This window comes from Malania oleifera, chromosome 1 (genome assembly GCF_029873635.1).
Source record: "Malania oleifera isolate guangnan ecotype guangnan chromosome 1, ASM2987363v1, whole genome shotgun sequence".
Taxonomy (NCBI): domain Eukaryota; kingdom Viridiplantae; phylum Streptophyta; class Magnoliopsida; order Santalales; family Ximeniaceae; genus Malania; species Malania oleifera.
Window position 1 is genome coordinate 112,110,451 of NC_080417.1, and position 72,089 is coordinate 112,182,539.

At 33.8% G+C, this 72,089-nt stretch overlaps 3 protein-coding genes across 3 annotated transcripts; all 3 read left to right on the forward strand.

The window, feature by feature from the left end:
• The first annotated feature begins 1,700 nt into the window (after positions 1-1,700).
• On the forward strand, positions 1,701-41,545 carry LOC131154433 (ubiquitin C-terminal hydrolase 12). The gene is made up of 32 exons (XM_058107207.1): positions 1,701-1,853; positions 2,126-2,189; positions 2,463-2,610; positions 2,706-2,863; positions 5,314-5,579; positions 5,679-5,897; positions 5,976-6,084; positions 6,188-6,303; positions 6,820-6,918; positions 9,218-9,327; positions 11,810-11,884; positions 15,942-16,020; positions 16,119-16,265; positions 16,359-16,439; positions 16,548-16,667; positions 19,410-19,532; positions 22,067-22,144; positions 22,287-22,375; positions 22,461-22,569; positions 22,680-22,748; positions 22,823-22,933; positions 28,682-28,737; positions 28,855-29,032; positions 29,132-29,233; positions 29,356-29,427; positions 36,305-36,370; positions 36,634-36,699; positions 39,703-39,789; positions 39,910-40,026; positions 40,133-40,207; positions 40,352-40,438; positions 40,868-41,545. Exons 1-32 carry the CDS (start codon positions 1,824-1,826, stop codon positions 40,907-40,909), a joined length of 3,348 nt encoding a protein of 1,115 aa, XP_057963190.1. The 5' UTR covers positions 1,701-1,823; the 3' UTR covers positions 40,910-41,545.
• A 3,825-nt stretch (positions 41,546-45,370) lies between these two features.
• Positions 45,371-46,224, forward strand: LOC131154436 (histone H3.2). The gene has a single exon (XM_058107222.1). The coding sequence runs from the start codon at positions 45,669-45,671 to the stop codon at positions 46,077-46,079; it is 411 nt and encodes a 136-aa protein (XP_057963205.1). The 5' UTR covers positions 45,371-45,668; the 3' UTR covers positions 46,080-46,224.
• Positions 46,225-59,610: 13,386 nt separating this feature from the next.
• Positions 59,611-60,075, forward strand: LOC131148253 (uncharacterized). Its single transcript, XM_058097979.1, has one exon. It carries the CDS (start codon positions 59,611-59,613, stop codon positions 60,073-60,075), a length of 465 nt encoding a protein of 154 aa, XP_057953962.1.
• The last annotated feature ends 12,014 nt before the right edge of the window (positions 60,076-72,089 follow it).

Sequence of the window (72,089 nt, forward strand, 5' to 3'; positions counted from 1 at the left end):
ATGACTAGTTATGTCATTTGGATTAAAGAATGCCTGAGGAATCATCACTCTTTGAATAATATTTATTTTTTCCACTTTTCTTAAAATACAAAAGATCTTTCCATTGGGTGTTTTCATGAAGTTCACCCACATAATGTGTTATCTTAATCAATGATAGGACAAATAATTTAAATATTATGCAATAACATTGTGTAAAACACACTTTTAAGTTATATTTGGTTAATTTACAAAAATGTTTAATTGTATATGAATAACTTAATCATTATCATTCTAAGATTTGATAACTCAAAAGAATCAAAATTGGCATCATAACAAAGGAGAATAAAATTTAATATATGACTTAGAGTGAATAAAAAATGACAATTTCCAAATGTATTATACAATTATCAATTCTTATTTTATCTCGTGTTGAATATAATAATACAAAATATAATGTGTAGAAATATATATTTTTTTAAATCGTTAGATCCTCATATAATTTTTGACTATAATTTTATCTTATCCTATTTTTTTTAGTAAAATTATAAAATAATGTTTGAAATCATGTTTTTTTTTTTAAAATTTAAATTTGAATTTGTGTGTAGTTAAAAAAATAAATACAATTTTAGGGTCTTTTTAGTATTTTTGCTATTTTTTTTTAATGTTTTTGTTCCTATACATATTATAAAAATGCATTTGTTTATGCTGTATTTTTGTTGTTAGTTTTAAGTTGTTTGCAAAAAAAATTGAAAATCAAAATTTATGATTTTCAGGTATTTTGACAATTTGTTGTCAGAAACTTTAATATCTATAAATATTTTTTAGATTAAATAATTCATTTTATGCACTTTAAAATAAAAAAATAAAATTATTATATAAATTTAAATATAACTAAAATAAAAATATACATAAATTTCAAAAGACAATAATAAAGGCAATTACAAAATATTTTTACTATTTTTCAATTGTCATGTCTAATAAAATATTTATTGTGAAGTAAAATTTTAAAATATAACAATTAATTAAAATAATTAAAATAAAATTTTTAATTTATTTTTATTATAGTATTTTTAATATATATTATTATGTAATTTTATTATTTTAATCATATTTTTATAATATTATTTGATTTAAATATAAAAATGAATATTTGTAATAATTTTTATTTATTTATTTTGATTTTATAAATATTAACCAAATAAGTTAATAATTTTTATTTTAATCTTAATTTTAAATTTTAAAATTTCATTTTTTTTTAAAATTTTTGATAGTGATTTTTAATATTTGTTATATTATGTTTTATTTAAATTCATATAAAAGGAAAAATGGAGCAAAGTGGGACAGACGGTTCATCTGCCATTCTCAAACTAGAATCAAAATCCGACTGCTATATAGTTCATTGATTTGTTGATCTTGATTATCGCAGCCGTCAATTACATGCCGGTCTATGATGGAGCCGCCGGCTGAGCCCTCGAAGGCGAGAACCGCAGCAGTGCCACGGAGCGATTTCCACACGAGTCAACGCCGGGTCCATGCAATAATGAAATCAGGGTCTGCCACGTGGCGCCTAAAGCGCTACGGACCACCTCCCGCCACACGTCGACCTCTCACCCATTGGTAGACAAACACCTTCTCCGTACCCAACACAGCCCATCATCTCATTCCTCTTCTACCCCTCTCTTTTAATCGAATTCCCCAAAATACCCTCTTCGAAAGAGTCCTACCGTCCAGCCAGTTTTCCGTCTCTCCTTCCCATTGCAGAGTCCGCTTCCTCTCTCTCTCTCTCTCCACTGTTTCCTTCTGTTCGTCGGCGACTCGATTGGACGATCCAGCTTCTTGTACCGATGACTATGATGACTCCTCCCCCGTTGGATGTACTCTCTTTGTTTCTCTCTCTTACCGCTTAAGTTTCTCTTTCTGTACATCTTTTTACTTATGTGAGGGTGTCACTGTGTTTAGGGTTTTTTTTTTTTGTTTCAATAAACATTGGCTTTTGACCGTCTAGGGTTTTGGTTTGGATTTGGAGGTTTTGAATCGACTTCAATTCGCAACGCTGTTGCTTCAAGATTGGTTTCTAGGGGTTTGATTAGGTCGTAGGATTAGGAATTGCATGATTGGAGTTCTGATTTTCTGTTTTGTGTCGCAGCAAGAAGACGAGGAGATGCTTGTGCCGCATTCTGATTTCGTTGAAGGTCCTCAGCCCATGGAAGGTTTGTTTCCACCCCCTCAAAATTCACTCCCCGAACTTAATCATTAGTGCAAAAGTCATTAGATTTGACCTTTTGATGCAATATAAATGATCATTTGATCCAATAATTAGTTTTTGTATATATATATATATATTTGTTATTACATGCATGCATGTTTTGTAATTGATAGATAATATTGCCAGGCCATGGCTATTGTTATTTTTATTACTACTATTATTATTATTATTGTTATCATGACCATCATCATTATATTTATGATTTATGCGCTAGCAGTAGCTCAAGCCGAAACAGTGAGCACAGCAGAAAATCAGCCAGTGGAGGATCCTCAAACTTATAGATTCACATGGACAATAGAGAACTTTTCTAGGTTAAACACGAAGAAGTACTATTCTGAGACTTTCATTGTTGGCGGTCATAAATGGTATGTTTTGCGTCCTTCTTGTTGCTTATTTATGTACCAAATGTTTTTTGTTTTGTAAGTTGTCAATGGTACTTGGCTTGCATTGAATTGGGCAGGCGAGTGCTTATTTTTCCAAAAGGGAACAATGTTGACCATTTGTCAATGTACTTGGATGTTGCGGATTCGCCAACATTGCCGTATGGGTGGAGTAGATATGCACAGTTCAGCTTGGCTGTCTCGAATCAAATTCATAACAAGTACACAATAAGAAAAGGTATCTGTTCTGATATGTTGATTATGTAATTAGAACTTGATATGCAGATTAGTGTTCTTTATTTCATTAATTGGTTTTTATCTGGGTAGAAGCTGTGATTCTTATATTTCTGGATGTGCTTTGCTTTGATTCAATTTTTTGTTATTTGAAAAGGATTGATGCTGTTAAACTGCAATTAATGCTCAATTGATCATTCTTTTTATAAAAAATAACAGATTCTCCATGCACGCTTGCATATTGGTTTTGAATCAAATGAGTGGAATTTATTATAGAAAAATTGCGGTTGCCTTGGATTGGAGGCAAATCACCCCTTAGATTTATTCACTACTGTATTAATTTTGGCACTGTGCTGGGCTTATTTCTTAAATAGTGTAAAGGTTTTTTTTTTTTTTAATTGGGCAAAAAAACTTTATGGTTTGGAAAAGAGAGTGATATTTTGGCTTTGGATATGAGTTGCCAATTAGTATTTCCTACTTTATTTTTTGGGAACAAAGAGACTGTTGACCATGACAATCAAAAGTCATTCCATTAAGCATATGGTCCTACTAAGGCATTCTATGCTATATTTGCTGAAGTTTCTTAAATTTTGTAACTGATTTGAATGTGATACAGTCATTCAGATGGAATAGACCTTAAATTGTTTCAGCTGAGGTTGTAGGGTGGCTGGTGGAGTTGATTTTGTGTGTTTTGTTTGTGAATGACAAGAAATTGCAGCTAGGTAGTCAGTTCATGTAACAGTAAATCCATTTTCCCCATCTTATTTTTGAAAGGAAGGGAATCTTTTTGGGCAAGTGTCCATGCTTCAGGCAGTCTAGTCATCCAAGAGAATGGCAGTCTACCCACATTTAAAACACCCTGTACTGACAGCTTGTGAAAATAAGGACACATGGGCAATAGGAGCACAATATTCTAAATGGCTTAAATCTTACTTATGAGTTAAGCTATACTATGAAGCGCGGATGCGGACATGGGACGTGGATATGAGACGAAATGGATACACGAGTGATGAGTACGGAGAATTGTAAAAATGTACTGCACAGCATGTGGGGGACATGCTAATTAATTATCACACTGTATCAACTTGGACGTTCCTTTTTTTTTTTTATATATTCTTTCTGCTTCAATAATTCTTCTTCTTTTTCTATAAAAATATATTATGAATGGAAAACATTGAGTTTCTAATATTTACTAAATACTCTACATTGAAAAAAAAAATCTGTATCTCACTTCTTTCATCGTGTCAACAAATTTATCATGAAACTTTCAAATTTTTTTTCCATTTTTTTTGGAGGACTTCTAGTCCTCCTATAGGTTGCAATCTCTTTTTATCATTTCTTTAAAAAATAATTGTGATATTTATAAATAAAATAAAAAAGTCATGTTACAATTTATCATCAGACATCTAAAACACGTTAAAAAGTATGAGGGGAGTGTCCGAGAAGTGTCAAAGGAATGCCTAACAATAAAAATACACTTCAGAAATTTTGACATATCTTTAAGGTATCTTAAATGTGTTGACTTGTGTCCCTACAAGACACTCATGTAGAAGTGTTGGCACTACATAGAAGGGATATCAGAAATATATTACCTTTAGTTGCAGCTTACTGGCAGGCTGTATAATTTTGATAACTGTATGACCCATTTCTTAAGTCTTCAAGGGACAATTAGCTTGCTGACCCAATTCAAATAACATGTATAAAATAGATGTAAAATTAGTAATTATAGAAAAGACTATTCTAATTAATTTGATCATTGATACCTAGAGTGTGGAACATTCCCATTCATGAATGGGAATGTGATTGGGGTGTGGCACATGCATTACAATGTGGAACGCGAGGCTTATTCTTATACAGATATATTGGGTGAAAAATATGCAATGACATTTGTATATTTTGTACAGAATGTTGAGGTGTTACTAAACCTAGAAGAGATTTTATTTTATGAAACTAATTTATAATGCCTGAAACTAGAATTTTAATGCTGTAATTCTCTACTTTAACTAATAAATAATAGGTTGTGTGAAAAATATTAAATTAAAGATTCATATTGTTAACTTAGTGTTTTGGAAGGAAAATGTACCATGTTTTGGAAAATTCATACCAATTTGTGGTTCGCTAGGATGTTAGAATTTTCTAGTAATTATGGCTCATGGGAAGCTAATTTTAGATAACTATTATATGTTCATCTTGGATTTTGATAAAGCAACTTAAATTTGAGTAGAGAATTAAAAGGATAGTTAGCACTGAGATGGCTGTACATTTATGGGATTTTTCTACTTGTTCTAGTGAGGTTATAATACAATTTAGTTAGTGTAGCAGAGACATGGTGTCTCTATTATTCACCCCCCTTATGAAATAGTGATTAAATGTTAGTTACATCTCAGATAACAATTAGTAAAGAATGTCAAACTTTGTTATGATGTTAATCTTTCTGTTTTTTGGATTCTACAGACACGCAGCACCAGTTTAATGCAAGAGAGAGTGATTGGGGTTTCACATCATTTATGCCTCTAAGTGAACTTTATGACCCTTGCAGAGGGTATCTCGTGAATGATACATGTATAGTTGAAGCTGAGGTTGCTGTTCGGAGGGTTATGGATTACTGGTCATATGATTCAAAAAAGGAAACTGGTTATGTTGGACTTAAGAACCAGGGGGCTACCTGTTACATGAATTCTCTCCTACAGACTTTGTACCATATTCCTTATTTCAGAAAGGTTAGGATGTGTTCTCATATTTGGTTTTTAAACTCATCATGATTTGTGTTGGTGATTTATGCAGCAGGGAATTTCTTCATTTTGGATTGTTTATTTCAGGCTGTGTACCATATGCCAACAACTGAGAACGATATGCCCTCTGGAAGCATTCCTTTGGCTTTACAGAGTTTATTCTATAAGCTACAGTATAATGACCATAGTGTTGCAACCAAAGAACTGACCAAGTCTTTTGGATGGGACACATATGATTCATTCATGCAGCATGATGTGCAAGAACTTAATAGAGTTCTGTGTGAGAAGCTGGAAGATAAGATGAAGGTATATGCAGTTTGGTTGCTAGAAGCCTAGAGCATTCAGTGTTTATACCTTGATTTTTTTATTGTTATATTGGTCCAGGGAACTGTTGTGGAGGGGACAATACAACAGTTGTTTGAGGGGCATCACATGAACTACATTGAATGCATCAATGTGGACTACAAATCAACAAGAAAGGAATCTTTTTATGGTATACCTCTGTGTGTGTGTGCAGCTTTATATGGTTGTGGTTGTGCAATTTTTTTTTTAGGAATGTCAATGCATGATGCTAAACTCTGTGTGTCATATGGCAGACCTCCAGCTTGATGTTAAAGGCTGTCGTGATGTTTATGCTTCCTTTGACAAGTATGTGGAAGTTGAACGCCTTGAAGGTGATAATAAGTACCATGCTGAAGAACATGGTTTGCAGGTTAGTTGCTCTGCATGCATGACAATTTGATGGGATCATGTTCTGTTGAATTTAGTATATTTTGTTTAACATCAAGGAATACTTATTTGAATTGATCATGCCTTAGATTTCTTAAAAAAATTGTTTGAGTTGGTTTTTTCTTTTGGTTAAAAAAGAAATTTATAAGAGAAGGAGACGTTTGGGCTGTTTGATACGTTCTAAAATGAGGTCTGCATGCTTTGTAATAGGCTTAGTGGACGGGGGTGAAGCAATCCAAATTGTAGTTGGTAAAATGCCTTTTTATCTTAAAGTTGAACTTTCCAAACAGAAATAGATCTGGTTCTTATTTGGCTTGTTGGTTTGCTTAGTCTGTTAGTTTAGTTATTTGCTAGTGTTCTGAGTTTTCACATTTTATTGTGTGGTTCGTTGCTGTTTTTAGTGCCTAGTTAGCTTTTAGATCAGTTGTCCAAACCATTCTGTAGATTATGTTTTAATTTTGCATTATGACTTCTTTGCCGAATGTTATGTTAATTTCAGGATGCTAAGAAGGGTGTCTTGTTTATTGACTTCCCCCCAGTTCTTCAACTTCAGTTGAAACGGTTTGAGTATGATTTTATGCGGGACACAATGGTGAAGGTCAGTACTTTGGAACTGTTTCAATTCATTATGGTTCGTTTTTGTGTGATTTGGTGCATAACTTGCATCATCATTTGCTTTTTTGTAACTAATATCTGTGTGGAGTGCAACTTATAAAATTAGAAAATACATGATTGTTTGGAGATTGGTAGAGGTGTAAAAGACATTGCATGGTTGCTGCTGTGTCTAGACTTGATTGCTGACTAGTGAGCATGACTTGATTTATGTTCACAGTTATTATATTATGTCCTCTATGCATAGGAATTTTAGCATTGTGAGCTTCAATCTATAATACTTGTGGGTGATAACATAGCGCTTTTGTGTCAATGCATTTTCTTTAGTTACAAGTGTTATTGTTAACAAACATACGAAGGATTTATTTGTATTACCGCGTGAAAAGTTGGATCTGTTGTAATTTTTGAGTAATTTTGGGGCATTCAAATGACCTAATTGCATTTTTAATAAAAATTGAAAAAAATATCATTTTGTTTGCAGGCACACAATCATTTTCTAGATTTTCATAGAATGATGATGGTTCAATATTTTGATGTCATTTGATAACTTTGCATTGGATAATGGTTTGTACCTTCAAATAATGTGAAGCAGAAAATGGAATCATTTGTGTGGGATTCTAATAAACAAAGCAATGGACACGGAACACTTTTCAACACAGATGTGGCAATTGATTTCATTTGGTTTGAGTCCTAAGCAAGGAAATGGACATGGGACAAGGGACATGATCTGACACAGATAGCTGCATGGCAAAATTGGGAAAAAAAAGTATGGACATGACATGGGATATCTTATAAAAAATTATATAAGTATATAAATATAGGATATATATATATATATATATGTAAATATAACACATCAACTAAATGTCAAAATTATAGTTGTCAAATTGAGATCCGAATCAAGAATTGAAATTCCAATTTTGGGAATTGAGAATTGAGAATCGAATCTTAAGATTCCGCATAAGTTTTTTAAACAATTGTAAATGACATGCATATATTGATTTACAAACAAGAAGCAAGAGTAAAATACATTTAAATTTTGACAATAAAAAAATTATATTTCATGAGTATGCTTTCCCTAAACAAATGAAAAGTAAAAGATTAAGTCAGGAAATATGAATAAAAAAATGTACTAAAGGGAAAGTATAGAAAAAAGAATAAAAAATTGAACTTTTGATGTCTATCAACAATTAAAAAATAATAATATTTCATGCATATTCTTTCTCGGATTAAAAAGGAAAAAAATAATTAACCTAAATAATGATAATAACTAAATAAACTACTAAAAGAACCAACTTATGAATCTTAACAACACAAGGAAACAAGAGTGACACCTTAGCCAGTGAGTGTTCCACTGCTTCTTCTCAATGGCAGAGTGCTATACTACTCCTAGGGTGAAGAAGGTTTTGTGAAGTTAAGACCTGAAGTTCTATTTTCTCCTCTTTTTTAGCACAAAACTAACATAGAGAGGGAATGGGAGTTAATTGTGTAAAAATAAAAGCAACATAAAAAGAAAGAAATATTGTTTTTGGGGTTTCAAAGTAGTCAGGTTTGTCAGGATATGATAGGCCTAGAATCATGTGAATCTGTAGAATGGGATCAAATCATTAGATTCTATAGGGTGAATTGATCGATTTGGCAATGTTTCAGTTTTTTTTAGTTTCACTAGTAAGATGTGAATTGATTTGGTGATACGAAACATAAGAATCCAGTCGCGAATCATAGGATATTAACAACTATGGTCAAAATAAGTTAGTTCTTTGTAAGGTAATGATAACAAGAAAATCAACCTTCAAAGCTTAAAGATTAAAGAAGTGCAAGAACAAAATCTTTCAAGTTGCAGCCTTCCTAGATGAGAAGTGCAAGCTTCATACAGAATCCATCTTGGAGACAGGAGAGTGGAGGGTTGCACTTTGCTAGAGTCAAGAAACTTTTTGGGTCCCCCTACTCTTTAACATCTCTTTTAAATTTTAAATTGGTATGTCTTCATCTTTACAAAGTTCCAGTCCCTATTCCTTTATAAATAATATGTACTTACATCCACATGCAAGTGTGAATGTGAATTCAATTTTATGCCAAAGGATTAATTAACTTTTGTGTAACATGCAAGTAATGCTAATTAATCAACTATTTGTAAATGGAATCTTATATTTTTATTTTATTTGAGACATCCATGATCTGTTTGATTTGTGGTTCTTCAGGACTAAACCTGTTTGTTCTGTTGATTTATGTAATTTTAAATTTCATAGGAGTTTCATTCATGGAAAAGTAACTTTTTTGTGCAGATAAATGACCGGTATGAATTCCCACTTCAACTTGACCTTGATAGGGAAAATGGCAAATATTTATCACCTGAAGCAGATAGGAGTGTTCGAAACCTTTACACACTTCACAGGTGTGTGTTTTATCCCAATATTGCTTCCTTTGTTTTGGTTATTGTACTCCAAAAATTTGTATGATGGACTTCAGTCTTTTCAGTGTGTTTATCAAATGTGTTTCTCTGTATGCTTATTTATGTTTTTAACACCTTAACTTACCATTGTCCTAGCTAATTGAGTCAGCCACATGAGTGTGTTTTGGTCAACCTACTTTGTCTATTACTGTATTACAATTTACATCTGCTCTATAAAGAATAGGTTATTATGCCTTCTATTACTACATCGGTCAACTTTTCAGCACCTTCAATTTGTATCAAGCCAGTCATTAAAATTAATGCAGAAATCTGCAGCCATTGTCATTTGTTTCTCATAAACCAATATACATAAGGTTGTGTGTGCTTGAAAAAGATGCAGGGCCGTTACACCCACTTCTTGTTGTTTAACATCTGCTACTTCGGCTTCCTGCTGCACCCATTACTGCTATGCCACCTGCTACTGCTATTTAAAATTATGCCACTCCATCTGAACCAGCCTTCTTTTGTTGCCTTTGCCTTTATGCCAATGAATTTACTTTCAAATTTTGTTGTTTTTCTTTTGATTCGCAGAGAGAGAATTCATTAAAGGGCACTGAGGGGTTGCCACCCATTTACAAAACAGGGACAAAAGAAAAATCACCCATTATAGATGGTGTCAAAAGAGCCAGAGAATTGAATAAGTTCCTATTACGCACAAGCCACTATACCAAATACTAAGGGATTGTTTGGAACCACTTACAGAAAAGCACTTTTGTGGAAAAAAGTACTTATTTGAAACGGTACTTATCTAAAGGTTGTATGAGATTACTTTTGCAGATAAGTACTTTTTTAGATAAGTACTTTTTCAGAAAAATATTTTTGCAAAAAATACCTACGCTTAAAAAAAAAAAAGACTAGATTGGAGAAATACTTTTTGAAATAAGTACTTTTTTAATTGTAAACCAAACATTACTTATTGACAAAAGTAATTAATTTATGTACATCTCATAATGAGTATTTATTTTTTAAGACATTCAAGCTGATCCTAAGAAGGCTCTTTGATTTCTTTCCTTCCACGCAATCCTAAAAATGGTAATGGGAATGAGTCGAAGCATTCTTTCTTTCCTTGCTTGAATGAATATCTTTCCGTGCCCAGATTTCATCCTACTGTTGGAGCAGTAACCCGCTGCTGCCTGATCAGCACGGTGGCCATATTTTAATCAGAGCAGTGCAAAAGATTACGATCAATTGTCTCAGCATCAGAGCATCTTCCTTGCACAAAGAGCATCTGTTCTGTTGACAAGAGGCAGCCCCTCTTTCAAATTTTCATTTGAAAGTCTTTGATTCTAATATTTCATTTGGTGAATTTAATCTGTTGTCACAAACTTGAGTTTTATTAAGTTGAATAAAAACATGATGGATATAGGGTGCTCAACTATTAGTATGCTGAGCAAGGCTTCAAGATGGAAATTTTGAAGTTCTGGAAATAGTGACAACCTTAGATCTCTAGAAGAAACAGTGCAAGTTTATGGTTTTTCATAATTTGAGCAGTTCTATCCACATTAATGGCTATTTGTATCTTTCTTTAGGAATATACCGTGATATTGCCAATTTCTTGAAGAGTATGGTTGAATTTTGGTTAAGCATTATGAGCTGTGATATAATTGATCAGGAGTGACCAATTTGGGCAAGAGTTGTGAGTTGTGACATAAATGATTAAGAGTGACCAGCACCTCGATGCAGCTTTGTGATGTGTTATGGGCCTAAGTTTGCTTTTTATGATTTTCTATTCCTGGTTTGAAGTTCCAAATTACATTATTTGACATTGGGGATTGACCAAATGGATTTATCCTTTGAGCCTGGCAATTCAACCTTGTTTCCACAACTTATTCTATACTGTTGGTAATTCTGCTCATGGATTTTACTCAGATGCAGTGCAAATTAAGCTTTTTGTGTCTGTGTGCATGTTTGAGAATTTTTTTTCACTTTTGATTTCACTGTTCTTCCAAAACTTTGCAGCCATTTTCACAATTTGTAGATCTTACCATAGAAAATTTTGTAATTTAGATGAATTCAGTAAGTGAAATTTGGCAGGTATATACTACTTTACTGGTAAACTCTATCATTAACTTTGAACTTGTCTTTTTGTTTTACTGTCATTGAGTTTTAATTATCATTTGCTATATGCCAAGTGATGTTACATTATGTCATTATTAAGGATTTTCTTCCTTCTCTATCAGCTTTTTTCCCTATATTTTTTCTGTTCATGACATCTGGATAATTTATTTAAAAATTTAATTTTCAGCTAAAAGGGAACAAAAAAGAAAAAGGAAATAAGCCTTGCTCACCTTTGAATGTTGCTTTAAGATGCATGTATGTTCTTACCATAAAAAAAGAGATGTATGGATGTTTTATGATGCATCTTATCTGATACAAACATAAGTTGTGACTCATGCTTCCATTTTTTCCCTCAATGCTTCTGCAGTGTTTTGGTCCATAGTGGCGGGGTTCATGGCGGGCACTATTATGCTTTTATCAGGCCAACTCTCTCTGATCAATGGTATGCTGCATATACCTTAAAGCTTTGGTGGTTTGACAACTCTTTTGGCAGTCCTTTCTGCGACACCCCTGCCCTCGCTGCAGGCATGGGGAAGCATGGACTTATAACCCATCATCCATAGTCATATGTGATATAATTGATTTTTTTTCCCAATATTGGAAAATCTTTAGAGGAAGCGGCCTGGCCTTAGTGACATTGTTTTAATGAATATCAGCTATAGCTTTTATTCACTTTTGAATCATTAGAGCCTCATATAAGATGTTGCGTGAGTGTATTCTTTTTGATTAGTTTGCAAGTGTAGCACTCAATGTCATGGCAGCGCAAGATGGCATTTGAAGCCCGAAACTAAGAGTGATCTGCAATAAGAGTTGCTGAGATGGTTGTGAACTCAAGAATAGGATTAGGAAGATTAGGGAATCTCTCGAGAAATGCATGATGATAAGAAGTTAAAAAACAAAGTCTTCTTTTATCCATTGAGAAAATGTCACCCCCACTATTTAGTTATTGCTATGCTATGTTTCTCTTTCTATTACTCAGGAGTAGTAAACTTCTGTAGTAATTAATTCCAGCCCTTAGACATAAATCTTGTTGAAAAAATTAAGTGAAAGAAAACTAAATTTGAAAAATCTTCACTGGTTATCTGCTATAGTAATATGTGTAGTATAATGTCACTTTGGAAATTGGCATGAACATGTTTGCTACTGTAACCTGAACAATACATTGTAGCCAGTTGCTATGATGTTGATATGCTTGCTGAATTTCTGCTACAGCGACTCTTGAAAATTAGCATACTAACTAAATGATACGATTTGGCATTGATTATCCAAGATAAACCTAAAACTAAGCACGCTTCATACTGATTTTAATTGTTTTCATGCTAAATAAGCATAAATTTTTCCTTCTTTTCATATTCTTTTCCTTTTAATATTCCTTCCATTGATGGCCATACTGGTTGTTATAGTATTACAGTATTCTATTTCAAACAAGTGGGAAATTATCCACTGAATTAACAAATTTGATTGTAAAATATTTTGGATTATTTGATTGGAGGGTGTGGGCCCGACCCTTGGGACCCAGGAAAATTATTTAATTTAGTTTTATTTTGGAAAATATCTTGGGAAAATCTGTTGAAGAAAGAAGGAAAATGTAGATCTTGAAAATGTTTATTTTGGGATCTTTCCTTAAAATTCATTTTTTTTCCCCATAAGACGGCTTAAAAAAACAGGATTCCTTTGCAAATATATTAAAATTAATAATAGGCACCATCCCTAGATTAAATTGGTCAAGTTAATGTAGCCCTATAGTAACCATTACCTCTTAACTTTAATGTGTGACTATTAAAGTAGTAGGGATCCTAATGAATCAAGAATGGGCTTAAGTTACGATTGATTCGCAGAATGTCTATTTCTTGGAACAGAATTAATCATAATATGAGGATTTGATAGCTTATAAATGTATGTAATCATAAAATAATGAACAATGTTAAAATTTTTATTAATCCATAATATGGAGTAGACAAAGAATGAAAAAAAATGACTACTCCCAAATTTCACCATGGGAACGTCTATTCATGTCTCAGATGGAATAAGACAAGCTTTTGCTTGATTGAAATTTTTTTTTTCTAAATTATTAATCCTTGCACAATTTTAATTGCATTCATCTTATTCCGTTCTACTCCTAGGAATGGAGATTCTTTGAAACCAAGTATAATCTAAGTAGTTCACAGCTGAGGGGATGAGGATCACCAATCGAGACAATCATTCGCACACACAATCATGCATGAAATAAACTAACAACATTCATAAGGTATGCTCCTAATTATGCATTTGCATAATATTTATCTAAATCAATCATCTGCCGCTTATGCTTGAATAGTTGAATTATCACAAAGAACATTAAATAAATCTGAAGCATGCTCCCACCCATTCGTAATGAAAATTAAAATCCTAACGACCGAACTACATATCCCTTGGTTGAATTAAAGAAATTCATATGAAAAAAATCTCTTCTTTGTATGGTAGAGCTGGGGTAGAGCTTTGCTCTTCAAGACTCCTCACTCTTATCACACTTTTATTTACACAATAAGGGGGGGCTGTAAATGAATCCAAAGAGGTTGCAGCCCTACTTACAGATGTTTTGAGGTTACGGTTTAACTTGTTACTGAGTCCAAAATAACCCAAAGATGATTAAACAGTGCGTAATTTCACCTTGTAGACTCTGCAATCTCCCCTAAAAGGAGAAAAAGGAAAGTGTGCTTGTGGCACTGCAAAGGAGCTCTGGGTGGCATGGCGGCACTTTGCACTGTGCTTACTGCTGTGATTGTGCTAGTTTTTCAATTTAAACCTGTTTTTGCATGTCTTCATTTTTAAAAAGTGTATTCTGACCCAAATTTGTGTCGCATGATTAAATTAATTTTGAGTTTTTTTTTTCCCAAATTATACTTATGGCATGGCAACCTTGTGCGCACTGGATGCTACATTTACATTTACATTTTTCACCGAAATGGGTCCAAGGGTGGTTGAGTTTAAATTTATGCTAAGTAAACACGAGCTTTCAAATTAATGGCTTGCACTGCACACGGGTTTTAAAAACTGAGTCCAAAATGAAAATGAGCCCAATAAAAGTGGTCTAAAATGGGGCATCTACTGAGTACATCTTTGGAAATTTTAGAGGGTCCAAACATACTAATCATGGACATTACTTTTTGGATAAGTACTCATCATGGGCCTTTTGAAACAAATATTTGCACCAGAGGGTGCTCATCTGTTGTTGGGGCCTGAATTTCTCCCTTCTTGTGTGGATGTAGGCCATTTGACTTTTTAAACTAGTAATTAAAGTTTTTACATGCTGATCTTGTGATTTTTGTTACTACAGTGTGAGATTGTGTGGGAAGTTGCCTAAGAGGAAGGATCATTTGCCAAGTAGCCTACATATTAAGTTTGCTGCATCCTGCGTGTACTTGCTGTCCTATAAGTAATTAGGCCTTGTATATATATAACAGTGTTTATTTGGGCCCTTGGGTGGTCCTCGTGGTTCATCCCTTAGGCTGCATATGTATTTTTGACGGATGCTGTTAATAGAGTTTTATCTGGTTCATTTAAAAAATAGAGAAAACATTACTTGAAACAGTCTAGATCTTACCTAAAGATCTTATATTGTTATTATTATTATTATTATAAATGTAAAAAGCATGCAATGTCATAATCAGAAAGGTTGACTGTCTACTTAACTGAAATGCACCTATACACTTGCACATACATTAATATAGGTATATGTGTATGTGCATATAGATATTGTGGGTATATGACTGGACAAAATCATTTGCTGTTCTTTTGCTCCAAGACAAATTGTTCATGACGTTCCAGCTATTATCTTTGTATAAATATTTTTGAGTGCCTGTTAAAACAGATCTTGGTAATTTCCAAGTTTATGCCTTTGAAAATATGGAAATTGAAGGAAAAGAATTTTTCCACTTTAAATAGAATGTGCTATTGAAAATAAATTGCTGATTTTCAATGATAAATGTTACTGGGCATTCTAAGATAGTCTTAGGAGTTTATGGTTTGTTTGGTTTGGCAGAATAACTATTCTTGGAATAAGATAAAATATAGTTTAAATTTTGAGAATTGAAGGAATAGCTATTCCTTATATATTCCTAAGTATTCATTTAAGATGTAATATGAAAGAATAGACATCTCCATTGTGAAATTTGGGAATAGTTATTCCTTATCTATTTCCCTATTTGAGACTCATAAAAAGTTTCACATTATTATTTGTTTACAGTAATAACATAATTTCTTGTATAACTAATTGTAACTAACATATTAAAACTAATCTATTCTTGAGAATAGACATTCCGCCAATCAAACATAACCTTAGAGGTTTTCTGGTGCTGTATCTTAGCTTTTAATTTTCACCTTTGCTCATTCTCTTTTATAGTATTATGCACCTACTGGGAATACTAGTGCTTGCAATGATGCATTTTTGTTGAAATGTAAGTTCATTATTTGTTCCAGCATCACATTGGTTATTGTGACCCCCCTCCTTTTTTTAAAAGGTTCAAATTTGACGATGAACGGGTAACAAAAGAGGATATGAAGAGAGCATTAGAGGAGCAGTATGGTGGTGAGGAAGAGGTAATGCTATTGACAAGCATAACATGAAGTTCTGTGGATACTTTTATTCCTGGCTTAATTGTTGACCATTCTTGTTGCCATATCTTGTTTATGTCCAGTTACCTCAGCCAAATCCTGGCTTCAATAACACCCCATTTAAGTTTACAAAATACTCAAATGCGTACATGCTTGTGTATATTCGTGAAAGTGACAAGGAGAAAATAATTTGCAATGTGGACGAGAAGGATATTGCAGAACATCTTAGGGTATGATGCTTTGCTATATAAATTCTAGTTTTGTGGATTTGAGTGCAATTTTGTGCGGGTCCCAGACTAACACTGGCTACCATCTTATTCCAGATAAGGTTGAAGAAAGAGCAAGAAGAGAAGGAAGACAAAAGAAGATATAAGGCACAGGCCCACCTTTATACCATTATAAAGGTTTCAGCTTCTTACTCGTCTTTCTTTTTCATGGTTACTTGTTTAGCAATCAGAACCACATGTGCCTGATGGGAATTCTTTACTGAAGCAATTAATTGATGAACCTAGGTTGCTCGAAATGAAGACCTTCTAGAACAGATTGGAAGGGATATTTATTTTGATCTTGTGGATCATGACAAAGTTCGTAGTTTTCGAATTCAGAAACAGCTGCCTTTTAACCTCTTCAAGGTATTGTTTTTTTTTTTTCCACATCGCATGGATGTGACACTGTTTTGATATGTTTTGTTTTTAACGGGCATACTAATTTTTGTTGAATATGAGGCTGGTTTCTGGTTATATATTTGCTGTCTTTCATTGTCTTGTTGCTCATTCAAGTTGCTGTAACTTTAATGTAAGCTGTTGTATTCAGAAAATGAAAATAAAATAGGTATTTCTTTACTGTTTTCATTTGTGCATGTGTTCCCAACCCAAATTGGACAAGCTTGCATGCTCCAGTTTTTGAGACTGAATATCTACTGCTACTGATGAGTGGGTGATCCGTCATCATTATGCTTTAGACTTAAAGATTTTGATTTCTGTGATCTTATAATTATTTACTCTCAAGTCTCAAGGAGCAGCTGGAGTGTAATCTGAGGTCATAATTTGGAACTTCATAAAAGTTGTCTGGGTTTTGATACTTCTTCTCTGCTAGAGTCAACAATTATCTAATGGTGAGTTTTCTTGGCTGGACTGGCAGTGTCCATCCTGTGTTTGGCCTGCCATTGACCATCTAGAAATTTCTAAATAGGGCCTGAGTGGTTTTTTTTTGTTTTTGTTTTGTTTTGTTTTTATACCTACAATAGCATATTGGGATCCTTGGTTGGTCAGTGGGAGGTGGACTGGCCAGCTCTCTACCCAGTGCAGGGAATAAAGACCTTTCTGAACCTGTCAAATCCCTCACTTTGGCTACACCAAACATGGTTTATGGGAGCTTAGCAAAGCCTATCTTGCCTTGGCTTCTGAAAAAAAAGGCACCGTAAAAGCTTAAGTTGTTAGGAATCATGCTAAACAAGTGTATATCAAGCTATCCAATGCGATTCCACTTGCGTTTGTGTTTTCCATGTTTAGAGTAAGGAAATTAAACTTCAACAAATTGACAAACACAAATAGAACAAGGTGCAATTTTAACATGAGACTTGAACTTACCACCTCAAACTAAAGCTCTTGTACCATGTTGGACCACAAACTATCTTTAAGGGTAAGCTACTGTGGTGTCATCCAATGTTTTGCTATTTTGTGGACCTTATGATTGAATAACCTCCCCAGCTTGTTGTGATAGAGTATTTGCCACTCTATGAGCTCGTTCTTTTGGGTTTTCCAGGGGTTTGCTGCTGCTTGATCTTGCTAAGGATTGGCAGGCAGCCTTATGTAATTTTTCTGGTGGTTTTTCATTTTGTTCTTGGGAGTTGTTCACCCCTAATTACTATTTGGTCTGTTGCTAATATAATTCTTTTCTCTTAAAAAAAGAGAATTGGCACGACAATGCATATCAAGCTGTGTAGCAGATACATTTATTTTATTAATTTAATTATAGGAAGCATATGCATTTTAAAAAATAACAACATTAATGCATAAATTCTTATATGGAGTGACTTTTGATTTGTACATGCAAGATAATCATTTTAGGTTATTCTGCTGATCTTGTGGTTTCCATGACCTCTTGCAAAAGTGGACATGAGTGTTCTGGTCCACCGATGTTTCTTTCTTTTATTGGTGCTCTTTTCACATTCTCTTTTGATTGTGTCTTTTGTACTCTTTAAATCTCATTGGTTGTATCTTTTGTGCTTCTTTTCTCCCACTCTCTTTCCATATTTTATATGCTAAAATCTTCTTTATTTTAAAATAATTACATCAATATCTGAACAAATCTAGCATTGTCAATTTGGCAAGCAATTTTGGATATTATTGCCATTTTTTGGTTTTCACTGAGAAGCAGAATTTAGTGAAAGGACAAGAAGAGAGAACAGTAATGGAAAGGAAGAGTTCTAAAGTTAAGGGAAAAAGAAATCTGTTTTATTAAATTAAAGGGGATGGCTCAGTGCATGCGGCTCCTGCCAATGTGGGCTTTGTGGAGGATGGTTTTAGTTTTCAAATTAGTTATATGAAATGTGAGTGGTTTTGGGAGATGAAACGAGACAGTTAGAAGTTTCTTGGAAGTGTCTTATGCAAGTTCTATATGTATTTTTATATATGTTATTCTCCAAAAAATGTGTACAAATAATTTAAGAAAAGATGCCAATCTCTTAACACAGCGACTTTTGTGAAGTTCCAAATTATGTTGGAACTGCAGCTCTTCTTATTCCAGATAACTCATAGGCCTGCCAATAGTAGTGATGGGAATAGGATCTGTCATGATACAAGCAAGATTTTGTCATGGTTCTGTGGAAGAAGTGCTGGATTTGGGTTCTGAAAGACAGGAGCACCACCTGAGCGTAGGATGTTCCTGCAATTATTCTACCTGGCCCTCCACGTGCATTTAGGTGGTTGTTTTCGTGACTCAGCACTAGATGCCCATTTTGCTTTAATGATGCATCAAGGCGCCCCCCTGGCTACTTTACTAAATGAAAAACCTTATATTTATTAAATTGGACGTTATACTGAAGCAGCATATAATTTTCAAGAAAGTTATCTAAGATTATGCCCCCCTCGCATTGTACTTTGCTAGTGTGACCCCCTTTCTTGTAAACTTCTCCTTTTTTTTTCTTGACTTTATTATGTTATGTTTGACAGTGTGGTTCTCTCTTTATTTTTTATTTTATTTTTTTGGGGGTGGGTTCTGGGGAGGTTTTAACAATTATTTTCTAAAAAAGTTTGCATTTTATTATCATATGTTTGACTTTTAGTTGTATGCTTGTATGGTCATAATGCTTTTGCGTGTTGGTCATTTGCTATGCCAATAAGTCAAATTTCTAACTATAAAGTGTCTTGTAGGAGGATGTTGCCAAAGAGTTTGGTATACCTGTGCAGTACCAGCGTTTCTGGATATGGGCGAAGCGGCAAAACCATACCTATCGTCCAAATCGACCCTTGACACCCCAGGAGGAAGCACAACCCGTACATATATATTGTTTCCTCTATGCTTCTATATTGTTTCTTTTTAAATGTCTCACATGGACTCATATTATAATGATTGCATGGTGATTTGGTTTCACTCTGGCTTAATGGTACAAAAATTATTGTTTTGTCGCCCTTGAGGCAGTTGACAACTCATCAATAATTGCTGTCTTGCTGAATAGAAAAAAAGTGCTGAATCTGATAAGCAATGATAATTGGAAAGTTCTGAAAGTTATAAGTTATGTATGCTTATGCTAGAAAATATGTACTAATTATATAGACTTGTAGAATAAGTAGTATTTAACTACTCACATTTTGCATAAGTAGTGCATTTTTAAAGAAATTCACATTTTTCATCCGTTTGTAAGCTATAGCAGTCTTGTGCATGCATAAAAGTATATAAATTAAAATTAAAATAGATTACAGTTAAGTGCAAATTATTTTATTTCATAAATTTAGTTATACAATATATTATTAATTTCATTAAAATATATAAATTATATTAAAATTAATGTCCTATAAGTTATAACTCTTATAATTGAGTAAATATATTCTTCTATAAATTATTAAAATATAATTTTACATTTATAAAAATATATTTTATTTATTATTTAATTACAATTTATAATTATTAAATAAAAATTATTTTAACTTAAATTATAATAAATTATATATTTAATTTATTAGAATAACTATAAGTATTTAATACAAAATTACATATTTGATATATTAAATATATAGGTTCATATTTATTTAAAAATTATATATTTAATAATATAAATTATAATGATGTATGAATCAAAATAAAAAAAATAAAAAATCTATAAATAATATTATTAATATAATTTATAATTTTTATATTATAATTCTCACAATTTAAAAAATATATTTATCTTTAAATTATATTTATGGAATTTGTTTAAATATAATTTAAGAATTATAAAAAATTGCTTATAATAATTTTTATTGAATTACAAGTTTTTCAAAATTAAACATTGGGGTATTAGAGTTCTTCTCTGACCTGCTTGCTTTATTTATTTTTGGGGCATTAGAGTTTTTTCACCAGATTTTTTTCTTGTATTGAGTACTTTGAACTTGTAATTTTGGCTCTGTTTGTTCTTGGGGTCAGGAGTTAGACCCCCTTTGGTGCCTTGTGATTTGAATCGCTCATAAAAAACTTTGATCCTAATAGCTTTACTTTTAGCTTAAGTACGTAATTCCTTTTTCCTCCTCTAAAAGTGATAATTCGTTTATCATTTCTTTCATATATTGGCCAACCAAAATCTCCAATTACTTGATGAGGATTTTAAAAAAAAGTAGTAGGATCATGTTAGGCTTATTGCCTGATTACTTTTAAGGTCTCTCTCTCTCTCTCTCGCAACTGGCTAGATACTCTCTATTCGCCAACCTTCGTAGAGTCTAATCAAAGGGTTGCACTTTGTTGCTATAAAACACTACTATCTTTTTTTCCTGCTAAAAGTGAAAATTCATTTGTCATTTCTTTCATATTGGCCAATCAAAGTTCCCAATTACTGGATGTGGAAAAAAGTAGTAGGGCCATGTTAGGCTTATTGCCTGATTACTTTCTTTCTCTCTCTACTAGCTAGATGCTCACTATTCACCAACCTTTATGGTCATAGAGACTGTAATCAAAGGATTGCACTTTGTTGCTATAAAACACTAGTATCTGATCTGGATCGTGACATTGTGAAGTTGGCCCACTTGTTTTTATATGTTGTTATATTTGGAAGTTTCTTGTCCTCAAAACTTAACCAGATTTTTTTCCTGTTCCAATTCTTCTGTTTTATATTTTGCGCTTTGATTCTTGCTTTCTTCTAATTGTGTGCATCAACTTGTATGCTCTCTTCAATTTCCCATATCCATGTTTATTGAATGCATGATTGCTAGGGGGAAACTATCTTTTTGTCTTCTTTATGCTACTCAGCTTTTTGGTTTGTTTAGAGGAGCATGGCTAGTTGATATGGAAAGAGATTGGAGGGCTTTGCAAACTTACATGTTTGCTGTTCTTTGCTGCTTTGGTTATTTTTTTTTTTAATATAAATATTTTCATATCTGAAAAAGATGTTGAGTAAACTTGTATTTACTCCTTTTTTTGGTCAGAAAAGTGGTATTTGTTGTTGGTTGATGCATTTTATGGATTTTTTTTTTCCTGGTTCATTAACAATCTTGTATTATCATAAAAAAAAAGGGCAGCCTGGTGCACAAAGCTCCTGTGTATGCGTGGTCCGTGGAAGGGGCAGGCCACAATGGGCCTATAGTACGCAGCCTTACCTTGCATTTTTGCAAGAGGCTGTTTCTACGCCTCAAACCCGTGACCTCCAGGTCACATGGCGACAACCTTACCATTGCGCCTAATCTTGTATTATCATGATGCTTTTAAATTTTTCATATTTGTGATGAGTTCTGCTCAAAACTGTTTGTTCAAGTCTTGACATGCTAAATGGAGTATTTATGTGCACATGGGGCTTGAAGATATCTTATCACTCAAATCAATGATATCTTTTTGATTGTAGGTTGGACAGTTGAGGGAGGTATCAAATAAAGCACACAATGCAGAACTTAAGTTGTTCTTGGAAGTAGAACTTGGGCTGGTAATGTTGTTGGTTGTTTAACCCATTCTGGCACTTTCTAACCTATGGATTTTCATATCAGGGTTTTTCTGAAAACATACTTTTTATTTTTTGAAGTTATGGACCTTTTATACTTCTGTTTATGATCTTTGGCATATTTCAGGATTTACGGCCCATTGCACCCCCTGACAAAACTAAAGAAGATATTCTGCTTTTCTTTAAGCTTTATGATCCTAAGAAAGAAGAGCTCCGGTACCTAGTAATCTCTTTCTTCATCACTGCTTATACCTTTTCTATTTCATGCTTTTTGACATAGTAATGTATTTTCTCTTTCCAGATATGTAGGTCGGATTTTTGTTAAAAGTTCTGGCAAGCCCATAGAGATTTTAACAAAGCTAAATGAAATGGCTGGCTTTGCTCCTAATGAAGAAATTGAACTTTATGAGGTTGATTTGGCATCAAATGTCATGTTAGATTAATAATTATCGTTTCTATTCTCATCGTGAAGCATATATCACTAGTTGAAGTATCTTATTCATCTTTATGCAACATTCAGGAAATAAAGTTTGAGCCTGGTGTCATGTGTGAGCACCTTGATAAGAGAACCTCATTTCGTTTAAGTCAGGTATTTGTTGCTTTAGGTTTACTGTAAAATTGTATAATTACACTGTAATTAAATTTTTGTCTCTCTTTTTGCAGATTGAGGACGGGGACATCATTTGCTATCAGAAGTCTCATCCACTTGAGAATGAAGAACAGTGTCGATATCCTGATGTTCCTTCCTTCTTGGAATATGTGCATAATCGCCAGGTACGATCTGCCCAATCTTTTGATATAATTTATGTAAATTTTGGGATTTTGATCTGTGACATTATGACTTGATAAGCTTTCTGGTTTAGCTTGTCATCTGAAATATTTAAATGCAATTTCATGGAACAAATATTGATGAGAAAACAGAAAGTTAATTTCTTTTTTATATTAATTTACTCTCTTTTGCACCACTTCTGTTAAATCGAACTCGGGAATATCATTGAATTTCGTCTTGAGATGGATTTGCAACATTTTGGAGTCCATAAACGTGCTTTCTCTGTTGATTGTGGAGTTTCATCATTCCATGTTTCAGGTGGGTGGAAGCACCTATTTATGTCATCTCATTTTGTTGAATGGATCCAGAAATAATTTTTCTGTATGAAGGGAATATGTCTGAAATGCCTTCAGAACATGTTTGTACAATTTATGTATTGGATAAACTCGTATTAAAGAAAATTTCTGTCTAGAAGATTCATCACTAACATGTCCGTCCTTTTTTTGTCAAAATTTTGATTTCTAGATTGCCCATCATTTTAGCTTGTTTCAAAAGTGGCGCAGGATGGAACAGCAATATATACAGAGAGAGCGAGAGTGAATTAAGGGAGAGAGAGGAGGAGGAAAATGGAAGAAGAAGAAAGAAGAAAGAAGAAAGGAGGAGGGAAGAAGAGGAGGGAGTGGGCTGCATGAGAGAGAGGAAAACCAGCTCTGAATTCAAATCATTTTACTGTTTAATTCAGCACACAATACACCCCCAACTATCCAACATTATGACTATAATAAATATTACAAAATAACACCAAAAACTTACAATACACAAAATAAACCAATTTCTATAGCTAAAGCAACAATATAAGCATCTAAAAAGTCTCCATTGGTGGTCTTCCATCAAGCTCTCCTTGTTGGAGAAAACTCAACCTCTAATTGTACAATGGCGCAACGTGAGCAAGTGATATATACACATGCACACATGCGCGCGCACACATGTGTGTATCCATTAGCCGTTCAACTTGTAAAATATTGTTCATTTTCAGCTGACATGCTATATCACCAACAAATTACTGATATTCTCATCTTGGTTCCCAATCCCAATAAAGTTGATAAATATAGAATTGTCACACATTGGAAGATGATTTAAGGGTCGGGGCATATATGTGAAACTTATGACAAGATTCAACAATTTCATCCTCTAGAAAGCTCTCTTGCTTTGAATTGAATTTCCAATTTTAATATTGGATTTTGCTGCCCACTCCATGGACTCTTCTACAACTTGATCATGTTGTTCATTTGCATTTGATTGCTCTACAAGGATGGCTTGTGTGGTCTTTTATCCATAGAATCAATCAAGCTTTCATTCCCACGTCAATAATCTGCAAGAACAATAAATTCTGCTTCATTTTCAATTCCATCTTCTAGTCATGACAACAATAATTTCTGTTTCATCTTTTGTAGGATGTTTTGAGATTGGGAACTCATGTTGTCCGAAGTAAGAACTCTTTCTTCTCTTGATATGGAAGAAGATATCGTCATAATATTTGGGGAAAAATTCTGATATCAACAAACCTTTCATTGTAAATCAAAAGATGGTTTGAGCTTTACCGGGTTGTTTTTGGTAGTATTGTATTCCATCCACCACTTAGTCATACAAATCTTGTTCTTATTTCTGGTATCCCACTGCATTCAAAATAAAAATTGAACAGTCAATCAATGAATTCTCTCTTGGAACAATGACCATTGAAACAGGGAATATCTTGAAAACAAAGCCTCCATGTAACATTTCCAAATTCATACCAACTAGAATTAAAGACTTCAGATCAAACATTTTGGCGACAAGTGTTTATAAGATTTTAACTAAAGTTTTATCTCGGTGATTAGCAAAGCGTGTGTAATTTTGGCTAGAAGTTGCAAGATGATGAACAGTGACACAAAACAATGTTGGCAGCAATGGAGACAATATGATTGCTGTTTGGGTTTGGGATGAGCCTTCAGGGGAGATGGCTATGGCGTGAATGATCATGATTTGCTCTAATACCAAACTGATGCAGGACAGAATAGCAACAGGTACAGAGAGAAAGAGTTGAGGGAGAGAGACAAGGTGAAGGAAATATGAAGAAGAAAGAAGAACAGAGGACGAAGAAGGAACAAGAAGAGGGCTACATGAGAGGGAAAACCAGTTCTGAGTTGAAATCATTAATTGTCTAATAGAATACCTAAAGGAAGGTACTCGTGCACCCAACATTACTACTAAAACAAAACAAATTACAAAATAACATCAAAATACTTAAAATACCCAAATAACCCTAAATTAACTAAACTTCTAAAGTAACCAAAAATTTACCAAACTAAAATAAAAATAAAGCCAAGTCTACATTATAAGCATCTGAAGTTCTCTATTGGTGGTCCTTCATGAAAGAGGTAAAAGTGTTGCAACATCGGTTGCTAGTGAGCCAAAGCATCCTGACTCATGGATAAAAAATTTTGACCCGAATAAGGAAGAACGACTTTATTGAGGTTGAGTGTAACTAAAAAAAAGTGTGTAGGCTTTGAAAAAAGCCCAAGAAAATATAATATTACAGATGAGATAGCTTAAATTGGGCTTAGTGGCAAAAAACAAACATGTGGCCAATCTGAAAAAATAACTGGGAAAATGGTTTTCTCACGGAAGCAACACAATACTTCCAGTATCGTTTTGTGGCATCATTTATCATTTTCATTTAAAATAATAATCCCTTCACAAACATGTTTGTTAATACATTGTTGGGTTGGCTTCAGGACAGTTACCAAGGCTGTCTTTTGGACCGTGTAATTAAAAAATTGGATTTGAAATTGTGTGGAATTTGAAAAAACTTCATAGAGTTGTGTATTACAACTTGGTCAAATCCACACAACTCCAACCAAGGCTTGAACCCCACGTTCCCGAACAAAAGGGTACTCAAGACCCCTTCCAGCTCTAGGTTGATGCTGTTGCATTGAAGTTTTTTTGGCCTTTTATATTGTACTTGTAAAGCAAAGGGCTACATTTGCAAATTTTGTCCTGCTCAATTTCCAATATTGGTCACCATTTGACAGTGAACAAAACTGCCCTTGAGTTTCTCAGCATAATTTTATCATCTAAAGAAATTTTGATGAATGATTTCCACATCGAAAAAATCGGAAGTTGCAGCATGTTACAAAATACAAGTGCTACTATTTCAATTTTCTAGCAGGGGTGGAAGCCTTTGTGTGTTCAGAATGACAGAAATTTCACAGGATTGGGTAAAATTTTTCAAATTTTTCATTTGTAAAAATGCAAAAATTGGTTTGGAGTGCATAGTGGCAAGAGTAAGACATTTGGTTATTATCTACTAGAGCTTAGACTAATTTTGTTTCCCCTCTATTTTAATTAAACAATAGGAGTATAACCACAGATTCGATTCAGACATTTGGTTATTATCTAACAGCCACCATTTGGGAAAGTCAAACTTAGATCTATGGGTATCATGTCGCAAGAGAGCTCAACAGTAAGGCATGGATTATCCTTTCTGTAGGGAGGTTAATGGTTTGGCAATTTCATTCTATGACTTGTAAGTGCCCAAGAACTTTGACTCCACTGGATAATGTGCTGGGTGGCTCTCATGGCCTAAACCCTAGCTCCCATGAAAACCTTCCTCCCAACCTCCAGTCACCAGACATCTCAGACTTCGAACATCCCTCCCAGCCTCCAGTCATGGTCATCTTAGCCTCCTCGACATTCGGTGACGATCTTAGCTTCTTCGAAGGCTCGAAGCCTCTTTCCTGTCAAATGGCCGAACATTTGAACTCAAAGCATCTTCTATCTCGCTTGCAACAGAAAAGAAATTTGAGAAATTTGCTCTGGTGTGAATGGGTTTCTCTGTCGGCTGGTTCTCATCCTCGACTTTGGCAAGGTATGTGGGAAAGGAAGTTCTTCTTTCTTATTAAAACTGGGCCATTTAGCAGAACAGGCCCAAGGTTTAAATGATAATTCTTTGGGCCTTTCTATGGGTCCCAAAGAGGGTCCTTCTCATCAGGGATTTTATTAGGTGAGTCTTGCTTTTAAAAAGGTTCCATTTTGAGGGTATGGTTGACCAGGTTCATCTCAGGTCCGAACTCATTAGTGATCAGGTCCATTCCCTTGGCCAAAATTCACAGGAGTCAGAAAAGGGAGTTGGGAGTAGTCTGATGATTGTTGAAGTCAACAGCTTCTCTCCAAATATATAGGAAAAATTTAGAGCGGGTAAGTATTCAGTGTGTTATCAGGAAGACTTTAGTTTGGTTTCGAAAAGTGTTTGGGAAGAGCTGATATTTATACAAGTGTCAGATCAGTTGTTGATTTTGGTTTTGCAGAAGGGTTAGGGACTGTACATCCAGGAGTAATGGAAAGAAAGAAGCTGGTTTGGGTACAAAATCTGATACTTTAGGTTTTTAATCTGAAAAATCTAAGACCCCAAAGGTGTATGCTCGTTGGAAGGCTGCTCTTATGGGTGCAGGAATGAGGAAAGTATATGATGCGAAGATAGAGTATTCTGGTGAGATAAGGTTAAAGATTTTATGAAGAGATTCTGCAGGTGATTTAAGTATTGTGGAAGATGCACTTGCTAAGATAAATAATGGAACTAGCAAACAAATTTAGGTAGAGGAATGGGGAGATTTTTCAGATAATGACAGTGATGACATTAGTGAGTTTGAGTATGATGGGGTTTTGCTGTTGAATCAGATTCGGGAATAATATGGTTATGTTTCTGAATCCTGTGATGATCTTGGGGACTTTTCATATGTTCATCCAGAACCTTTTGAAGGATTGGAGGGGTTTTCTATTTTGAATAATAAGGGGTTGGAGAACAAAATGCAGTGTAATGATGGTATTTTTTATCTACACCAGGGGTGGTGATTTCTAGGAAGGATTTAGAAGCCCAAGAGATATTGGAAAGATTGGATTTGAAAATGAGTGAATGCTGGAGGAACTGAATTTGGGATATATCAAAGCGTACAAGGGTCAAAGGGAGCCAGCAAGTCTGAAGTGCTGGGTGAATTACGATGGGAATGATTCGACAAGGGGTTTCCTTGGTTAATTGTTCTTCCTGATTGATGTTTTTTTTTGCCTTTTTCTTTATTTTTTCTTTCTTTTCTATTTTATTTTATTTTTTATTTTTTTATGGTGGATTTCTTATCCCTCAGTTTGTAACTTCTCTCTCTCGATCTAATATACCCTCTTTTATTATCTAAAAAAATAAAAGGAACTTTGAATCCACTGAGTTGGAAGAGAAAACCTCATTTCCACCTTTATCGAAAAATATTTGGGTGGCGCAAAAAGGTGATTGGCTAAGCCTGCCATACTGCCATTACTATTGTAAAATGAATTTGTTACAGTTGTATTCTTGTCATTTGAACTGAACTATTGTGGCAATTGGAAGCATTTGCAAGCTAAAAATTTGTGTAAGTGTAATTGTTAGTTATAAATTTTGGGTATATAGAATCTTTAATTATGTGTAGTGCATGGGATTTTCTTGAGGTTAACTGATTGAATTTATTGATTTGTGTGTGTTTTGGTTGAACGAAAATTTTGTGGGTGTTTCTTGTCTATTTTTTTAAATAGCATGAAATAGTTGTGGTTGATAAATGTACATTTCTTTTCTTTAATTTAGCATTTTGGATTTTAATTCTTTACTGCTTCCCCTTCTTTTGCTTCTTCCCTTTCTCTTTGGCTGTTAATAAAACTTGTAAATAAATCATTGCATTGTTGACGCTCTGCAGGTTGTTCATTTTCGAGCTCTGGAGAAACCTAAGGAGGATGACTTCTGTCTAGAGTTGTAAGTTCATATTGATATTGTTGTTCATGACAGTTGGAGAATATGTTGTTTTACCTCCTGTTATAGTTATTATTAATCATCATGGAGTGCTGATGACATTTCCACATTAATTTTAAGGTCAAAGCTACATAGTTATGATGATGTTGTTGAAAGAGTGGCTCACCATCTTGGTTTAGATGATCCATCAAAAATCAGGCTTACATCTCACAATTGCTACTCCCAGCAACCTAAGCCCCAGCCCATTAAATATCGAGGAGTTGACCATTTGTCAGACATGCTAGTTCACTACAATCAGGTGTTTATCGCTGAGACTGCCCAATTTGAGCCATGATGTAAACATTTATTGTAATGATCTGAAATCGAAAAAGTAATTTATTGGTTTCAATTTGGACAGACCTCTGATATATTGTATTATGAAGTCCTGGACATCCCTTTGCCAGAATTGCAAGGTCTAAAAAATCTCAAAGTTGCTTTTCATCATGCTACAAAGGATGAGGTATGTCTGAAAACTATAGTTGCAATATCTTCCGTAACCTTTTTTTTAAAGAAATTTAAAATCATATAATCCTGCATATATTTTTGTACTGCTTTTACAAGCTTGTTTTGAACTATTTCCAGGTGGTAATTCACAATATTAGATTGCCTAAGCAGAGCACTGTAGGAGATGTCATTAATGAACTGAAGACGAAGGTAAATTTTTCTACTTGGATTTTATGTTTGGCATTTTTTTGCTCCAAAATTATTATTAAATGACAATTTATAGATCCTTGGTAATTGCTGAGTCTTTAGGTTCTGTTTGGCGGGTGAGTAAAAACTTTTGGAAAACTATGTTTCAGCTGCTTGCTTGTCTGAACAGGCTTGTTTTAGACTTACATGATAAATATTGATAACTAATTGCATATATTAGGTTTTTGTTGCCTGGTTGACCGAACATTTTTATTTATGTTTACATGATGATGACTTATTTCATCTAATTTCGAAATTTTAGCTAATTATGGCATTGTGCCACGTTCTTTGTTCTAAAGGAATTTTTGCATCTTATGATTTTTTTTAATTAACTAAACAAAAGAACTCCAAGGGATTCACACTGGAGTACAAGAGCGGAAGCTGAAACCTGTCAAAAGCCACAAGAAAAATTGTTTGCAAGAAATCTTCACAAAAAGAACCTTTGTGTCCAAAAATTTGCAAGTGAAAAAACCGCACTCTCACTTTTTTCAAGCCTCTGTGCTACTACTTCAAAGGCTTTAGCATTCTTTTCCAGATTATCCGAGACACAACAGTAGGGACTGCATCCCACTAATCCCTTGAATCTCGTCCATGCCTGCGTTCTGATTTCTCACTCTGGGCTTTCATCCATCTGATGAAAGTTGCATACATCATACTCCACATCACACACACCCATCTACAATGTAAAATAAAGTGATTGACTGCTTCTCCTTGTTCCTTACATGAAATATCTATTAGCTTTAAAATTCATTTATTTTGAGGTTATTATAATCAGGATCCTTTGTAGGATCGCTGGGATGGTTTTCAGGATCAGATTGTAGAATTGGATCAATGATGGTAACTGGCTATGTAAATAAATATGAAAAATGCACTTGCATTTTGTTTTTTCATAAACTTCTATGATATAAACTTACAAAGTTGGCTAGTAAGTGTAAAAGACTAAAAAAATCACAAGTATCTACAGTAGAGCCCTGAAATTAGAGAGAGAGGGGGAAAAAAAAAAAGGATGAAGTGTTCAAATTGTTGCATTCCTAACTAAATCAGCCTGGCTAATAATGAAGTGATTAGAAATACTTATAGAAAAACAAGAACATAATGTGTAATGCAAATCATTCAAGCCACCATTTGTCTCATTAGTAGCACGTACTATCATCAATGATTTCACCAAGGCCATCATTAAAATCATCACTATCAATTATCTTTAATATTGTTAAATGCATTAATGTGTTATTTATCTATCTTCATTTTTCCTGTTTAAAGTTTGCATGACTTAGTATTCATCAATGAACCAGAAAAAAAATTTTAAGCCATAATTTCATTAATATAAAACTTTAGAAGTTGCCCATTTCATGTATAAGTAATACAACAAAAACCAAACCCATATGAAAAATATTTTAGTAAAGTTTTTAAAAATATAAATGAATCTAGGATCTTAAATCCTACCATGATCCCACTATGATTTGACCAGCCCCACCGATCCTATTAATCCTACTGTGGTCCTACCAGTTTTTGATTATCATTTTGGTTAAGTAGGATCATGTTGATCAGATTACCAAGAGTGAGGGTTCTTTTCTCATCATTTATACAATGTGAATAGATCTTGTGTCATTATAGTCTTAATCATATGAATGGTGCGGTTGTATTGTGCGTTTTTTAGGGTTTTTTTTTTTTTTTTGGAATAACAAAACATATCTATTAATGAGAAGTAATAAATACAATGGATTGAGGATAAGAAATTCTCATAGAAAGAATGAGCATAAAAGAACAAGAAACTAAAAAGTTACATCAAAGTTGCCTTCGAATCCCTTTGGATTTTGGACAGCAAGAGACCCCGAAAGCCCAAAAGAATTTACCCAAAAAGAAGCAAGAAAAGTAACATTCCCCAAAGCAATTTCAGAGAAGTTTTCTGATCTTTGAATATTCTAGCATTCCTTATCTTTGATATGATCAATCCCACCAATCCTATCTTTTGGGACTGAAATTGGTGCATTGTGAACGGAAGAAAGTCTAAAAAAGCACAGCATCAATAGCTCTAATGAAGATTCACCAGCGCGAATATTACCCCCCCACACCCCCCCCCCCCCCAAAAAAAATGATTTTATCTCCAAGTATTGCTTTGAAACGTGTGAAAGAAAAGAAAAGGCAAGCAATCTGGAAACAAACTTCCAAGGACTCGCATGACTAGCATTGCCACTCCTTTGGAATCCAACCCATTTCTGTGTATTCCGTATTTACTCTTTATTACTTGATGCCATTAGAATTTTGATTCTAAAGGAAACCTCCACAACCTTTTCCCAATTAATGATATGTTCTTAGAAACCACATTACGAAGCTCCAAACCCTCCTTTGACTTATGCCTCTTAACTACTTCCTTGCTAACTAAATGGCCTCCCTTCTTAAACCAGTAACTGAGCACAGGAAATCTCTGATAATCTTCTCCAACTTCCCAACCACCCTAGAGGGAATTTGAGAAGGGATTAAAAAATAGATGAATACTAGCAAGGGTGGCACTAATAAGAGTGATTGAACACCCCAACGAGAGACAAGCCTTCCACACTCCAAGAAGAGAGACCTAAAGCATTAGATAAAGGTTCTCCCCCTAAAGGAATACTAAGGTACGACAGAACTAAGGAAATCTCTAGTTCCCTACTACACTAATTGATACCCACTATCCCACTCTTGGACAAATTATTCTTCAACCCAGAAAGTTTCTCAAAAATTCTAAGCAAAGTTTGAACCTTCCAAAATTTAACTGTATTATTCTCGAGGAAAAAGATGGTGTCATCCCCAAAACTGAAGATGAGACACCTCCACCTCTTCCCCTTATATACCAAGGCCATTAATAACCCCCAAATCTTGAGCTCGAGAAATCATCCTACTCAGAACATCCAATATCAGGGTAAACAAAAAGGAGATAATGGATCCCCTTGCCTTAACCCATGCAAAACACCGAACCACCTGGCTGCCCTTTAACAATCACAAACAAATTAGTAGAACTGAGGCACCCTTGTATCCACTTGCACCACAGATTCCTGAATCCCTGTTTTTGTAGCACTTTGTCCAGGAAACCCCAATTAACCATGATAGACTTATTCAAAATCCAATTTAAAGGCGACACTGTTGTAGGACAAGAAGTAAGACCTTGGGAAGATCCTTGCTGGAAAATATTTAAGAAGAGTTGGGTTAAGGAATTGTGGGGTTAAGTTACTAGTTTATTATGTGTGGTTAGTAGTTTATTATATGTGCTCGGTATTAATTAGTTTAGGATTATTTGTATTTGGGGGTTGTTTGTAATATTTGTGTAAAGTAGGGTTATATTTGTAGTGTAATGTAGTTTTAGGGGTTTAAGTGTAATTTCATGTAAAGAGACTTTCTTATAAATAGTGCATGAACGCCATGTTGTAGGAGTAGTTGAATTTGAATTGAATTGAATGTGAGTTTTCCCCTGGTATCTCCTCTCTCCTCCCTCCTCCCTCCCCCCTCCTTTCTTCTAATTTCTCCATGGCTGCAGAACATTGATGCTGCCCCTGCATCATTTGGTATAAAAGCCCAACCCCGATCTCCATTCTTTCATTTCAGTCCACCCATTCTCCCTTACTCTTCTCCTTTTCTCTTCTCTTCTTCTTTCTTCTCTGTTTTTCTTTCTTCTCTGTTTTTGATCTCCTGTTCTGTCCATAATTCCCTGCTGCCCAGCTGCAGTCTGCCCTCTTCTTCTTGGCTATTTCTCATCTCCTTCTCTTCTTCTTCTCCTCTTAATCCTCTCCCTTAACTCTCTGATTTCTAAATTCTGTTGCTGTCTCCTCTACTTGCAGCAGTCTCTGTCCAGCAATTAATCCAATCTCCTCTTCTCTGTTACTCTCTCATCTCCTCATTTCCTTTCTTAAATTTCAGTTAAAAATTAAAAAACCCAAAAGCAGTTATGCAGTTTCAGAACTATTCAGAAAATTCCAGCCGTGTCCCCATTTCCTCAAACACGACCTTCCAGCCACCATCCTGCAAGACCACCCACACCACCAAAAACAGAACCCCCCGAAACCCTTCCCCTCAAAATTCCATCGCCGTCCGGCCACCGGATGACCCCCCACGTGCCGGCCAAACTTATCCTGCCGCCGAACCCTTCAAAATCCACCATTTCTGGAGTTATTTTGACATACAGCCACCACCACTGTATTCCCCAATCCCTGATCTACCCTCGCCTGGAAAGTCATCACCGGAGTACCATTTCCATTGGCCCCTGCACCCCATGCACTGGCGACTGTGAGTGGCATTCTGCCGGACTTCCTGCTGCCAGAATCACGAGAAATTGGTTCCCAGCCACGAGAAATTTCTGTTTTCTCGTGGCATTTTGGTTTGCAGCATGATATTTTGGTTCTTAACTTGAAATTGTGTAAGCAAGCACGATAATTTGGCATAAAACCCTAGAAATTGTTGCTTCCAGCATTAAAAATCAGGTTTTGTGTCTGTAATTTGTGAGTTTCCTTCGTGAATTTGTTTCATTTCAGCAGGACAATCAATATCAAGATGAGAGTTAAGTTTATGGGTTTGCATGATTAGTTTGAGAATTGAAGGCAAATTGTGTTAATGGGCTGTTGGTGATATATAGATGCAGCATGTCGCATATATCCGGCAATATGGTGACAAATTATTGGACGAAGGAATTCCATTTATCATTATTTGGGCACAATTTCAAGCTGTTAAACACCTTTCTCAAATGCAGAGAAAAGGTTTGCAAAATCATCAATGGTGGAAGATGTCCAATGACTGGTTTCCATAAATGGAGTCATTCATATGCAGCTTCATCTGGAACCTCACCCAAAGCCTTATGTGATATCTTGTGTTGATAACTCTATTGTCCATGTTTATGAAAGATGTTTGGTTCCCATTCAAATGGGTGAATATTTGGCTAATGTTTGTTGTGATATCCTACCTATGAAGATTGGCCATGTATTCCTTGGTTCTCCTTGGTTGGATGATTTAGGTGTGATCAAGGACATGAGAACACATGTCTTTCACTATAATGGGAAGAAAATTGTTTTGAAGTCTGCTCTACCAATGAGCCAAGGCAAAGAATCAGTCATAAATACTCAGCTTGAAGACAATACAAGGAAGGAAATGACTGTGTTTGAAGACATCCAAATTCCTTCAAACATTCCTATTGTAGAGTTTGTCATTCCTGAGGTGCTTATGATGCCAACTCTCAATTCAAGTCTATGATGATGCTAAAGGGTTTTGGTTTCTTGTATCACTCAAGCAATGGCTTCCAAAGAAACCAAGTTTGCTTCTCCCTTTTGATCCTCCAACATTTCAAAATTCGAGGCCGAATTTTTTCTTACTGGGGGAGAGTGGATGTAGGACAAGAAGTAAGACCTTGGGAAGATCTTTGTTGGAAAATAATTAAGAGTCGGGTTAAGGAATTGTGGGTTAAGTTAGTAGTTTATTATGTGTGTTCAGTATTAATTAGTGTAGCATTATGTGTATTTGGGGTTTGTATGTAAAATTTGTGTAAAGTAGGGGTATATTTGTAGTGTAACGTAGTTTTAGGGGTTTAAGTGTAATTTCATGTAGAGAGGATTTCTTATAAATAGTGTATGAAAGCCATGTTGTAAGAGTTGTTGATGAATTTGAATTGAATTGAATTGAATTGAACATGAGTTTTCCCTTGGTATCTCTTCTCTCCTCCCTTCCTCTTCCTCTGTTCTAATTTCTCCATGGCTGCAGAACATTGATGCTGCCCCTGCATCACAGACCCTTCTTACCTCTCCTCCTCACGTCCTCAATCCCCTCATTGACTACCAAAGTTGCACCTAAGACGTCTGAAAATGGGTTGGGCTAAAGACACTGTAGACCCCCACCACCACCACCACCAACACCCCCCACCTCCCCCCAAAAAAAAAAAAGAAAAAGAAAAAAAGGCACCTATAGAGGAACCTCAGATCGCAGTTTATAAACACTTGCAACAAAACTAATAGGCCTAATAAAATCTTTCACCCTCCTTGGACCCATCCTTTTTCAGTATAAAAGAAATGACAATGGAGTTTGATGTTCTTGCTCCCCACTCTTATGCAATCCCTCAAAAAAATTATAAAATCCTCTTTCTTCACTTCCTTACTATCATGAAAAAAAAAAAAAAACCCTTGTGAAATCATCGAGGCTTGGTGCTTTATTTCTATCCATATGAAACACCATCCTTCTAACTTCCTCCAATTCAGTTGGCTTCTCCAACCGCTTAGCTACTCCTAGCCTCCTATCTAGCCCTCCACCATTGGCCTATCCCTACAACATTTTATAAAGATTAGTGATCTCATCCCCAATTTGTTTAAAATGTCTCATTCCCTCCCCCAAATCTTCCTCCAACTTCTTCTTGAGACTTCTCTTCCTCCTCCTCCCAATAGCCACCCTATGAAGAAGAATGTAGAACAACCCCAACACTCCCTCCTCCTCTCTCTCCCCCCCCCTCTTCCAAAAAACAATCAACAAATCCTAGATTTCTAATGCCAACTCCTCTCTTCCCTGATCAAAAGCACCTCCCGATCATTGTTAAGGCGAATTCTTTTGATTCTTTCATCCTCCCCTAACAGACCATGCTCCTCTGATCTATCCATATTGCTGATATCATTCAAAATATTATTTTTCTTCTCCCTAATATCCCCAAATTGCAACATAGCTTTCAGGGAATTATATTGTTAACTTCAAAAACTTGTACACTCATAAGTTATTATAAATACTAGTTTAATGTAATAATCTACTAAGAAAGCATGTGTTCTATGGTTGCTTTAAATAAGCATGTACGCTATAGTTGCTTGGTATAAAATTTACAGCTGTTTGGTGCATCTCGAAACAGGTAGAGCTGTCTCATTCAAATGCTGAACTTAGGCTGCTTGAAGTTTTCTATCACAAGATATATAAGGTATGAGTTCTGTTTGCCTCTAGTCTATAATTCTGTTTGAAATTGTAAAATTTTTTCCATGGCCTTCATGCTGCATTTAGGTTTTTTTTTTTTTTTTTGGTGGTTTCCATTTGTAAATGACACTTGCATATACACAAATTCATAATCTGCTGTCATCTAAAGTCTTATGACCTTATAATAATTTGAATTTAAACTTTTGAAAACCTTTTCTGCACAGTATATTTTATTTTGCAGGCCATAATTCTGCTATCTCATTGTTGCAGATCTTTCCACCTTATGAAAAAATAGAGAATATAAATGATCAATACTGGACATTGCGTGCAGAGGAGGTAAGTTTTTCTTCATTTTTTTCCCCCCCTGTGCTCAAGAAATTTTGTTAAGTTTGTTACTGTAGGTTTTCTTTGGCTTGTTTATGTAGTTAAGTAATCACTATTTTTTTTTTTTTTGGGTTTTTAATATAGTTATGCTCCATCTCGACATTTTAAGTTTTGGGGAGCATGGACTAATGTTTTATATCCTTTTAACTGAAAATTTAGCTTCTGATGCTTGCCCAAGTCTACACTTTAAAAAATTTATTTGGTCTGAATTTGCTGAAAAATTTCCACATTGTTGGTGGACCACAGTTTCTATTTTTTTTTTTTGGAGTAGCAAAAAAAGTGATTTCATTAACAAGAGAAGAATTTACAATTAGGAGATTACGACATCTCCCATCAAAATTCTGAAAAAATCCAGAAAAAAGGATTCTTAGTTTCTGTGTCAACCCCATCATGGAACAAATGCTCAATCAATATATTCAAGTGGAATGATAATTGGAAACAATTTTATAAAGACTAGCATGATATGTTTTGATGGGAAGACCCTAGTATTATATTTAGAACCCGTGTCCTTATCTCCAGATGTTTGTGTGCTTTGTTATTTGAATTCTGAATTGGCATCTCATTTGTTCTTACACTCTGATTTTGCTTGGAGCATCTGGAATTAAATTATTTGGTGTGTTGGGAGAAGCTTGGGTTTGTCCAACATTGGCAGAAGGAATGTCTTCTTTTGAGGGTTTTGGAAGAAGTGAGGATAGGGCTCTTTGGAAATGTGTTACATATGCAGTGGTGTGGGGTTTATGGTTGGAGCGTAGTGCATGGATTTTTTTTAGGGGAAAAATTGAATTGGCAGCTGGTTTGGGAAAATACATTACTTGATCTCTTTATGATGTGTTGGCTTTGGATGCTTTAAGGGTGCGCAAATTTTGGAAATTCAGGGAGATTGGAGCAATTTTTTGCTTTGATATTTTTTATTTGTGTCTTTAGTTCCCTTTGTCTGGATTTTTCCAAAATATTGATGGGAGACCCTAATATTATGTTCATTCTCCACTTTGATCAATCTCATAAAGGCTCGATTATATTCACTACACTTGTTGAATGGTTGGTATCATCTAGATCAGAGCCTGAGTTTTTGCAGGATTAGGATCAATTTTGATTAGCATTTTACTGGACAATCTGTGTTGTCCGAAGCAGAGGCCAACTTATCTTTGTGAGTGATCACAGTTGGGGTTATTTTTTTATTTTTTATTTTTTTTATTTTTTGTCTGGTTAGATTGGTGCAGAATCCATTGTTGGGGTATGATCCAACTTGGTTCGTTACCAGAAATTCAAAATTTAGATTGATTGGGAGTGAGAGTTGTTATGGAAGAGTTAGTTTGGGGTTTCTGAAGTTGGGGTTGGTCATGGTTGTTTCTGGGGTGGAGTTGTCATCTTTGTTTGGGAAGTTCTAGTTTTTCTTTCCGTATATACCACTGCAAGGGGCTGGAGATATAGATTCTAAACTAGATAGGCCATGCTGGAAATGGTTGTTGGGAAGTGTTGACAGAGAGTCAGAGACAATTGTGGAGCCTTGGGGCTTACACCCAACTGAGACTAGGAGAAGAATATGGGGGAGTTTGAAATTGGGAGGCCAGATTCTATAATTTGGTCTATTAATTGTGTCTGATGTTAGTTGATCCATGAAATAGTAGGCATTTTAAGTGTCGTTAAATGTTCCTGACACCTAGTTGTGAAGTGTGATTAGGGCATCACCCATGTTTGCACAATTAAAGTTTTGTTCTGCATTTGTCTGCATGAAACTTTTGAGCGACTCTTGAAAGAGGAATTAAGTTGTTGGTTAATCACTCAATCTGAGTTTCTGGATAATTAAGTTAACCTACTCAATGAGATCCATTAGGGTTGCCTGTTACATTATTTAATGCAGCATGTTGGAATGTTAGTGGGTGTTTACTAAACCCTGTGGAAAAACTGAAGGAAATAAAAAACTAGTGAGACCACCTTATGAGTTAATATGTGCTAGACTATGTCTCTGTCTAAATAGGTTTAAGAATGGAGAGAATGTTGATTTATCGAATTTAATGGCTATCAACTGTAGAAGTAAATGTGGCCACCCAAGATATTACTAGTCACCTATAGTTTCTTTAATTTTAACTTGCTAAATATATATACAGCATGTGTTGCCAGAAGAATGAAAGGCATACCTTACCAAAAAATGAGTGACTGGGCTGTAGAGGGGATGCGTAAAGTGGATACATACGACCCAAGCTGTGCAATACAAAATCAAGGTATCACTATATCTTAAAGGTCTTTGCACAGAAGATTGAAAATGCCCTGTGGCAGCTGAAGAAGCCAGTGCACCCCAGGTTGGTTATGCAACATATAATTAGCAAGCCAAAATGCAAGTCCCAGTCCCAAGAGATGAGTTTCCATAACGTACCTGTCAGAGGGGCATTTGGACTCGAGAGATGATGCACAACCAGAATCCGTTTCCATAATTAGTCTTTTGCTCCAAGCCGGACCTGGCCCAGAATAAATGGCCATAATTCTGCACTTATAGAATCTTTGATAATTTTAACACTAATCTAAGTATACTTTGATAATATTTTTCTTTTGGGTTAGCAACTTAAGATTAATGCAATGCTTTTAGCTTGCATTGTGCACACACAAGCTCTACCTGCTAGTTTATAGAAATCAAAAGTTGAATTAAGATGAAAGCAAGCAAAGTATTGCCTGGATATTCTCTGGAGGAAATATGGCTCAATTGTTTTTCTTATATTCTGGATATTTGAGAATAATTGTTATCAATTGAGTTACACAGCATCACTCAAATATCTGTTCTATTCAGATTTTGAACAAATCATTTATCAGCGGACCACGGTTACTATTTGAGAATTTTGTTGTGATGTTTCTATGTTTCTGTTTTTAGCATTTCATGTGAAATGGATGTTTTAATAGAGCTTTGATGATTTGCAATACTAATTAGCAGTATGCTGAATTATATTTACCTTTTGGTCTCAGATTCCAGAAGAAGAGAAAAACCTTGGTCCCCAAGATCGCTTGATACATGTTTACCACTTCACAAAGGAGACTGCACAGAACCAAATGGTATCTAGATGTTTACATTGTTTCAACCTGTGTTTTCTATTTTAGTATGGGATTGAGTGCGCATACATGAACACATGAACTTGAGATATTGTTTAAAATATAAATCATGTTTTTTAACAGCAAGTTCAGAACTTTGGGGAACCATTTTTCTTGATTATCCATGAAGGCGAAACTTTGGCTGAAGTTAAAGCACGTATACAAAAGAAACTGCAAGTTCCAGATGAGGAGTTCTCTAAGGTGTGCGATCTTTTTTGCTGAAGAAATTCATTGAAGATGGTACTGTGTTGAACTGCTTTCTTTGCGTTTTTGCCAATAAGCCGATCCCTTTTTTTGGCATTTTCAGTGGAAATTTGCATTTTTGTCACTGGGTCGGCCAGAGTACCTGCAGGACTCTGACATTGTGTCCAGTCGTTTTCAGGTCTGCCTATTTAACCTTTTATTTTTTTGTCCGCTTTTATTTTATTAGAACATTATTTCTGAGCTCCTGGTCAAGCTAGGGATTTTATATCTCATACAATGTATAAAGTATTTGATTTGAACTTTCCATTTCATTTTCTTTCAGAGGAGAGATGTTTATGGTGCTTGGGAGCAGTACCTTGGATTGGAGCATTCTGATACTGCTCCTAAAAGAGCCTATACAGTGAATCAGGTAAAATGCCTTGGTATTAACACTCAAATCCCTATATAGTACCAAACTACTGCAACAGCCTATCTTCATTTGTTGGTTGCATGCTATTATGGTAGAATTCATGATGTGTCATTAAGGCCTCCCTTCTATAGGTGCTGCAGCTGTTTTATTGAGTTTCTGTTGTTATCTTGGTAGACCAGGGTTTTTTGGCCCTAGGCTCAAACTCCTGCTCCCCCATGGGAATTGCCAGGGTTTAAATCCCCTTGAAGGAGTTTTTGTGCAAAGATGACGTTGGGTTTGAGTTGCACCTATCAGAGAGTAACCTTGTGATGCTGTTGTTTATTCTTAGTGAAAATATCATTTTCATTAAGCGGTAATTAACTTGCATGTCTTTTAGACAAAGTAATGATACCTTTAACTTAATATTTTGATTTGTCTAAAATTTTGCAGAACCGTCATGCTTTTGAGAAGCCAGTTAAGATATATAACTAGAGAGAGCTGATGAACCTTCACTGATGCATTTAGCTGAACCCAACATCCCTTGTACCCCACATGGGGGGGGGCGGGCGGCTGCCAAATTGGGTTGATGAAGTTGATGGATGGTGTGTTAGGCAACCAGAGAAGTCCGTGTTTGAATAGTTTGTCTAGGGTGGGTTATCGGTTTTGTAGGTTATATAATTCTTTCTTTGCTGTGGGTGGGGAAGGGAGGCATTTTCTCTTTAAGTGCTCTGCATTGCTGTTGTCAATACAACCCCTGCTTGAGCTCGTAGTTTCTTCGTGTCTTTAGTGGAGGCAACCCCTTGTTTGAGAGGTGGGTGGATTTCTTTGTCCAGTTTCACTGTAATTTAGCAGTACATAAAGAAGATTTTGGATGAGTGATATGCATACCAGGTATAGTTGGCTGTCTTTGACAGATTTTTCCGTTTTTTATTTTTGACAAATTAATGAAGCATTCCAGTTTCATTTGATGCTTTAGGGGGATGGGTTTGTATAATGGTCGGAAACTGGCTGTGGCTGGCTCTTGTGTACAAGAAACAACTATACTGCTTGTTAGTGCAGATTGTTTTATATCTGTTTGTTACATTTATATGCACAGCAGAGGGCGTGAACGCTTTTAATTTCTAGAAATATCTATGCAAGCGTGTTTCTTCTCTCTACTTTTGGACAACACCCATTGAATGGAGGGGGTGGAGGTGGAGGTGGAGGTGGAGGTGTTGGGATTAGGCAGCGTGCTGGCATAATGCATTTGCTGTACATTCCCCTTCATTGCTAGAAATTCCAAGGCATTATTTGAAGATATGGAATTCGAATGTCAGAGCTGGAGCTGTGAATGTGGTCAATATTCAATACCATAATTGCAGTGCCACCAATTTCTATGCTTCACAAAATAAAAGCATGCGCACTCGGACGTTTATGGGCGAGTGCTCCAAACACGAAACATCCGACTGCGCTCTACTTACGAATAAAGTTTAATAAAATCAATGCCTTGTAATAACCAATTGATTTTGTAAAAAATTACAAATTATATATTGTAAACATTAAAATGGATATACTACATTATTTATGGTAAATACCCCTTTCAACTTATAAAGGATATTCCCCAGGGTCCTCAACTCCATCTCTCTCCCCTAGATATGAAAGACCATTTTCTAAGTCGTCCAGAGAATTCCCTCTTTGCGCTTGTAATTAATGATTTCATTCGATTTTAGGACACCACAACTTCTTACAACATAAAATTAATCCTCACTTTATTATACTAAATGAAATCAAATTTGGTTAACTCACCTGTGATGTATTTAGTGTCTTATTCTTTTCAAGTATAGGTCGGCCTAAGCTTGGGTGGAGTAGGGTTGCGTTAAAATTTTGCCATATCATTGTGATATGAATCCTTAATTAATATTCACTGGGGTGTCTTTTGAGTGTTGTGAAAAGTGGGCAAGGGTGAGGTAGGTCGTCACCTTAAAATGACGTGCCATGTTGGCGCTTGTGTACGGTGTCAAAATATGTGAGTCCTTGCACAATTCTGTGGGCAGTTAAAGAAATTAGTTCAGGAGACTAGGATTATGTTAGCAATTAGGAATATTGGAACACTTAAACGTTAAATCATGAAAATTGTGAACACAATAATTAAAAGAAAAATTAATATAATTTGTCATAAAAAAACTAAGTGGGTGAGGAAGAAAACTAGAGAAATTGAGAAATTAGAATTTAAATTTTAGTGTAGTGGAAAAGAAAAATATAAGAATGAGGTTTGAATTATTGTACACAAAAAACTTAAAAGATAACATTGTAAATGTAAATAGAGTAAGGACAGAATAATTATAAAAAATAAGATAATCTTAGGCCAAAATATAGTAAATGTCACTCTTCAAGTAGGTTTAACCAAAAATCTTAAGAAACAATTTTGGAAAGATATGGATAACATTATAAAAAGCATATTAAGGACTGAGAAAATGTTCATAAGAATAGATATGAATGGACACGTTGTAAGGGATAAAGGTTATGAGCTGATACATGGAGAAAATAGATATGAAGACAAAAATGAGCCTGGGATGATGATCTTAGGCTTTACTGTCATGATTTTATTACAATAAATACTTACTTTAAAAAAAGAAAAGAACATTTAATAACCTTTAAAAGTGAACAAAATAAAAGTAAAATAAATTTTTTCTTAACAAGGAGGATATATCATTTATCATGCAAAGATTGTAAAGTTATCCCAGATGAATGAAGAGTTTCAGCGTTAGATATATGTATTAGAAAATGGAAGAGAAAGAATAAAGTAGACCAATATAAAAAAAACCTAAATGTTGAACCTAAAAGAAGAAAATATAATAAATTTTAAAGATAAAATGATCAAAGATGGTAACTAGACTATAGAGGATGATATAAATATAAATACTCTTCGGAGTGGATAGTTAGCCCTATTAAAGAGATTTTAGGTGAATCAAGAGAAATTTTCTCGAATAGCAAAGAAAATTGATGGTGGGATCAAAAAATCAAAAATACCGTAAAGACCAAAAGAATTTGGTATCAAACATGAATAACTTTGAAGAGTATAAAGAGGCAAGAAAAAATGCAAAAAAAAAAGGTCGTTATTAAAGTTAAACATAGATCATTTAATAATTTGTATGATATATTACATACAAAAGAAGGGGAAAGAGATATATTTAAACTTGCTAGAGTAAGAGAAAGAAAGAATAAAAACTTAGGTAACGTAAAATGTATAATGAGTAAGGGTGATATTGTCTTAGCTAAGGAAGAAGACATTAAAAAAAGATGACGAAATTACTTTCGTAAGTTATTTAATAAAAACTAAATAGAAGGTTTAGAATTGATAAATAAGTAAAAGACTAAAAATATGAGATTTATTTGCAAGATTAGAGTTAATGAAGTTAAGTTTGCACTAAAAAATATAAAAAAAATGGAAAAACTATAGGATTGAATAGCATTCTAATTGAAGTTTGGAAATACTCAAGTGATAACAAAATTATACGGTTAACTAATTTATTTAATACAATCATAAAAACAAAAAAAAAGTTAAATGAATGGAAGAAAAACACTTTATTACCTATATATAAAAATAAAAGAGATATTCAAAATTATAATAACTATCGTGAAATTAAACTTATGAGTCATATAATGAAATTATGGAAAATGGTAGTTAAATAAAGATTAAGGCTAGAAATGAAAGTCTCAAATATCAATTTGATTTTATGTTTTGGAGATTTATCATATAAGTTAATATCTTTTAAGGAGATTAATGGAAAAGTTTAGAGAAAATAAGAAAGAATTGTATATGATATTTATTGACTTAGAGAAAGTGTATGACAAGGTACCTAGGAAAGTTATATGGTGGAATTTAAAAAAAAAAAAAAAAAAAGTGTATATGGTAGGTATACTGATGTAATTAATGATATGTACACTAGAGTAATGACTAGAATAAGGACTATAAGTGGAGAGGTTAGACAATTTCCAATCACAATAGATATACATCAAGAATTTGTATTGACTCATTATTTTTTTACTTTAGTGATGAATTAACTGACTAGAAGTATCCAAAATAAGGTTCCTTCGTATATGTTGTTTACATATGATATTGTATTGATTGATGAAACTAGGAGTAAAGTATAAGTTAAGTTGGAGTTGTGAAGAGAAATTTTAAAATTTAGAGGCTTTAGGATAAGTAAAAATAAACCATAATATATGAATTGTAATTTCAATAATAGTAGGAGGAATATTTGAGACAGAATTTCCAACACTTTGGATCTATTATGCAAGTTCAAGGAGAATTTGAAGAGGATGTAATGCATAAAGTTAAAGCAGACTTGGTAAAATGGAAAAATACTTCAAATGTGTTTTGTGATTGTAGAATACTCTTAAAATTAAAAAAGAAGTTTTATAGGATGACTATAAGATCAGCTAAGAAATAACATATCTAAAATATAAAAGTTATGGAAATGAGAATGATTAGATAGATGAGTGATATAATATTGAAAGATAATTAAGATAAAATAAGGTATGGACAATTTAAATGGTTTGTGTACTTGTAATGTAGGCCTTATAGTGTACCAGTAAAGAAGAGTAAGCTATTGTGAAGGGTAATAGAAAAGGGTAAGAGTAAAATTATAAAAACTTAAAATGAGATATTAAGGAATTAATATTTTTGAATTTATCAAAAGAAATTGTCCATAATCGCATAAATTGATGTAAAATGATTCATATAATCTTCACTTTGTGAGACTTAGATTTGATTTTGTTGTTGTTGAATCACTTGAAATTTTTAAAAGGTACATGTATGCAAATATTTCAAAATTTGTTGTGGCCGAAATTATTGTAATAAAATATTGACATTTTAGGGAGGGGGTGGGGGAACCTCCAAACTTCGCCTCAATTTAAGGGTCCCAATTAGAACCTACTTGCTATGATGGACGAACGCGCGCCGGTGAGAAATGTTAGTAAAAGCAGCCAATGGGAGGAGAGAAACCCAAAAGCCACGGATAGCGATCCGCGTAGTCTTCCCAAAATAAATCTCCACCACCCATTCAAACGCCAATAGTAAATCTAACGTCCGCCATTTTCCGCCTAAACTCTCCCGCCGAGCAAAACAAATTTCAAAACCAATCGTCCGCATAAAATACCAACGACCCCCTAATCCTCACCACAGCATCCTGTGATCCCTCGTTTTCCTCATTCCAATTCCATCAACGCTGCAAAACTCTATCCTACGCTTTCACGTGTAGTGTCTTAGATGGCTCGCACGAAGCAAACGGCCAGAAAATCCACCGGCGGTAAGGCTCCGCGGAAGCAGCTGGCTACGAAGGCCGCTAGGAAGTCAGCGCCTGCGACCGGTGGCGTGAAGAAGCCCCACAGGTTCAGACCAGGGACGGTGGCTCTTAGAGAGATCCGAAGGTACCAGAAGAGCACGGAGCTGCTAATTCGGAAGCTGCCGTTTCAGAGGCTTGTTCGTGAGATCGCGCAGGACTTCAAGACGGATCTGAGGTTCCAGAGCGGCGCCGTGGCCGCATTGCAGGAGGCTGCGGAGGCTTATTTGGTTGGTGTGTTCGAGGACACGAATCTGTGTGCGATCCACGCAAAGAGGGTGACGATCATGCCCAAGGACATTCAACTTGCCAGAAGGATTAGGGGCGAGAGGGCTTGATGAGATTTACAGTGTTCAATTTTCATTTTATCTTTATAGTATGTCCATGGTGCTAGTGTTCTGCTTCTCACTGATATCTTGATGGAAGTTTTGGTTGTTTTATTGTTCATTGTTCGAAAAAGAAAATGTAGTGTTTTGAAGATAATTTGATTTGTCTGGTACTATATCTACTCTGTGATGCTTTTGATGATGAATGAATAAAAGAAAATAAAGAAAGGCAGAAGATAATGATTTTCTCTTGACAAAAAGATGTTTTTGTTGAAATTTTTAAAAATTTACGAATCTCCTTTAAGATTTTAACAATTTTAGGAAAATGATTAAAAAAACCCCTAAAAGTTTAATTTTATGTATGAAATGAGCATTTTATAAGTTAACTGTTAAGTATATGAAAATTTTAAAATAACATCATTCTAATAAATTAAATTGAGAAAATTTGTTAATGAATTTGACTAAAGAATTGAAGATATGAGTAATTATCCAATTTATTGATCAATTGATATTAGCATAACAAAAAATTTCTATTCCTATTTCAACTTTTAAAAATTATACAAAATATCTAGTAATTATAGTGTTGCAAAATGTTTATTAGATGTAATTTTCATAAGATTTAATGACTAAATACATCATAAAACAAATAAAATATAGTTTTAATATTTTTAAATTCAAGTAACTTGTCAAATATAGTGTTAAAAAAAGAGTAAATTAAAATTTTAAATTCATACTTTATAAATCAAAATTATGAAATTGAATATTAGTTTTTCCATGTGTAAAATATAAATGATAAATGGATAAAAAAATTACTCAAATTTTTTTTAATTGGTTGATGGTTTGTTGTTTAAAGCAATTTTTAGACTTTTTTTACTTATTCAAATTGTTATGTTATTAAATATAGTATTCAATAAACTCACAAAACGAGTCACAATTCAACTAGCTAATTCTAGTCAATTTTTACTCTATTTCATTTTTTAAATATATATTTAGTCATTTAATTTGTTTCAAATCTATATAAAAATATTTTGGAATAATATATGATCTAGGTATTTTTTTTTCTAAATGATTACTATTATTTATTTATTTTCTATACATTTTAAAATAACAATTTAATTATATTGTCATCCTTCTGTCAACTAATTAACTCAAATCAATTGCTAAGTGTTTGATTCAGTGTTTTGAAAGGCATTTTTGAGGTGCGCCTTTAGGTGTTTTAGGCCAAAAACGCACCAAGGCGTATGTGTAAAGGTGTAACTCCATATAAAAGCGTACGCCTTAGCCAAAATTTTTGTTTTTTTATGCCTTAGATGCCAGGCGTACGCCTTTTGGTATTCTTGGGTTAAAACACAATTTTATAAGGCCAGAACCCAAATTGCACTAAAACCCTATCCTCCTCTTCCACGAAGCTTCTTCTCCTTTGCTCCCTCGACGAAGCCTAATGAAGCCTCTGCTCTCTCTTCAAACCTCTACGAAGCCTCAACGAAGACTCCACTCTCCCTTCAAAGCCTCTGCTCTCTCTTCGAAGCCTCGATGAAGCCTCCGCTGTCTCTTCAAAGCCTCAACAAGCTTTGACGAAGCCTCTACTCTCTCTTTGAAACCTCGACGATGTTAAGCTGCAGTGGAGACATCGGCAGCCACCTCCACCAACCCCAGTTGCTTTTGTTGAATTGTTGAGTTCTAGTGGAGACCGGCAGCAATCTCCACCAACCCTAGCCCACGTTGGTTGAAATTAAACTAACTACTCTTGAATTCCACCCCCATTCATGGCTATATAGGAGATGTGTGTGTAATATGTGTGAGGAACAAAGTGAAATTGGTAAGGTGAGAGAGAGAGCGAGTTGAGTTGAGTTGAGTGGAGTTCAACTGCCTCCTCCTCCTCCTTATATTTTTCTCCCAGTTTTAGTGAGATTGGTGTGTTCCGTGGACGTAAGTCAGTTTGGGTCGAACCCAATTAAATCTTGGTGTTCATTTCTTTCTTGTTTATTTTTGCTTGTGTGATAGTTGTTCCTAGATCCCCAACAATTAGTATTAGAGTTAGATTGGAGCAAAATCGCTAGATCAAAGCAAAATCATCATATTGGAGCCTGTGCCTAGTATCTCAAAACTAAGTTTTGAGCCCACCAATGTGTTCCTCTCGACGAGACGAAACCAATGGTGCAAACAGGAGCTTGAACGAAGGTCCCATGAACACGCACACACCAACACACGCCTCCGACAAATTGCCGTCATTGCCACGCGCCTCCCAATAGCCGACGTGTAGCCTCACACGCCCCCACGTGTTGGCAAGCTCACGGAGAGAGTTGAAGGTTGAAGAAGAGCTGATGTCAGTGTTCGTGTCAGCGCCTCGTAGCAGCTGCGTCACGCCACGTGTCATCCAGTCAGCCGGGACCCATTGCCACATTAGGTGCAATGTCAGCACTAGGTCCACATTTGCCACGTCAGCACCTAGGCCCCACACTACCATGTTAGCAAATGACATTTGTGATGACCCAAAAAAAATATATATATATATATATATATATGATTAAAGTACAATAATAATAAAATAATAAAAATGGTCATTTAGTTAATATCAATATATAAGTATTTTTTCTGTAGGATCCTTGATTCCATATTTGATGCCTAAGAAAGACCTTGTCTTAGCGAGTGCTCAGAGACCATTGTGGCTCAGTCGCTCCCTGGAGGTCGGCCTGGTCAAAATGGAATTTCATAGGATAAACAGGATAGACACTATTTGTACACGTAAATAAGTATATATACATAAAATAGTGTTTTGACAAACATAATTTGTCGAAATACATAATAAGATAATAATAATATAGGTATCATATGTGGGGCCCACAATACTATGTGGGGTCCACATGAGTCCCGGAGCCACAAGACACTGTTTATATACGTAAATAAGTACATAAAATAATGTTTTAACTGATATAATTTGTAGAGATATATGATAAAATAATAATAATATAGGTATCCTATGCGGGGCCCACAAGACTGTGTGGGGCCCACATAAGTCCCGAAGCCGTATGGAGGTTTTCACAAGTCTCAAAGCTATTTAGAATGCATAAAATCGTATAAGAATTATTCGAGTTACGTAGGATCCATTCGGGTCTCGAAGTTGTGTGGGGCCCACAAGACCGTGTGGGGTCCACATGAGTTTTTAAAATTCAAATTTAATTCTTATTCAAAAATAAATAATAAAATAAATGATTACTAAAAATAGTTTAAAAGTAATAATAATAAGAATAATAATGATAATAATGATAAAGAAAAATAATAAAATAATAAAATAATAAAATAATTAATTAACTAATTGATTAATTAATTAGGTAAGTAATAAATTAAGAATTTATTTAATGGGAATGGTGGCAAGCACTCCCACATGGCCTCCATCCCCATCCCATACTCAACCCATACCTTGCCCATCCTTTGCCCATTCTTAAATTTTTAAAATTATAATTTCACCCATCTCCCCACACTTTTATAAATTCTATTTCTTCCCCAAAATTTTCCTATAAATAGGGAGCTCTCAACCTTCATTTTTCACAACAATTTTCCAAGGAAGAGAAGGATTAGTGAGTGAAAGAATTTGTGGTGGAGAGAGAATTTTTGAATAAATTCTCAATCACCCACTTTTTCCGATCTCATTTCTTAAAGATAATTATTGTGTTCGTAGCACACGGTAAAAGAAGAAGGTAAGTAAATTTTGATTATGTTAGTTTCTTTTTTTTATTTAAAATTCATACCCGAGTTTATTTTGTAAGTAAATTTTGATTATGTTAGTTTCTTTTTTTTATTTAAAATTCATACCCGAGTTTATTTTGTAAGTAAATTTGATTATGTTAGTATTTTTATTCAAAATTTATACCCGAGTTTATTTGTAAGTAAATTTGATTATGTTAGTATTTTTATTCAAAATTTATACCCGAGTTATTTGTAAGTAAATTTTGATTATGTTAGTTTCTTTTTATTTTAAATTCATACCCGAGCTTATTTTGTACGTAAATTTTAATTATGTCAATTAGTTCCACAAAATTTTCATGAGTTTATTTTCACGCATATTTAATTATACCAGTTCTATCTTTAATATACTTGCATATATTTTTGGGTTAAGAAATGTTCTAATCCCCTCGGGTAAATTTTCAGCATTTCTTTCTATTCAAAAATAAAATTATATATATATTTTTAACACAAAAATTGTGTGGCATGAGTTTATTTCTACGTTACATTTTTTATGTAAATATGAGTAAAGATAAGATTTTCACGATATTATTTTAAATTGCATAAATGATAATAAGATGATTTTCAAACCCCTTATGGCAACGAAAGTTCAAAGTTACAGATGCTCGGTACCGCAGCTTAAAGTTTATACGGATCAGAGTGCACCCACACTGTTTACAGAGTGGTTATTTATGTTAGTGGATTTCTCCTGAGTGCACACCTGGTTTAAGTCCAGGACTTAATAAGGAAAATCTCACTTAAAGTTTACGTACGTTGATTTAGTTTGGTCGGCCAGCCAGCTAAGTCCAGTCTTCGGACCGCACAACCCAGTCATGGGGGGTAAACATGACTTACGGCAAACAGGCCTAAGGGTGGTTTTTATAATATATGTTTATACATATTTAATTACGTGTATAAAGTTACTGATGATTTGAAGGAAAAGTGTAAGTTTACGTGAAAAGGATCATTTTGGTACTTAAATGACGATCTAAGGAAAACGTATAAGGAAAAGTATATGTATGTTTATCATTAAATATTTTTATAGTTTTAAAGTTAAAAGTTTAATTTAGCAGTTATAGTATATGATTGTAAAAATTTACTGTTGAAATTGATGACAAAAGTTTTATGCAGAAATTTTTAAATTTATGTTTATTCTAAAAGCAGTATTGAAGTTATAGTATTAAATATTATTTTACGAAATTCTTTAAAAGCTCATTTTGGCCACACACTAATAATAATCTTATTTACTTACTGAGCGTCGTCTCACCCCAATCATATTTTATTTCAGATAACTCTGAAGGACATGTCGGAAATCAGGCTTAGCAAGCATGCGGGTGGGGATTAGAAAAATAAAGATTAATTAGAAATATAGTATGATTTCAGATATTTACGTTTGTGTAATTTTCTTCTTTTGAAATAAGTGATTGTAACATGAATAATTAGCGCTCTGGTTTAATAAGAATTGAGTTTATTTGCTTCCGCTGTAAATCAGTAGTAAAGGGTTAATATCCCAGGCCCCTCGGGGTCGGGGTGTTACATTTGGTATCAGAGCAATAGGTTATAGGTTCTGTAGACTTTAAAGAAATAATTTTACCAGAGCATAGGATATAGGTTCTGCATAATCTAATATATAAATTTTATCAGAGCATAGGTATAAAATATGATTTGGGTAGGATTGGGTAGTTTAGAATATTTATTTTAGTTTGTTATATTATTATGCGTTAATAATAGATTTATGATTTTAAAATAACATTTGATCATTATTTAAGAATAGATCCTAAGATAGTAGCATTGGAGGAAATGAGATTTACGTGAAGGCTCCCAAGGACAGGTAATAATTATAAATTCTCTAAGAAAAATAGTAGTATTATTGAAGACACGTTAATTAATTTAAATATATTATTTATGTTTGTAGAAACATGTACCCATATTAATGATTTATAATTAATTGTCAAATGCATTAATAATTTAAATTTTTATATATATATATATAAATATAATAATAATATGTGAGATTTAATTATTTTCACTGTTGTTATTTCACTAAATATATAAGAAATAACCCATTAGACCCTACTGAATTTAGAAGTGCTACACATAGAAATAGATATGAACAAACGGTCTATTATGAAATCTGAATTTACCCAAAATTTCTTTGCATATATAAGTTGGATATGAATATGTATTTCTTTTTTTTACATCACATATTTAGTTATCAACAGAACATTCAAACTTAATTTAGGAAAATATATTTTGGCAAAATCTTTAATTTTAATTTTGTATTAATTTATAATGAATTAATATAATTTAAATATTATATATAGTTAAATTCAATATATATATAATCCCTTAGCATGTGTAAGTTAAATATATCTATTTTTTTTTTTCATTACATATTCAATTTCCATCAAGTATCCAAGTTTAATTTAGGAGTACAAATTTTGATGAAACCTTTAATTTTGTATAAATTTATAAAAGTTAATACAACTAAAATTTTCTATATAAAAAAAAATATACATGTATATTTTTTTATGAAAGCAATATAAAAATTTACTAATTTCTTTCAAATAACTAACCAATGTCAAATCATCAATTGGCAAAACATGCCTAACATATATTTGATCTAATAATAATAATAATAATAATAATAATAATAATAATAATAATAATAATACTAATGTTAATGGAATATATATATAAAAGGGGTACTCTTGTAGTTATAAAAAAAAAAAAAAAAAAGGGGCCTCATGGGTGGAAATCATCGGCTATAGCTCACTTACCCCCGAAGCAAGGTCAGGGCATGAGACCACTTGGGCGTAGTGGGGACTCGAACCCGCGATCACATGGATGCACGGCCGGTTCCTTACCACTAGGCCACCCACCCAAGTGGTGATCTAAGGATGAAATTAATTATAGTTAAAGCATTAATAAAGATGTAAAAACATAAAAAGAACCAAGAGTTTGCAAATTTTGCAATACGTGTCACTCGCTCAATTTCCGCGACACATGTCGCTGTCCCTCGATTTGTGCAAAACGCGTTAATCGATATCTGTGACACGCGTCACCCCCTCTCGGTTCTCACGACACACATCGTTATCCCTTGATTTGGTGCAAAATGCGTTGATTGATATCCATGACACGCGTCGCCCTCTCTTGATTCTCGTGACACTTATCGTTCTCTCTCCTCGATTGTGCAAAATGCGTTGCTCGATATCCGTGACACACGTCACTCTCTCTCGATTTCCCACAACACGCGCCATTCCCTTATAAAAAGGGTACGCCCTCCTCAAACTCTAAGCATCACAGTTTTCTACCATCTTGAGCAACCACATTTCGGTTTGAAGAGATTAGTTCTTCCCCAACTTTCTCTTGGTTGTCTCATTACTCAAAAATGTTGCCAAATCACCCAACTCCCGAAGTTGCTGAGAGCAGCACTAGATCGTCGAACCAAAGATGGAAGACCCAGTAGGGCACAGCTGGAGATTCTAGAGGAGGCCTTCCACAGCAGTCAAGGGGAACTCCCTTCAGTGGAGCAGACTATCTTGCTTGTAGCACAACTCCGACAGTATGGTCCAATCGAGCCGAAAGAAAATATACGCTTTTGGTTTGAGAACCGTAGGCGTAGGCGGGGATCAGTTGGAAGAAGCCACTATCTCAACAACTGCCCCATCAATTCTCCATATTACCTCCTCCGCCACTACCGACCCGAGCAGTGCCCCTGCCATTCTTCCAACCCTCTTCCCTATCGAGAATATTCCGCCTGTGAAACTTACAACTAATATCTCACCAATGAGCCATATCCCTTACAATGGCAATATCACAGTCACCACACTAAGGGTTTCGGATAATGCTGGCCTACTTCGACACTTCAAGGAAATCCGATTCGCAATGAGACTTATATACGGGCCACCAATAACTCGGGAAGAGAGCAGCTCTTCCTCCTTCGCCGAACAAATGGGCGTCCTCTCCCTTTTTCCGACCCAAGCCGGCGACATTATAAGAGGTCAATTCTACCAAGAAAGAACCCAGGCGGTTAGCAGTGACACCACTAGTACTGCGATAGATGTTGACGTTGATCTAAGGCTCTAAAGGCCAGATCTCGTATATTATTATTTTTTTATTTATTTATAGGACATGTATGATATATATACATATATATAATTATCTTTTTCCACATCTTCTGACTTTCTTTCCATTTCAACCTCTATTAGACCAACGATTCACATTTCAATTCCCAAAATAAAATACTTCATTAAATTGACCCTCAATCTATTCTAAGATTAGTTAAATCGTTAATCAATTTTACTCTTTCTAATAGTGTAACCCAATTATACAGTACTCATTTTAAATTAGCAAATTTCGAGGACGAAATTTTTATAAGGAGGGGAGATTGTGATGACCCAAAAAAAATATATATATATATATATATATATATGATTAAAGTACAATAATAATAAAATAATAAAAATGGTCATTTAGTTAATATCAATATATAAGTATTTTTTCTGTAGGATCCTTGATTCCATATTTGATGCCTAAGAAAGACCTTGTCTTAGCGAGTGCTCAGGAGACCATTGTGGCTCAGTCGCTCCCTGGAGGTCGGCCTGGTCAAAATGGAATTTCATAGGATAAACAGGATAGACACTATTTTGTACACGTAAATAAGTATATATACATAAATAGTGTTTTGACAAACATAATTTGTCGAAATACATAATAAGATAATAATAATATAGGTATCATATGTGGGGCCCACAATACTATGTGGGGTCCACATGAGTCCCGGAGCCACAAGACACTGTTTATATACGTAAATAAGTACATAAAATAATGTTTTAACTGATATAATTTGTAGAGATATATGATAAAATAATAATAATATAGGTATCCTATGCGGGGCCCACAAGACTGTGTGGGGCCCACATAAGTCCCGAAGCCGTATGGAGGTTTTCACAAGTCTCAAAGCTATTTAGAATGCATAAAATCGTATAAGAATTATTCGAGTTACGTAGGATCCATTCGGGTCTCGAAGTTGTGTGGGGCCCACAAGACCGTGTGGGGTCCACATGAGTTTTTAAAATTCAAATTTAATTCTTATTCAAAAATAAATAATAAAATAAATGATTACTAAAAATAGTTTAAAAGTAATAATAATAAGAATAATAATGATAATAATGATAAAGAAAAATAATAAAATAATAAAATAATAAAATAATTAATTAACTAATTGATTAATTAATTAGGTAAGTAATAAATTAAGAATTTATTTAATGGGAATGGTGGCAAGCACTCCCACATGGCCTCCATCCCCATCCCATACTCAACCCATACCTTGCCCATCCTTTGCCCAATTCTTAAATTTTTATTAAAATTATAATTTCACCCATCTCCCCACACTTTTATAATTCTATTTCTTCCCCAAAATTTTCCTATAATAGGGAGCTCTCACCCTACATCTTTCACAACAATTTTCCAAGGAAGAGAAGGATTAGTGAGTGAAAGAATTTGTGGTGGAGAGAGAATTTTTGAATAAATTCTCAATCACCCACTTTTTCCGATCTCATTTCTTAAAGATAATTATTGTGTTCGTAGCACACGGTAAAAGAAGAAGGTAAGTAAATTTTGATTATGTTAGTTTCTTTTTTTTATTTAAATTCATACCCGAGTTTATTTTGTAAGTCAATTTTGATTAGTTAGTTTCTTCTTTTATTAAAATTCATACCCGAGTTTATTTTGTAAGTAAATTTGATTATGTTAGTATTTTTATTCAAAATTTATACCCGAGTTTATTTGTAAGTAATTTGATTATGTTAGTATTTTTATTCAAAATTATACCCGAGTTATTTGTAAGTAAATTTTGATTATGTTAGTTTCTTTTATTTAAATTCATACCCGAGCTTATTTTGTACGTAAATTTTAATTATGTCAATTAGGTTCCACAAAATTTTCATGAGTTATTTTCACGCATATTTAATTATACCAGTTCTATCTTTAATATACTTGCATATATTTTGGGGTTAAGAAATGTTCTAATCCCCTCGGGTAAATTTTCAGCATTTCTTTCTATTCAAAAATAAAATTATATATATATTTTTAACACAAAAATTGTGTGGCATGAGTTTATTTCTACGTTACATTTTTTATGTAAATATGAGTAAAGATAAGATTTTCACGATATTATTTTAAATTGCATAAATGATAATAAGATGATTTTCAAACCCCTTATGCAACGAAAGTTCAAAGTTACAGATGCTCGGTACCCGCAGCTTAAAGTTTATACGGATCAGAGTGCACCCACACTGTTTACAGAGTGGTTATTTATGTAGTGGGATTTCTCCTGAGTGCAAACCTGGTTTAAGTCCAGGACTAATAAGGAAAATCTCACTTAAAGTCTACGTACGTGATTTTTTTTTTTTTTTTAGTTGGTCGGACAGCCAGCTAAGTCCAGTCTTAGGACCGCACAACCAGTCATGGGGGTACAATGACTTACGGCAAACAGGCTAAGGGTGGTTTTTATAATATATAGTTTATACATATTAATTACGTGTATAAAGTTACTGATTGATTTGAAGGAAAAGTGTAAGTTTACGTGAATGAATTTGAAAGGATCATTTTGGTAATTAAATGCGATCTAGGAAAACGTATTTATAAGGAAAAGTATATGTAGTTTATCATTAAATATTTTATAGTTTTATAGTTAAAAGTTTTAATTTAGCAGTTTATAGTATATGATTGTAAAAAATTTTACGGGGAAATTGTGACAAAAGTTTTATGCCAGAAATTTTTAAATATGTTATTTAAAGCAGTATTGAAGTTATAGTATTAAATATATTTTACGAAATTCTTTAAAAAGCCATTTTGGCCACACACTAACTATAATCTATCTTACTTACTGAGCGTTCGTCTCACCCCCAATCCATATTGTATTTCAGATAACTCTGAAGGGACATGTCGGAAAATCAGGTTAGACAAGCATTTGCGGGTGGGGATTAGAAAAAAATAAAGATAATTAGGAAATCATAGTATGATTTCAGATATTTACGTTGTGTAATTTCTTCTTTGGAAAATACGTGATTGTAACATGAATAATTAGCGCTCTGGTTTAATAAGAATCGAGTTTATTTGCTTCCGCTGTAAATCAGTAGTAAAGGGTTAATATCCCAGGCCCCTCGGGGTCGGGGTGTTACAACATTAGTAACGACATCAGGCATTTTCCGTTGAAAGGAAGAATATTTTGTTAATTTTAACGGAGTTTGACTAGGTTTTCAGAGCCATTTTAGGTTTATTTTTCGAATGACTTGAACCATTTCTAAGGTTTTCGATTGTTCCGAACCCAACCGTGCTGTCCATTCGAGTTGATTCCATCTCTAGATAGGCAAATCGAGATGTTGAACGAAAAGAGCTTAAAGATTGAGATGTTTGATGACACCAATTTCAGTTTCTGGAAGATGCAGATTGAGGACTACTTGTTTGGTAAGGAATTGCACTTATGCCATTGAAGGGAAAGTCAAAATCCATGAAGGAGGGTGAGTGAGAGTTGCTTGACTGAAAGCTTTCGAAGCTATCAGGATGACACTGGTAAAGTCTGTTGTCTTCAAATTTTTTATTGAAATTTTTAGTTGTTTCCTAAAAATTTTTGTTGCAATTTTAAAAAATTAACGAATCTCTTTTAAGATTTTAACAATTTTAGGAAAACTACTAAAAAAAACCCCTAAAAGTTTAATTTTATTTATAAAATAAACATTCTATAAGTTAATTGTTAAGTGTATGAAAAAAAAATTGTTTTATATGATAAAATGATATTTTAAAATAACATCCTTTTAATAAATTAAATTGAGAAAATTTGTTAATAAAATTGATTAATGAATTGAAGATATAAGTTATTGTCAAATTTATTAATCAATTGATATTAGCATAACAAAAAAATTCTATTTCTATTTCAACTTTTAAAAATACATAGAATATCTAGGAATTATAAAATTGCAAAGTGTTTATTAGATGTAATTTTCATAAAATTAAATGACTAAATGCATCATAAAACAAATAAAACATAGTTTTAATATTTTTATATTCAAGTAACTTGTCAAATTTAGTGTTAAAAAAAGAGTAAATTAAAATTTTAAAATTCGTACTTTATAAATCAAAATTATAAAATTGAATATTAGTTTTTCTATGTGTAAAATATAAATGATAAATGGACAAAAAAACAAACTCAAATTTTTATTAATTGGTTGACGGTCTGTTGTTTCAAAGCAATTTATAGACTTTTTTGGACTCGTTCAAATTGTTATGTTATTAAATATGGTATTCAACAAACTCACAAAACGAGTCACAATTCAACCAGCTAATTCTAGTAAATTTTTACACTATTTCATTTTTTAAATATATATTTAGTCATTTAATTTGTTTCAAATCTATATAATAAATATTTTGGAATAATATATGATCTAGGTATTTTTTTTTCTAGATGATTACTATTATTTATTTATTCTCTATACATTTTAAAATAACAATTTAGCCAACTAATTGACTCAAACCAACTGCTAAGTGTTTGATTCGGTGTTTCCAAAGGCATTTTTTAGGCCGAAAACGCACCAAGGCGTATGTGTAAAGGCAAACTCCGCAAAAGCGTACGCCTCAGCCCAAAAACCCTCACTTTTTTACGCCTCAGATGCAAGACGTACGCCTTTCGGTATTCTTGGGTTAAAACACGAGGCCAGAACCCAGAACGCACTGAAACCCTATCCTCCCTATCTCTCCCGCGAAGCTTCTTCTCCTCTACTCCCTCGCCGAAGCCTGACGAAGCCTCGACGAAGCTTCTGCTCTCTCTCCGACGTGTCAACGTTCCCTTCCAACTCTGATCTGCCTCCGACGACTCCTTCTGACGTATTTTTTCCCTTCGACAAACTCTTCGGAGCTGTCGTCTCTCTGCAGCGACCCTCTGCAGTCTCTCGCCTCTCTCTGCGACCCTCTCGTTCTCTCTGCTACTGAAGGCTGCAGCTGGCTTTTAGAAATTAGAATCTTGAGACATATTTAATTTGGCTTTTTCTTATGGCTCATACTTATCTTTTTAACATATATTGTTTGTGTTTGTTACTTAAAACTTAAAGTTCGATATTTAAAAATTATGTTTTCATATTTTTTTTTCTATTATTTTACAAATTTTCATATATTTTTTTTATAGATAAATTGATTTTATTTATTAATTATTTAAAAAATATAATCCCAAAATGCTTAGGCCTCGAGGCTTATGCCTCACTTTGCGGAGGGTAAAATGCATCGGCTTACGCCTTCGCCTTTTAAAACACTGGTTTGATTTAACTTATAAATTTAATTTTTAGAGCATTTTGTACTTAATTGTCAATTTTTTTAACTTAATTTATTAAATTAATATCATTTTCTTGATTTATACTATCGAAATTGAATGTAATGATAAAATTGTAAAAAAAAATAAAAAATTGATAGTTTTAAAAAACTCAAGAAGTGAAGTATCATATTCAAAAAACTCGAGGTATTGATGAGTTTTACCCCATTTGAATTTCACATATTATAAATATATAAGTTTTTTGTACATTTATATTTGTGCCCTTTTTACATTTACATTTACATTTGTATTAAGAAGTACAAATAAATGCTTCTGCACTTGTATTTTTACAAAAACATACAAATAATAAAGAAAAAGATTTTCTGTCAATCCCTAGCTCTATGTTTCTCGAAACTTCCTTCTCATTCCTTCGTGCTTTCATCTCCAAAGATCTCCATGGCGGAATTCAACTTTTATCATGCTATTAGAGCATTATCGCTGCTCTAAAATTTTGTCATGGATTATGGTGCCAATTCTTCTTTCTTTTCCCCTAGCACCTCACTTGATGATCCTTCAAAACCCTATTTCTTACATCATGGTGAAAAACCCGGCATAATGTTTGTTATTGATGGATTAACCAGTGACAATTATCACTCCTGGTCAAGATCAATGTCCAAAGTCATCAACGCTAAAAACAAAAGTGGATTCATCAATGGAATCCTCAAGAAGCCGATTACTGAAGCTGATCCTCTTTATTTGTCGTGGATTCGATGTAATGATATGATTGTCTTGTGGATCCTCAATTCAATTGCGAAGAACATAGGATCAAGCAATCTTTACATTAATAATGCTGCCGACATGTGGAAGGATTTGCAAGATCATTTCTCACAAGGTAATCGTCCACGAATTCTTCAATTGAGAAAAGCAATTAGTTCATTGAAACAAGATCAGAAACTGCAAGTGATTATTACACATATTTGAAGTCCTATTAGGATGCATTAGCAAATTATAGACGTAATTTGCCATAGTGTTCTATGGAAACACTAAATTTTTTTAAAGAAATTTAGTAAGAAGAATATGTAATGCAATTTGTAATGGGGCTAAGTGTGACGCCCTGAACCTAGTGGGGTCCAGGGTATCACTTTCCATAAATAAAATCAATACAAACAACATAATTAATCTAAAACCTCAAATATTATAATACCAGAGTACTAAACCTCCAAATTTATATGAGTATCTTCAAGTAACAATATTTACATCACGTGAAACATTAAAAAAAAAAAATTAATTGATATTACACAAACACTTACTCTAAACTATATTTTCTAACCCCACCCAGAAGCTCACTAGGCTTGATCTTTGGTATGTCCTGAAATATGAATTATTTATTGGAATGAGTCACCTCTCAATAAGTAAGGATTAGATTATTATCAGTATGTGGCTAAAATGAGCTTTAGTGTAAAAATAATTTAATAATCATTTTATTTGAATAAAAATTTCATTTGTAAACTGTAGATCACATATTTAAATAAATATCCGTACTTTCTTTCAAAACATCATTGTGAATTCCGGTGTTATCCTAAAAGGGGAGGGAGGGGGTGAATTAAGTATTTTTAAAATTAAGTCCTTCAAGTTCTAATTTTGAAAACTATCAATTACAAACTTGTAAGCTACTTAACAACTAACTCAATGTTTCTCAATTAATCAATTTAATGCATGTCTTTATCAAACATACAATTTTACCCAATTACTCACAAACGTACCAAATGTGCAATACATACATAATAAGCAGATAATTTAAATGTAAGCAGAAATTAAAAAGAGTTAAGGGAAGAGAGATGCAAACTTGATTTTTACAAGGTTCGGCCTACCCCAGCCTACGTCCTTGCCTTGAGCAACCCACTCAAGGATTCCACTAAAAATCCGCTCCTTTAACTGGGACAGAGCTTCCCTTACAAGCTGCTGCTTACAAAAGGCGTAACTTCCTCCTCAACCCCAGTTCATAGCCTGAACGGTGAATACAAAATAATGAATACAATTTCTACAATAACTCAAAATGCTTCTAAACAAACTAGTGAGTACAAGATAAATCCTAACACATAATCATATGATAAAACATGAAGCTCAATGAGTGTGTAAGATATTTTCAATGATATTTGTGTATCAACAAATATATAATCTTTGTATATAGATATAAATATGATAAAATATCCTCAAAGATCTGAACATAAGTCAATAGTTTTCAACAAGATTTCTCAAGGTTATGTATTTTAGAATCCTTAAGATTTGCTTATTCAAAGTTTTTGCAGTAATATCATAAGATGAAATCTTTATGTAAAATATAAACTTGAATGTCTGCAAAGATTCAAACTTTAGCAAAAGCCTTTCTCAAATAAACATTTCAAGTACTAAAACAAGGATTTTTCTTCTCAATAAAGATATTAGATATAAGAGTTTGAGAGATGAAAAAATTTTGATATATATATTGAATCCACAAATAAATCACTTATTTATCAAACCTCAATCACAAGGATTGCTTGCACGATGTATAGATGAAATCCCTTTGAAAAGTTGAGATGATTTGCCCAAAGAATATGAATACAGTAGAGTGTTGGCAAAATCTTTGGAATGGAGGCACCTTTAGCACAAGATGTGAAAATATGTCTCCAAAACTCTTGCTTCTTGTGTTTATAGGGTTTTGGGAGTGTTTAAATAATGTTCTTGCCGTCAGATTAATTTCTGACCATTAGATCATGGAGATTAAACGTTAATCTGTCCGTACTTGCGTTGGAACGTCGTTCTGCGCTGCGACCTTCGTCAACGAATGGGTACATTTGTTGACGAGGCCATGACTTCATCAACGAGAGCACTTTCTGAACTTTTTGGGCTCTCGGTATATTTTCATCGACGAGACAACATTGTTCATCGCCGAGTGGCCTTCATGCGTTCGTCGACGAGGCGATAGGGTTCGTCGACAAGGCCTTTAAAATTTGCCTCTAAAAATTCTTTCAACCTACAACTAATGTAAGTGAATCTTTCATGATATGCATGAGTCCTAAGGTTAGTATAGGGAATGTTTGAGCTTCGAATTATATCATATGACATATGTAAATACATTCAATTCTAAATACCCCTTCCCATTGAAGATCTTGAACTTGAAGCTTGCTTCTTCATCCTTTTATTCCACTAGTTTCATGGATTAAGCCAAGTGATATGTACTTTAGGCTCCTCGTGGTTTCCATACAAGTTTACCGTTTGTGCATTCTAAATCATGGTCTTATTCACAAACTCAATTGCACAGGTCAAATACCAAGTGATTTGTCATTATCAAAACAGGATTGGACTCATAGAGTCAACAATCTCCCTCTTTTTGATGTTGACAAACACACGAGTAAAAATAGGCTACGCCTAATAAGGCCCCCCCCCTAAGATAATGCATAATTTAGAATTCAGTAATATAATTTACACACAATGAAATTCATACACATTTTAGAATATGCAATATATTTGCTAGTACAACTTCTCCGTATATTTCTCCCTTTTTATTTCAAAAGAGAAAAAAATAAGAAAAAAATATTTTCGCTTACTAATTTCTCCCCCTTTTGACATCAACAAAAGGTTAAAAAAAAAATACATTGATCTTTGCAATCAAAATACATTTCAACCTCTATGTTAAAAAAATTGTACTGCGGAATATATTTCCATGTGTTACTCAATTTACTTCTCCTCCTTTCTAAGGTTTATTTGTGTTGTTGAATCAAATTTCAATGTAAACATACACAGAATTTCAATTTACATTGACATGGAAAAACAAATTAGTCCATTAACTTCCAAAAGTTTATGTGAGCATCAACATGTGTCATGTATCCGTAAAAATTTAACATGCAATAATCATTCTTTAAGTTGAACACCAAATGTAAAAAAAAATTTACCAAATGTGAAAATTTATACCAAATGTGAAATGTGAATTCTAATTTAAGTTGCTCCCCTTTAACTATGTAGTCTAATATAATTCTAGGCAACTTCTCGACTATGCATCAATCCTAATTCACGTTTAATTTGGATAAACCTATCCTCCAGAAGTGGTTTCGTGAATATGTCTGCTCATTGTTCATATGTGCATACAAACTCAAGTGACACATCTCCTTTTTGCACATGGTCACGAAAAAAATGATATCTAATTTCTATGTGTTTAGTTCGTGAATGGGATATAGAATTCTTTGAGATGTTTATTGCACTCGTATTGTCGCATTTTATCGGAACTATGTAGTAGTGTAATCCAAAATTCATAAGTTGTTTCATGTAAAGCATTTGAGCACAACAAGTTCCACCCGTTATATATTCTGCCTTGGCTGTGGAAAGAGCAACTGAACTGAAAAGTTATGAGATATTCCTAATAAATCACAGTATTCTTCCATACCTTGATTTTTAAATTCTCTACCCCTATCACTTCGGATTTTAGTGATAGTATATCCCTTTTCATTTTGAATTTTCTTATACAGTTTAATAAATTGTTCACACGCTTCATCTTTGTGACCTAAGAATACTATCCATGTAAATTTAGAATAATCATCAACGATAACAAATGCACATGATTTTCCTCCTAAGTTTTGAATTGGGTTTGGACCAAATAAATCTAAATGTAGCATTTGGAGTGGCCTAGTAGTAGAGATTACTTTTTTCCTCTTAAAACTAGATTTTGCTTGTTTTCCTAGTTGACATGCATCACAAATTTTATCTTTCACGAATTTCGTCTTAGGCAATCCCTTAACTAAGTCTCCCTTAACTAGTTTAGATATTAAGTCCAAGTTTGTGTGTCCTAGTCTCTTATGCCAAATCCAACTAATTTCATTCATAGCATAGAAACATGTCACATGTTGAGAAGTTAAGTTATCAAAGCTGGTGGTATATACATTTTCATGACGCTCAGTAGTGAATAGAATTTTGTTATCAGTTTTAATTCAGCAATGCACTTGTCATGTTCAAAAGATACTTTATAACTTTTATCACACAATTGACTTATACTTAATAAGTTATGTTTTAAACCTTCAACCAGTAAAACATCATCTATAATAAGTGATGGATCGTTACTAACTTTACCTACTCCTATGATCTTCCCTTTTGCATTGTCCCCAAAAGTGACAAATCCTCTGTCATTTGGTGTGATGGATGCGAATTTAGCTTTATCCCCGATCATATGACGTGAACATCCGCTATCCTAATACAATCTATCTTTTGAGGAGGATGATCTCAAGCATACCTGTAATAGACATTTAAGTAATTGTTTTTGGTACCCATTTTTTCTTAGGTCCATGGGGGTCAGTGCTTGAACCTCCTTTAACTCTCCATACCTTTTTCATTTTAACATCTTTGCTCTTAAAAGGACAATCAAATTTTATATGACCCATCCTTTTACATTTAAAGCATGTTGTATATTTATAAGAGTCTTTTGATGGAGCATAAGCTTTTGATTCTCTTACAAAATAACCCATGTAAAGATGTTTTTGTTTCAAATTTTCCTTTCCATTGAAACCAAGTCCTTCTTTATCCAGGGAATTTCTTTGTGCCCGAAGAAGTCTTTCAAAGTTACTCTGGCTTTCTGTGAATTTATGAATAATTTTAGAATTGTCTTTCAATTTTTTTTTTTTCCAATTCCTCAATTTCTAAATCCTTTTCTTTTATCATGGATGCATGAGACTCATTTTGTTTTTCAATAAACTTTAAGAGTTCTATTACTTTAAATTTCAAATTAGAAATTTTCTTAATTTTCCTCTCAAGCATTTTAAGAGTGTACAAATATTCTTGTTGCAATTCATTATAAGAAAGCATGCTATTTTCGTTTTTAGAATCACTGGAATAATAAGAAGATGCTGAGAAAGATGATTATACCTCAAGGTCATCATGTTCCATTAGACACAGATTGACTACCAGATCATCACTGGACTCCATGTCTGAACTGCTTGTGTTGTGCGTGTCCCAATCGACTTTTAGAGCCTTCTTATTTTTCTTCTAGGCTTTCATTAGTTTAGGACATTCATACTTGATGTGTCCAACCTCTCTGCAATTATAGCAAGTTGGCAGATCTTCCTTCAGTTTCCTCTTGCTAGACTCTCCTCTTTCTGATTTCGAGTTATGGAATTTTCTATTAAAGTTCTTATTCTTCTTCAGGAACTTTTTGAATTTCTTTATTAGCAAGGCCATGTCATCTTCTGATTCTGAGTCAATTCCTTCATTAGAGCTGCTTGACGATGCCTTAAGAGCTGTAACTCTCTTTGCTTTATTCTACTTATTTTCCTCTCATTTATCGCTAGCTCATACGTGATGAGTGAACCGATCAGTTCATTAACCGACATCTCTTTTAGATTCCTTCCTTCAGCTACAGCAGTAGCTTTAGCTTCCCAAACTGGTGGTAGTCTCCTAAGGATTTTCTTGATCAACTCATAGGTAGAGTAAGATTTACCAAGAGCATTTAATGAATTCATGATGTGTGTGAATCTAGTGTACATGGATTGAATAGACTCATCAGCAGTCATTTTAAATGCCTCATATTCACTAGTGAGCATATCTATCCTACTATCGTTTACTTCTTTAGTGCCTTCATAAGTTACTTCTAATTTTTCCCATATCTCTTTAACAGTTTTATAGGCCATTACCCTATTAAACTCATTAACGTCTAGTGCACAGTATAGAAGGTTTATTGTAGTAGCATTTATTTGAATAGATTTCCAATCATCATCAGTATAGTCATCTTCAGTATTAGGTACATTTACTTTATCAACTACTTTCATAGGAATATGGTTTCCTTTAGCAACTATTCTCTACACTTTCCAATTAACATTAAAAAGATATATACTCATCCTTCGTTTCCAGTAAGTGTAATTTACACCGCAAAAAATTGGTGGTCTAGTGGACAAGTATTCCTCACCGAATGGGGTTACACCGATGTGTGCTATTGTGATATTTTACAAAAATAACGGTTAAGTCTATGTAAACCTGCTCTGATTCCAAATGTGAATTCCGATGTTATCCCAAAAGGGGGGTGAATTATGTATTTTTAAAATTAAGTCCTTCAAGTTCTAATTTTGAAAACTATCAATTACAAACTTGCAAGCTACTTAACAACTAGCTCAATGTTTCTCAATTAATCAATTTAATGTGTGTCTTTATCAAGCATACAATTTTACCCAATTACTGACAAACGTACCAAATGTTCAATATATACACAATAAGCAGATAATTTAAATGCAAGCAGAAATTAAAAAGAGTTAAAGGAAGAGAGATGCAAACTCGATTCTCACGAGGTTTGGCCTACCCTAGCCTACGTCCTCGCCTTGAGCAACCCACTCAAGGATTTCACTAAAAATTCGCTCCTTTATTTGGGACGGAGCTTCCCTTACAATTTGCTGCTTACAAGAGGCGTAGCTTCCTCCTCAACCCCTGCAACAACTCAAAATGCTTCTAACCAAGCTAGTGAGTACAAGATAAATCCTAACACATAATCACATGATAAAACATGAAGTTCAATAAGTGTATAAGATGTTTTGTATGATATTTGTGTATCAACAAATATATGATCTTTGTATATGGATATAAATATGATAAAATATCTTAAAAGATCTGAAAACGAGTCAATAGTTTTCAACAAGATTTCTCAAGGTTATGTATTTTAGAATCCTTAGGATTTGCTTATCAAAATATTTTGCAATAATATCATAAGATGAAATCTTTGTGTAAAATATAAACTTGAATGTCTGCAAAGATTTAAACTTTAGCAAAAGCCTTTCTCAAATAAACTTTTCAAGTACAAAAACAAGGATTTTTCTTCTCAATAAAGATATTAGATATAAGAGTTTGAGAGATTAAAAACCTTTGATATATATATATATATATATATATATATATATAGATATATATATTGAATCCACAAATAAATCACTTATTTATCAAACCTCAATCACCAAGGATTGCTTGCATGATGTATAGATGAAATCCCTTTGAAAAATTGAGATGATTTGCCCAAAGAATATGAATGCAGCAAAGTGTTGGCAAAATCTTTGGAATGGAGGCACCTTTAGCACAAGATGTGAAAATTTGTCTCTAAAACTCTTGCTTCTTGAGTTTTTAGAGTTTTGGGAGTGTTTAAATGATGTTCTTGCTGTCAGATTAATTTTTGCCCATTAGATCATGGAGATTAAACGTTAATCTGTCTGTATTTGTGCTGAAACATCGTTTTGCGCTGCGACCTTCATCGACAAATGGGTACGTTCATCGATGAGGCCATGAGTTTGTCGACGAGAGCACTGTCTGAACTTTTTGGGCTCTTGATTTATTTTCGTCAATGAGACAATCCTGTTCATCGCTGAGTGGCCTTCATGCATTCATTGACGAGGTGATGGGGTTCATCGACGAGGGCTCTAAAATTTTCCTCTAAAAATTCTTTCAAGTTAGAACTAATGTAAATGAATCTTTTATGAAATGCATGAATCCTAAGGCCAGTCTAGGGAATGTTTGAGCTTCGAATTATATCATATGACATATGTAAATACATTCAATTCTAAATACCCATTCCCATTGAAGATCTTGAACTTGAAGCTTGCTTCTTCATCGTTTTATTCCTCTAGTTTCATGGATTGAGCCAAGTGATATGTACGTTAGGTTCCTCGTGGCTTCCATACAAGTTTACTGTTTGTGCATTCTAAATCATGATCCTGTTCACAATCTCAGTTGCATTGGTCAAATATCAAGTGATTTGTTATTATCAAAATAGGATTGGACTCATAGAGTCAACAATCATTTATGCTTATTAAAGGCCATAATCAAATAAATACCCAAATATGTATAAAGGACTCCTTTTTGGCCGATGCATGTCATGTTTAACCCCCATGACAGGTTGTGTAATCCAAAGACTGGACTTAGCTTAGTTGGTCGACCAAAACTAAATCAAAATATTACGCTTGTAAGATCGATTTGTCTACCACATTCTGGTCCGGAAACAGGTGGGTACAACCCTACTAATGCCAAATCGACTATCCATCGCCAACACTTCCATAACAATGTGACTGCACTAATATTCATCTGTAGTTACGATATCGAGCATTCACCACATCCAGCCCATTAGTGTTCTTAAAATATATAATTGCAATTTATGCAATTAAAACAATATTATAATCTCATCAATATTCACAAAATAAAATATATACAAAAATATCATCCTTATTCCCAATCTCATCAATATTTGCAATAAATCACATATTATACATACACCGCAAAAATTCCCAACTTGCTCAATTATGTGATAAAATAAAATAAACTCATGCCACACGATTTGCATAATAATTATAATTTCATAAACTACCAGAGAAATTTTAATAAATGTATATCCGGTAGATTTAAATAAAAACGCGGGTATGATCACCACACATTTAATTTAATTCCAATATATTAAAAAAATGATATGAACAAATCCCCATGGTTTAATTTATCTCAAATATATTTAAATAAAAATGGACATGATTAAACCTACATATTTTAATTTTCTTAGGCATATATTTAAATAAAATAAATATCATCATATTCATATACTCAATTTAATCGGGTAAATTATAAAATAAAATCTGACTTAATATCACTATATTCATATACTCAAATTTAATCATTTAAATTTTAAAATAAAAATTGACATAATCTAGTCCACTTACCCTAACTCTCGAGTAGTACCTATGACGTGCAAAAGACGAAATTTCTCTAGTCAATTCTTTGAAAAGTGGAATTGGGACCCGAGAATGATGTTCGTTCTTCAATTTCGTAGAGAAATGGAAGAGAAATTTAGAAAGAGAGAGAGAGAGGGCTTTGAGAGGGGGGCTTGAAATTTCAATTGAGGATGGATTAGGAAACTTCCTCATCAATCCATTACATATATATATATATATATATATATAAAATATAATATTAATATATTATATTATTTAATTAAATTTTTTTTTTGGATTATTACATCCTCTACTCCTTATAAAAATTTTATCCACGAAATTTGTTAGCCTAACATTTAGCACAAATCAACTCTAAGGAAGAGCTGGTAGCTACCTACATAGTGGTCCCGTCCCAAATTTATTAAAAACCCTCACTTGTGGCGGAAGAAATCCGTCGTTTCATGCAAAGCCTTTGGGAGATTACAAATAGGCAATAAAATCCTCCCAAAAACCAACCATAAACATATACTAAAAATAGAAAAACCAAAACTAAATAAACCTAACCAAATGGCTTAAACTAAGCAAGTCTATATCAAAATAGCCAAGCAAACTACACATTTAATCTTGGCTACCCGACTTAGTGTTGAGCCTCGTTGAACAAATGTGGATACTTCTGACGTATTTCTTCTTCTTATTCCCACGAGACTTCCTCAATTGAATGATTATGCTAGAGTACTTTTACTAACGGAATCCTCTTAGTACGTAACTCTTGATCCTTCCTGTCTAGAATCTAGACTGACACTTCTTTATATGATAGGGAGTCACTGACTTCCAATGACTCATAACTTATCACATGATAAGGGTCTGGAACGTACCTTTTCAGCATTGAAATGTGGAATACGTTATGAATCCTAGATAATGTTGGGAGTAAAGCTATTCTGTAAGCAACTGGACCAATCCTCTCCAGTATCTCAAATGACCCAATATATGATGCCCTATTTTTTTTTAAAACCAATTACCTCTGATACCATAATAATAATAATAATAATAATAATAATAATAAAGACAACCGAGTCAACTCGGATCCATAATGGGGTACTGGGAATACATCTGTTCGCACACGTACTTTATCTATGCAGTGGAAAACATAACATGTTTAAACTTTCTTTACAACACTAGAGTACTACATGTCTCCAAAATATACACATAACCCCCAAAATAAGTCAACCACTAATTCAAGGTTTATACACCCATAATTGTGTTTTTCATAATAAACCCACATACCCTGCACTATAGGGCGACTATCCTCTATCTCAGAGCTCCCTCCGCCGGACGTTTCGAATTTCCTGAAATATTTAAGATCTATGGGGTGAGACACCTCTTAGTAAGTGAGAATAAATTATTATCAGTGTGTGGTGGTGAGTTTTAGTGTATAATATCATGTTTATAAAAATATTAATTTAACTGAGGTATCATAGGAATCTGTACTCATATCCATAACATATATGTATATTTGAAACCATATACTTTTTTCGAAAATATAATCATGCTCAATAAATATTTCAGTATACAAAGTATCATATATATCAAAGTACTATCATATGAGTGTATCGCGTCTGTAATGAGGAGACCCATTCGTATCATCGTCATGTAATAACCCCACATAATTGGGTTGTACGGCCCAAAGGCGAGACTTAACCCTGGTTGGCCTATTAGGCTAAGTGAAAATACCTTGTCTGTAGTACGATTGGCCCACCGCAGCCTGGTCCGGACCCAAGGGTAGTCAACATCTCTTCGAAGGCCCAATTGACTTCCAATACCTACACACACCCCGAGCTACGTGGTTGCACTAATTTAATTACTAGCAACGGTACCATGCTCTCATATCATTAACCAACCGAGTTCTCATTTCCATCACTCATTATACATAAAAATCTATTTCCTAAAACTTTCAATTCTCATAAACATATTCATGCTCATAAGTATCCATGTGTAACACATCTTGTTTATAACTCATGGTGCTCAAGCTCATGAGTATCCATGTGTAGGTAACACATCTCGTCTATAACTAATGACTGTTCATCATATCAGTATAAAACTATCGTGTATGTGTATATCTCAAATCATTATATCATATCTGATAAAAGTCATGTCTGTGTAAATCTCATATCAACATAACTTTTTTAAAACATATTTGTTCATATCTTATCATAAACCCATTCATCATATAAAATATTTACAAATTCATTTTTCAGTAATCACAATCATTTCTCATGCCACACAGGTTTTCAATAATATTTAATCATATAATAATTTATCCAGTAATACGTTGGATAATTCCAAAATTATCATTTCGTATATATATTTATACCTGATAAGTCATAAAATTCACATATATACATACATACATACATATATATTTATATATATATATATATATTATTCATATCATACTTTAATTTAATCAATTAATTTCTTGAAATTCCTGACATAATTTAATTCCCTTTACCTGACTTACTGAGAGGCCTGCTAAAATACCCAATCCCATGCCCGCGACATGCAAAACTCAAAACCCTGAAATTTGCATTTCTCCCAAATCAATCAATTCAATTCCTTGAATAATAATTATTTTAATATTTCCTAGGACCACACACTCCCAATAGCTAATTAAATTTTAAAAATAAATAATAGATATATTTCCACTATCCTCACTCTAGCCTAGGATTGGTGCCTAGGAAATCCAAATTAAAAATATGCTCTGACCAACATGACGAGGATCGAATGTAGGACCCTGTGGTGGTGTTTGATCGTCAATTTGGTTGGAGATTTAAGGAGAAATTGAAAGGGGGGGGGGGGAGAGAGAGAGAGAGAGAGAGAGAGAGAGAGAGAGAGAGAGAGAGAGAGAGAGAGAGTATACCTTACCCCATGAGTGGTGCATACATCACTCCTATGACGAATCTACCCCGGTAAAAATATCGGTGATGGAGATAGGATCCCAATGGTATTTTCTATTTTTTGATCGGCCGAGTATTGGAGAAGAAATTGAAGAGAGAGGGAGAGAGGAACAGAGGAGAGAGAGAACGTTGGCGAGAGAGAGAGAGGAGGCTGGGGAATTTGGGAAGCTCTCAGCTTCTAATATTGAAAATTTGATTTTGATTGTGAAGCTTAGAAGCTTGAGGATCTTTATACTTATATATATAATATTATTATATTATATTATTTTATTAAATTAATAATAATTATTAATTAATTAATTAATTTTTATTTTATTCATTTAATTAATTATTTTTTTTAATATTTCCATGC

What these genes read in the sequence shown, in the direction of transcription:
- LOC131148253 (XM_058097979.1), top strand. Translation starts at nt 59,611, where the DNA reads ATGGATTATGGTGCCAATTCTTCTTTCTTTTCCCCTAGCACCTCACTT.
- LOC131154433 (XM_058107207.1), top strand. Translation starts at nt 1,824, where the DNA reads ATGACTATGATGACTCCTCCCCCGTTGGAT. An exon ending in ATATTCCTTATTTCAGAAAG is followed by an intron (nt 5,580 to 5,678) that starts GTTAGGATGTGT and finishes TGTTTATTTCAG; the next exon opens with GCTGTGTACCATATGCCAAC. An exon ending in TCTATCACAAGATATATAAG is followed by an intron (nt 36,371 to 36,633) that starts GTATGAGTTCTG and finishes TCATTGTTGCAG; the next exon opens with ATCTTTCCACCTTATGAAAA.
- LOC131154436 (XM_058107222.1), top strand. Translation starts at nt 45,669, where the DNA reads ATGGCTCGCACGAAGCAAACGGCCAGAAAATCCACCGGCGGTAAGGCT.